At 54.0% G+C, this 69,956-nt stretch overlaps 1 protein-coding gene and 1 non-coding gene across 4 annotated transcripts; one reads left to right on the top strand and one right to left on the bottom strand.

Annotated features, from left to right (window-relative positions):
- The first annotated feature begins 26,257 nt into the window (after positions 1-26,257).
- PLPP4 (phospholipid phosphatase 4) lies at positions 26,258-62,257 on the top strand. 3 transcript variants are annotated; one of them, XM_059661945.1, is made up of 7 exons: positions 26,258-26,405; positions 38,118-38,226; positions 41,635-41,725; positions 47,774-47,837; positions 49,722-49,811; positions 59,682-59,852; positions 61,864-62,257. In XM_059661945.1, the coding sequence occupies exons 1-7, from the start codon at positions 26,350-26,352 to the stop codon at positions 62,012-62,014; spliced, it is 732 nt and encodes a 243-aa protein (XP_059517928.1). In that variant the 5' UTR covers positions 26,258-26,349; the 3' UTR covers positions 62,015-62,257. The 3 variants fall into 3 exon arrangements, with proteins under 3 accessions (XP_059517928.1, XP_059517927.1, XP_059517929.1); XM_059661944.1 differs by having other exon boundaries at positions 49,687-49,811; XM_059661946.1 differs by lacking the exons at positions 41,635-41,725; positions 47,774-47,837; positions 49,722-49,811; positions 61,864-62,257 and having other exon boundaries at positions 59,682-59,807.
- LOC132215038 (small nucleolar RNA SNORA38) lies at positions 39,970-40,094 on the bottom strand. Its single transcript, XR_009448406.1, has one exon. It is a non-coding gene; the product is annotated as a small nucleolar RNA SNORA38 (small nucleolar RNA).
- Positions 62,258-69,956: the final 7,699 nt, after the last annotated feature.

Here is a 69,956-nt window from a genome sequence, read left to right as displayed (position 1 = left end):
ACACACCCGCGGTTACCGTTGGGGAATTGCTGTCCCTGTCCCAGGCTGAAGGGGTGAGCTCCCACTGGTTGCTTCCATTGACCCACGACCAGGGCTCAGCAGGACCCTTCCCGTCCAGGCCAGTCTTCAAGCTGGAAGGAAAGTGCAGAAAGGAGCCGTGGGAGTCATTCACCAGCCTCCAGAGGGACCAGCTCGGCAGAGAAGGCAGAGCTAGCAGGCAAGCCTGGGAAGCAGCCAGCAGGTCCTGCGACGGGGGGTGGGGGGGAGCAGGGCTGGGGGAAGCCTGTGCAGGTCTCTCCCTGTGTCTGAGGCGATCTGGGCAGCAGGCTGGCATTGGGAAGAAGAGGGAGACACCATTTGGGTGGAGAATGAGGTGAGCGGGAACCCACTGGCCTTTCAGGGCCTGTTTTCACCTTGTGTAACTTGGCGACCCTCTGAACGTGACAGCTGCCCCTTCACTTCCACCGTGAAGGTCTTGGACAGCCTGCTCCTCTGGCCAGCTCTCTGCTGGACCCAGAAGTGTGGTTCCTGCTCGGCTGCTGACTCGGTCAGTGAGCCCCATCTGAGACAGATTCCTGTGTCGGCTGCAATAAAACACAGCACTCGGTCGCCACGCTGCTAAGGACTCCCTTGGCTCTCTGCAGAGCATTCCGAACGGCTTCCCACAGCCAGCGATCGATACCCCAGTGGGTCTCTACTCCGTGAATGGAGGGCCCACTGCCGGGACGCATACGCGCTGACGCCACCTGTGGGTCTGTTGCCGGCTGTAATGATGCTGAGGCTTATTAGCTGTTGCAGCAGGCAAGGTCTTCTGGGAGTTCTCGTCTATAATTGGCTTTTACTGTTGTGGGTTCTGAGTGTCAGAAATAATGAGGTGACATTTGGATCTGACACAGCATCATTAGAGGACTGGTAATGCAGATTATCAACACGTTCATTTAAGGGAGAATAATAAATCAAGTGGAGAAACACTTGAGGAGTAGTGAGGGCCATGTCCAAATCCTAGTATATGCTCCTTCGGTTCACGAATGGCAGCCATCACTTCATGGCGCTGCCCCCCCCGGGCCCATGGGCCGCAGCTAAAATAACGCCTCAGGCCCCTGGAAAACACCTTGGTGGGTCTCTGCGGAGAAGCTGAAGACGACTGCCAGGTGCAGGGTTGGGTGGGGTGCCGATTGGTCCATCGGGACCAGGAGGTGGGGCGTGTGGCAGCCCAGCCTTCCCAACAGCTTTATGGGCTGCTACACGATTCCAGCAATACCACGTTGTTTGAAAAAATCATTTACTGTTGATAACGGTCCTTAAATTGTGGTGAGTTATGAGTGAGCAGCATTTCACCCTAGAAACACTGCAGGCTGTGTACTTACCACTCAGAGCAAACCAGTGCGGAGGCTGGTCCCCAGCTCCACATCCTTTCTCTTGGGCTGGGCATTATGAGAGTTCGCACAGCGTTGCTCATTATGAGATTCATAATTTCTGGTACCGTTGTCCATGGGAGCGATGTTTGTGGGCTGCCTGAGAGTTGGAGTGTGGCCCAGATCTAGTGCATCGTTGACCCACACACCCACCCCAAGCTAGGGTATCTAGTACCCAAGACGGCCAGGTGTCATGCTTTCATGGAGGGTGGGATGTCTGTGATGCCGTCCCTGCCGTCCCATCGGCCTCCATCTACCCCAGTTCATCTCTTTCTGTCTTCATCTCTGTCTTTGCCCACTTTGTCCTAAACTCTTCTTACCTTAATTTTTTAATTTCATTTTAAAGGATAAAATACATATAGAAAAGAGCCCAAATCGTAAGAGCTCAGCGGAGGGAATTCTCTTCGACTCTGACCAGTTCCCTACGTCCCCTGGAGTCCCTGCCTGTCCCGGGCAGCCCGCCGCTGCCTCCGACAGCGTAGGTGTGTCTGCAGCCTCTGCAGTTCATGCGAAGGGAACCGTGGGGCTCTGTTTGCTCGACTCGCTGTTGGTGAGGCTCCCCACCTGGTGAGTGGCTGTAAATGGCCATTCTCACTGGAGGGCACGAGCTCCTTGTGCGCATGAGCACAGTTCACATGTGCACCCTCCTATCCATGGGCATTGTCCGTTCCGACGGGGGCTGTTTTGGAGGGTGTCCGTAGGAACATTCCAGAATCTGTCCCCTGTTCAGAGAATGCTCCCATACCTGTCCTGTGATTATAGAGGCTTAGAAATCGCACAGTCGCCATCTTCAAGCTGGAGACCTGGGAAAGCTGGTGGTGAGGTGCCTGGCCTGAGGCCAGGGCCAAGGGTATGGATTCCAGTCCCAGTGCCAAGGCCTGAGGCCAGGAGCGGGGAGCAGGAGAGCATCGCCGTCCCCGCTCTGCGGTCAGGCAGTCGGGGAGCGGAAGCCCAACCTTTCTCTGTTCTGTCCAAGCCCTCAGTGGAGCCAGGAAACCCACCGTGTTGAGGGGAGTGGCCTGCTTCGCTCAGCCCACGTATCCAATCCCTAACCCCTTCTGGAAACATGCCCCCCACACATACACACACAGAAATGATGTTCAACCAGGCATCTGGGCATCCATGGCCCAGTCAGGTTGACACATGAAACGAGCCATCAGAGGCTCTTTATAAGGTGTGGGTGGGGGAGAGAAAACACGAGGGTGATGCAGGGCTCGGGGGATGTTCCTACCCCTGGTCTTGGGGGGCAGCTGCTAAGACCCAGGAGGATGAGCCAAGCTGGAGGTGAGAGCCTTCTACTAGGTGTACCAGTTAATGTGGATTTTGTAATCAAAGAAAACACGATAATTTCAAGAGAAACATCAAAAGTGCTTTATTCAAAGTAATGTCCATCACTAGCTACACATTCCCCCATCTTTCAGGTAATTTGTGGAGACCATCCCAATAGAACTTTTCTTGTTTTGAGGCAAAACATTCACAGACCCAATTTTCCACTTCTTCATACGTTTTGAAGGGCTGCTCAGAAAGTGTGTGTGCTATTCATCGGAACAAGTGGTAATCTGAAGGAGCAAGGTCTGGTGAATATGGCGGGTGGGTTCATACTTCCCAGGCAAGATCTTTTAATGTGTCTTGAACTGGTTTTGAAGTGTGTGATGGTGCGTCATCATGAAGCAAAATTACTTTGCCATGTCTTCTGGCACATTCTGGTCATTTCACAATCAAAGCGTGCTTTAAATTGATTATTTGTTGTCAGTAGCAATCAGTATTAACAGTTTCATCTGGCTTTATAACCTCATAATACACCACACCTTCCTGATCCCACCAAACACAGAGCATTGTCTTCTTTCCGAAGTGATTTGGCCTTGCAGTCGATGTTGATGGTTGACCTGGATCAACCCATGATTTTGTGCATTTGGGATTCTCAATAGAAATCCACTTTTCATCGCCAGTCACAATTCGATGCAAAAAATACTTTCTTTCGTGCCGTTGAAGCAGCATTTTACTGATGACTTTTTCGTTTTCCATTTGTCTTTCATTCAGTGGATGTGGCACCCATTTTCCTTCCTTTGAAACCTTTCCCGTTGCTTGTAAACGATCGGAAATTGTTTGCTGAGCAACGTTTACTCTTTCTGCGAGTTGTTTTTGAGTTTGATGCACATCTTCATCCAGTAATACTTGTCATTGTTGGTCTTCAAACTTTTTCGGTTGACCTGGACGTTCTTTGTCTTTCACATCGAAATCATCACTTTTAAAGCGTTTAAACCAGCCGTGGGCAAACTACGGCCCGCGGGCCAGATCCGGCCCGCTTGAAATGAATAAAACTAAAAAAAAAAAAAAAAAAAAAAAAAAAGACCGTACCCTTTTATGTAATGATGTTTACTTTGAATTTTTATTAGTTTACACAAACACTCCATCCATGCTTTTGTTCCGGCCCTCTGGTCCAGTTTAAGAACCCATTGTGGCCCTCGAGTCAAAAAGTTTGCCCACCCCTGGTTTAAACCAGTGTTCACAAGTATCTTGAGATGGAGCATGTTCACCATAAGCTTCCCGAAATATTCAGCAGCACTTTTCTTCAAAATAAAGTAATGAATTAAAACTTCCTGCAAATGCTCTTTTTTTGGCACGAAATTTGATATTTTTAAGTGTAAAAATATCTATGATGTTAACACCTTCAGAAAATTTGACATATGAAGTTTTGAAGCTTATTGTCAATACAACAAAATAGCATACATATCAAATGTGTAAGTCCATCTGTTGAAAAAAATCCGCATTATTAACCAGTACAGCTAGTAACAGGCACTGGGGGAGAAGAGGGGCTGTGGTAGAGGGACCCGGCCAAGCAGGCGCGACAGAGGCTGGGCCAATGGGACATCACACCCCAGCTTCACTTCCTGCCTCCGTGCCCTGGCGGTGCCTCTCAGGATGGAACCAGCGGAGGAGCCTCTAGGATGCAGTGCAGGTTGGAGGAGGACGGAGGACGAAACTGTAGGGTCAGCAGAAACCATCCAGACCCAAAGCCAAGGTTGGTCTGTGGGGTGAGTCAGGTGAGGAGGAGAGGAGGAGCCAGCGCAGAGAGTGGGCGGGGGCCCAGCCCCCAAAACCCGTGTGCAGCCAGTGAGCTGCCGTTCAGGTCCCAGCAGGTTCTGCAGGGCGGTTAGCGTGCTGCTCAGCAGGATGAGTTTCCTTCTTCCCGGGGAAGCAGCAAGTGAGGTCTTCTTGGATAGAGTTGAGAAAACACTAGAATCTTATAGCCACACCAGTTGGGCTGAGAGTCAGAACAGTCCTAGAACACAGAGGGTCCAAGAACCTCAAAGGACAACCTATGTGACTATATCATGCAGTTTACCTCCAGCTGGACACAACAATCCAAATATTTCAAATGCATATTAATTTAAACTGTCTGGATAATTAACTCAAAGTTTCTCCTTAAAGGAGTCTTCTTTTTTGTATGGTACATCTCATTTATGAGAAAGAATTAAGATGATGGATTTTTCAGTTAAATGGCACATTTCCCCATTTTCTCCTTTTGACAAACTCAAAAGTGACATACATAGATGTAGTTTTTTTGCTCATAGGCATTTAAAATACATTTTTCTTGTGGGAGCCCAATGAAACATTATGTAATAATTTATACAAAGAGATGTATTGAGGTTTCTGGGGCTGTTAGTTTTCAAATGTGAACTTAAACACTTCTGGGTCATTTCTGTGATTTATTGTGAGGTAATAATAAATACATATTTAGGTGCCCATGAACATTAGGTTTCCCATAATCTGAAGATTATGGAGTTCTTCAACTTTATGATGCACCCCATTAGTTGGCAGCATAGAGCCATTATGACATTAACATAGATTTGAGCAGTAATAGAAACACACGTACAGGAGGGTAAAGGAGTTAGGTCCACTTCTAATGGCTCCCTGAGCCGCTCGGAGCAAGGGAGTGCTTGCTTGGCGCATTTATTTGAATAATGGGGTCATACGATTTTTAAAATACTGATTTCTGAGTGCTATCATCTTACAGTACCATTTCCTGTAAAATATCTGAAAATGTAAGCATTCAAAGTAGCCACATGGAGCTATTCTTTCCCTCTTCCCTTTTGAAGATGCCAGGAGGTTAAGAAAGCCCCTGATAGAGTGTGTCAGGGACACTGTCTTCTGCCCTCTGGGGGGTGGGGGTCTTTAAGGAAAGGGCCAGCGTGTCTGCAGGGGCCGTGTGGGAACGTGCTGGAGAGGAGTGAGGACTGCACGGCGGGAGAGCGAACTCGCCCTGCCATCGCGACAGCTCTCCGCGTCTGCAGTTGGGTCTTTATGATGTTGGTCCTGTTGGCGCCCTTCCCCCGCTGTTGAGAGGAATCTGATTTCCCAAGTTCTTCGTTGTGGGTGGAGCCGTGGGTGAAGCCACGCAGACCTGGAGGCAGGGTCCCCAGCCCCTGGGCCAAGTCTAAACCCTGTAAAGATGGGAGTTACGGGACCCACACTTGGCTGAGTCTTGAGCCCACATTCAGTGGTTTAACACAATGGCTGGTGGGTTCCACAACAGTCCTTGGCTTGATGACACTGTTGTTCTTCCAGAGGCTGGAGGCGATAACCACACTGACTTCCTCCGCCGTGGGAGCTCGTGGGCGCAGGGCTTGGCTTTATGCAGATCGGCGTCATCAGCGGCGCCCCGTGCACAAGTGCCCGTGCTCACTCACGGGGCCAGTTGGAAAGGGCACGTGTCTCATACACATAACAGGACGCTGAGTATCCAAGCGCATTTTGTCTGGTTGTTTCTAAAAGAGAAACAGTGCTTCCTTGTCAGTGAGCCGACGACCTTCCGTTGCAGCTTCCGGGGAAAGTGAGCAACGCGGTCGGAGAACCGTTGTCGTCAGGTGTCAGCCCTTCTCTGGCCTCTCCATCCTCGTCATAGGATTTGCCTCTGAACCAGGTAGGACAGCTCTCTTTTTACAGAAATCACACAAAATGTGTTTAATGGTTCAAACAGACTCAGTCTTTTCACCTTATCCTTTGCTCTTTTAGAATTTAGAATCTTCAGAGTGGTATAGTTTCCTTCATATGAATTTTCCTAAATTATTTTTAAAAAGTTGAGGACCTAGCCGAAACCGGTTTGGCTCAGTGGATAGAGCATTGGCCTGTGGACTGAAGGGTCCCGGGTTCGATTCCGGTCGGGGGCATGTACCTGGGTTGCAGGCACATCCCCAGTGGCGGATGTGCAGGAGGTGGCTGATCGATGTTTCTCTCTCATCGATGTTTCTGACTCTCTCTCTCTCTCCCTTCCTCTCTGTAAAAAATCAATAAAATATATATATATATTTTAAAAAGTTGAGGACCTAATATAATTTCTGAACCTCACAAAATAAAAATATTATTGGTATTGCTCTAGCAAGATGGAAGGTTTCAATTACTTGAAGAAAATGTCATTTTAATGAAATGCATCGTCTCATACAAAGTTTGATTCCATACTTGCTAGAAAGACACAGAACTCAGGCTTTTCTGTCACATTTCTGATGGATTTTATGATGCTCATTTCAACTCTGACAGTATTCGAAGGATACATTCAATACTTTCACTAATGATAGTAAATTACTGTTGTTTTTTTCCAAGGGAATAACTGGGATAGAACCAGCTCTCCTGGTTCCAGGCTGCTGGGTTCTCAATTGGATGCTATTATTCAGGACGTAATAGGCACCTGTGGGGAGGGGAGCCGCCTGCCCGCCTCTCTAGTATCTCCCAGGTAGCAGTCTACCCAGCAGCTTGATTGGTGGCCCTTGGGTGTCTGGCTTATTAAACTAAGGGTGGATTCTGGATCCAGGCTGGACCAATTAGATTTGTTCTCTTGAGAAATACATGGAGAACCAGAAGCCAGGCGTGGAGACAGGTTGTGTAGCAGAGACAATGGCTGGCCTTCGTCCCTGGTTCTGGGAGGGAGCTTTAACCCCCAGAGCTCCCAAGTGGCAGGAGTGTGTTTGCTGTTCATGGTGGTCCACGGGACTACACCTGAGTTTGTGCTCCAATGGCTCCGGGGGGAGGGGAGGGGCGGGGGCTGGTTACACCAGAAACACTGACCACGTGTTAGAGGGTTGGGCTTTGAGTCGGGTGGCACATCCCATGGAGACCAAGTCCAGTCACGTGGCCAGTGATTCACTCATCTTGTCTACAAAAGGAAACTCCGGCGAGAACTCTGGGCACCCAGGCTTGGCTGAGCTTCCTGGTTGGTGAGCACAGATGTCGGGAGGGGGTGTGCCCTGACCTCATGGGGGAGGACGCAGAAGCTCTGCCTTGGAGACCCTCCCGACCTCATCCTCTGCGAGCATGTCTTTTCCTCTGCCTTGTCCTTTACAATAAAACGCAGCTGTAAGTACACACTTTCCTGAGTTCGGTGTCTTTCTAGCCAATTATGGAATCTCGGGTTCATGTGAACCTTCTGAATTTGTAGCCAACTGGTCAGGAGAGCAGGTGGCCCGGGGATCCCGACCTGGCGACTTGTGTCTGAAGTGCGAGTCTTGTTGGGCACTGAGCCCTTAGCCTGCGGAGTCTGCGCCAACTCCAGGCGGTTATGTCAGAGCTTCATGGCAGCGTTGCAGAGCCACGTCATCTTAACGGTAAGATTTCAAGCAAAAGCCTCAGGCTCCTCAGCCATTACGACTGCTTCTGAGAGCGTCCCTCCAAGAGTTTCCTTTCGCCCTCCCCCCTCCCATCCAGCTAGAGCAGGGCTGTTCCTGGCAAAACAAAGAGACTTCGGTCATTCGGGTGGAGGAGGAGGCCGTCAGGAGCCCATGGTGCCCCTTCCCCGCGGGGGTCTTGCTCCTGGTTTTCCCGAATCTGCTCCCCTGGAGGTGGCCAGAGGGAGACCACGGTCCCTGCGGCCCCATCCCATCTCGCATCCCCACATCTGGTTTAGGCTGCAACCGGCTCTGTTTCTTCCTCCAGGACAGCCCCCACCACAGCAGATGCTCCCAGGGCATTGGACGGGGAGTCGGGGGGCGAGGGTGGGGGGCAGAGGGAACCTCCAACTGCAGCCGCCGGAGGCCACCTGGCTGCTTTCCTGCAAGGTCTTCCACTTGACCCGTTTGTTCACATCTTGATGTTTGTTTCAGGAAGTGACAATAGAAGAACCTTATTGTCTTCCTTTTTCTTTAATTTCAAAATATTAAATTTAGAATTAAGGGTTTCTAAGGGGGAACCAATGATCTATATTTTCAGTATACACAAGAATGGACGATACAATGAATATTTAATTGAATATTTTCTGGAATACTTTCTAAAATATTCTGAGTTAACTTTAGGCGTAAAAAGGTACAGATGTTTTTTCTCTGTGGCCTCCACTTTCTGTTTTCCTTGGATTCCTTATGTTATTATCGGGATGTGGCTAGTTGGGCTGTCAGTATTGTTTTGCTTTCTTACTTACTTGGGTGATTAAAAAAAAGTCTCCCAGTGTTTTCACTAATTTACATGTGGAAAAATTTTAATGTACATGACAGTTTTATTTGGACATATATCAGCCCTAGGAATCTTTGGGTGTTTCTACAGTTTTTCTGATGAATATTAAAGTTAGAACCACCACTTCATAGTTTTGTAATTTCTCTAAGTGCATAATTTTGTAATCCTTTCTGTCCCTTATAACTGGTAACACCTCTCTTCAAATAAACAAGAAGGGGAACTGGAGTGTCATGTTAAAGAGTCAGACAGACAATAGGAAAGTGGTATTTTATTCCAGAGCCAAGCGTGGAACCAGAGAGGAGCCCAGGAGATGGAGGTGGAGGGGGTGGTTGAAGAGGAAGGAACAGAGCATGCCCACCTTAAGGGGTGAGGGGGAGACAGGAAACAGAAAAGGGGAAAGAATGGGTGTAGGTAGCCTTCAGGCCACCATTACTGCCTCTGAGGCCCTGGCCCTTCTGTACGTTAAGCACTTAACGCTCATTATGTCAGCCCTTACCCAGCAGATACCAGGTGTCCACTGTGGAGGACACACATTTCTGGTGGCCTTTTGAGCCTCATCTCACAACTCCAGTGGCAGGTGACCTCCATGCTTTTCTGTTGTGTCAGGTGGATCATTTGATTTCTGATGCTTCATGCAAAGCAGTTACACAGGGCTCAGCCTTGTGTTTTGTCAACTGCCACCTACAGTCTACAGCCACCCCCCCGAAGTGCCCGATCTCATCTCTAAACCGCCATCTCCATCCCTGCCCAGCCGTCACTCCTGTCCTGTGGCCACAGCCAAGCCTGGCTGACACTCACACCTGGAGTTCCCGAGAGACATAGCAATGCCAGTGAAGGGCTCAGGTCACAGAATTGGAAACAAAATCTCGTACAGCTGAGTCTCAGTTTATACATCAACAGGCAACATAATATTTTATTACAAAATTAATACATGTGGTTTGCTAAAAATTAAAACCCAACAGATGAATATAAATTAGCTAGTGAAAGACTTACTCCCTCAACCCTCTCTTGTCCAACTTCCTAGCTAACAGCTCGGTGTACCCTTCGCCAGACCTGCAAACACACACACACACACACACACACACACACACGCATACACACGCATACACACATACATCCACACATACACCCACACGCATACACACATACATACACGCATACACACACACCCTGTAAACACACACATACACACACATACACACATACATACACATATACACACACACATACACACACCCTGTAAACACACACACACACACGCATACACACACACACACACGGCTGTTGTTCTTTTCATTTGGGCAGAAAGTGTGTTGATGCAAGGTATTCCCTTTGCCCTCAGCAGTAAGCCAGGGACACCTTATATGTCCACATGTGTTTTACAATTGGTCTCTGTTCCTTATTCCCTATCAATTGGTATTTTGGTTGTTTCCACTTATTTGATCATTCAAGAGATAGTTATTAAGCATTTATGAAATGTCAGCCTCTAGACCAGTGGTTCTCAACCTGTGGGTCGCAAACCCTTTGGCAGTCAAATGACCCTTTCACAGGGGTCGCCTAAGACCATCCTGCATATCAGATATTTACATGACAATTCATAACAGTAGCAACATGACAGTTATGAAGTGGCAACGAAAATAATTTTATGGTTGGGTCACAACATGAGGAACTGTATTTAAAGGGCCAGAAGGTTGAGAACCACTGCTCTAGACCAAGATTCCTGCCCTTGTGGAATTCCTGGCTGTGGACACTCACATACCCCCTTCCTGACCACAGACAGGGGGGGGGTCTGGTCCTGCCCCCAAACCACACATCTGACTCTAAATAGTCTCACAATCTGTGATTTCATCTCTGTGGGAAGGGTCATCTCTTTCCCAGAATCCTGGCTCCTGTGAACCCATGTGAGAGTGATTACATTTGAGTCAGAAATGCGGAAAGAATAATTGAAGTCATAGTGGAAGAGACCTTTTGTTTGGGAAACACGGATGGGATTTCTCCCTTGAATTTGGCTCCTTCCCTTTCTCTGCGGACGTAATTTAAACTGTTGAGAATCTCATCACTCTGAGGCTTCTTTGGCTCGGAAGTGTCTGGGGGCTGACGGGTCTCACGGGAGAGGTGACCTCGTTCTAAACCTTCCAGGGGAGGGAGGGTGTGAGACATCAGAGATGGGTTTCAGCCCCCTGGCAGGAAGATTTTGGCCGGCTCTCCCACCTGGGCTGTGGGATAAGCTGCTCCGGGAGCAGGAGAAGCATCTTTGGGGGGAAATCCCAGGTCTGGCTGAAATTCATGCTCTAGGCAGATCAGAAACCCTGACCAGATGTGTGTGATCACTTTCTAATCTCCCTCCCGTGTACAGTTGCTTTGTCATGTCCTAGCCTTTAACGTTTGGCTCCGGAAAGGGGGACAAGAGAAGAACTAAGAGGGAGGAAAAAACCCTGGAAGTTATGTCAGCCAGAGGGGGCGGGGCTTGCCCCAAACAGGGGGAGGGGCCATGATGAAGGTGCCTGCCTCTCTGTCTGCACCTCTGGGGCAGAAGCCACAATCAGCAGTCTACGCACAAACCCCAGCATTTGGAGGAGAGGCTCCCTTTGCCACTCTGGCTCCTGCCAGCTGTCGGCAGGCTTCTTCGGGAGCTTGTGCATCGTGCCCGCCGTAGGACTGGGGAGTGGCAGGTGGGAGCTGCTCCCTCTGAAAGCATGGGAATGGCCTCACTGGCCGCCTCAACCTGCTCCTGCTGACACTGTGCATCTTCAGCAGACTCCAGCGCTCGAAAGGCTTCCATCAGCCGGATTCCACCAGTACAGTTGCTGTCCAGGGAGAGACAGATTCCTGGGGCTTCGTACTCTGCGTTTTTATGATCATCAGACGTGGGAACGTGCCAGCTTTACTGTGTTGCAACCAGAGAGTCACATGCTCATCCGTGTGTCTCGTCCAAAAACTTCCGTAGCACCTCCTGTGTTCCAGGCACTCATTCATGTAGGTCACAGTCTGGCTGGAAGAAATGTTCTTGCAGGGAAGACAGACATGTTAAGACCCGGCAGAATGACGTTGTCCCGGGAGCAGTTTCTGTTTACAAAGGAGAAGGGGATGGGGCAGGCTTCCTGGAGGAGGCAGCACGTGCTTTGAGGCTTGAAGGATGAATGAGAGCTCAGGAGCTGAGTGGATGAGGGAAGGATACTTGGGCACAGAAATAAAAGTCAAAGTGCAGGGTATGTTGGGGAGGGCGGATGGCTGGGGGCTGCTGGAATACAGGGCACGGGGACAGGAAAAATGTTAAAGAAGAGGCAGAAATTAGCAAAGGCCCACGTGTGCTGAGGAGTTTGGGTTTAGTTTTGCAGATGGCCAGGGGTCTGATGGGCTCCTGAGAAAAGGGTGGGAGGACAGTCCCTAGAATGTAGAAAGTGGACCCAGGTGGCGAGGTGGAGAATGGGTTGGAATGGTGAGATTTCTGAGGGAAGTTTCCAGGTTTAGGCAGCTGTTACAGGCTGAATTGTGTTCCCCACAAAATGTGTCGAAGCCCTAACACCTGGTCCCTCTTACTGTGACCTGACTTGGGACTCGGCCTTTGCAGATGCGATCAAGTTATGATGACGCCTTGGGGTGGCCCTAATCCAACTTGGCTGGTGTCCTCCTAAGAAGAGGGAAATGTGGAAGCCACACGAGGAGGCCAGGTGACAGGATGGATGGAGTTTGGAGTTACGCAGCCACAGGCCGAGGGACGACAAAGGTTGTTTTCGCCGCTCCCTTAGTTTTTCAAGCTGACAGCGTTCTCCCCTAAAGCCTTTGAGAGAGATATTCCTGCCCACACCTGGATTTCAGACCCTGGCCTCAGACTGAGAGAGAATATTTTATGTTGTTTCAAACCGCCCAGGTTGTCGAACTTTGTTACAGCTGTCCCAGGGGAGTGACACAGCCACCCAGGAACTGACACAGCCACCCAGGAACTGACACACACAGCCACCCAGGAACTGACACACACAGCCACCCAGGAACTGACACACACAGCCACCCAGGAACTGACACAGCCACCCAGGAACTGACACACACAGCCGCCCAGGGGAGTGACACAGCCACCCAGGGGAGTGACACACACAGCCACCCAGGAACTGACACACACAGTCGCCCAGGGGAGTGACACAGCCGCCTCAACACTTCCTGAAACCCACGAGGCTGGGCTCACACACAGTCCTCACAGAGATGTGTCCAACCACCCGGAGGGTTCGAATCTCAGACTGGATCAGAGGAGGCTGCGAGGAGCTTCTGCATGTGGGCACGTCCTCACGGCCACTCTGCCGCTGGCGGTGGAGCCACAGGAGAGGCCAGGAGTGGGAGCAGCCAGGTGTGAGACAGCCCCCACACCTGGTGCGCTGCGGAGAATGACATGGAAATGGCACCTAGGGCTCCAGGTGCTGCTGAGACTTCACAGCCCAGCTCTCTGAAAGCTTTTTTGTTATCTCACCTGGTGAGGTTAGTGGTGGGATTAAGAGGAAGCTGCTCACACTACCTTCGGCTTTCAGCTGTCTCCTTCTGTCACCAACTGCAGTGACAGGTTTAAAATGAAAGTGAGAACCTCACTCCATAATTAAAGAATGCAAAGCCAGCCACGAAGAGATGCCATTGTTCACCTATCACATTGTCCAAAGTCATGAAATGCGGTTGGGGAGGGGGGAGGGGTGTGGCCGTCAATGTCAGAAGGTCGGTGGGAGTAGAGATACTTTCAGCTGCTGGAGGACAATCCGAATGTCTATCAGGAGGCGTGATGCATGAGGCTCGCGCACAGGCAGCTCAGCCTGCGTGGTAGGGACCTCCCTTACCCTCGCAGTCCTTGCCTCTGTGCAGTTTTCTTCTCTTAGCTGCTGAGCTGGATCTTATTTCTTCACCTCTCCCTGGGCGATGTAGCTACCGTTGGCAAAATTATAAACCCCAGCGATTGTTTCTTATTAAGTTTTAGGAAGTGACACCGATGCTGGATGCCTGCCTGTTAGAAGAAGGCTCGTTACGATTAGAGGAGCTAATTAGTCATGCACCAACCAGCAGGGCAAGGAGTGTGGGGAGAAGAGGCCTCTCTGGGGAGAAAATGGCTCACTGTGGTCTTGATGGATTGCAAATGAGATGAGATTTGCATAAAATCTATCCTTATAAAGAGAAATGGGGGAAATGAAAAAATTTGAAAGGCTTCTGTTATCTAAATGAAACAGTAAGCTTCATGTCTTACACTTACCAGGTGCTTAAGGGTTTAAATGGATGGATAGGTGCCAGGGTCCAACCCCAGCAGGTCCAGGGGTTCCCCAAAGGTGTGGACGGAGTCGGCGAAGAAGGAAGGACACGGAGACAGCGTTCAGTTGATCAGCAGCCTAGCCAGGATCTCTAGCCCGGATCTCCAGCCAAGTTCTGGTCTCGATCTCCAGAGAGGTTCTGCTTTGGATCTCCAGGGAAGTTCTGTGGCCATGTTCCCTTGCTAGGTTCTCCAGCCAGGTTCTGTCCAGGTTCTCCAGCCAGGTTCAGTCACCAGATTCTAGTCAGGTTCTCTTGCCAATTTCTGTAGTCAGGTTCAGTCCAGGATCTTTTGCCATGTTCTCTCCAGCAAAGTTCTTCTGTCTGTAGGTTCTGTGTAGGTTCTGTCTTCTTGGCTCTCTTCTAAATTCTGTCTCTTTCTGTCTTGTTACATCTGTATTTATACCAGTTGATTCAATCCCATCAATCTCTATTCCAAAGGTTAGGGCGTTTCTTATCTCCATTCCAGGGAGTAAAGATTATGTAGCTTAAGCATGATTGTTCATAGTTAAAGTGATTAATTACCCGCCTGGCATTTAGTTAAGGGGTTTTATTCCCTCCCTAACTTCAGGGGAAAATCCCTACCTGGGGATTCAACCTTTCTTGGAGAGGTGACCTTGGTTAAAACACAGCGCCAAGAAGGTGAGCAAACATATTAAGAACCGTATGTCATATATGCCAGGTCCCTTGAAACAGCAAGGATGGACCGGCTCCCGGCAGATAGGTGGACAGGCAAGTGGACAGGTGGACAGGGTGCACAACTGGATGCTTAGGTGGGTGGTGGGTGGATTTGTGGGTGAGTAGATGGATGGGTGGGCAGGTCCTAGTGCTGCAACATTGACAATGACAAATGCACTGTGCCTTCCTGATGGGCACCATGTGTAGTAGAATTTATTAGACACCCTGTTTGTGGCCCACAACCTGTGACAGTGTTACAAACAGTGACGTTTAGCGGGCAGAAGGTGCATGTCTTCTTTGTCCCAACTATCCATAAGAAAAAAGAACTATCAGTCAGCCATGTTAGGGGAAAGACTGAACTATCTTTCCATTCTCTGTGTAGAAAATAACCTAAAGTTATTGTCAAGTGAATTGGCAAAAGAAGTAGGAAAGAAACGAACACGAAGTTGTGCTAAGCAGCTAATTCATAAAAAAGGTTGTTTTTCTGGATTTTGGAATATCTGTTGAGTTTTAAATTTTTTATGATATATTTTCTCATTCTAAAAATATACTCACTTTTATGTTTAATTCTGTATTTGATTTTGATGCTTTTCCTTGAAAGGGGCCCAAACTACTTACATTTCAGGCCCACAAAACTGGATTTCTCCTTATGCATCGCATAAACCACACTCCCTGGTCCCCCTCCCCCGTTCTTCACACACACCTGACGGTGTCCCAGCCCCGGGAAGCCAGCCCCCTCTTGGCTGACCGCCTTGCGCCTGAATGTGGCGGATAAACATGGGGCTGAGGGGATGTTTCCGAGCTCAGACTGGGCGCCCACTCTGCTCCAGCCCAGGCCGTTTTCCGGTCAGTTCTCCTCCCCACGCTTCCCGATGACCATTTCACACCATGTCTTCCTCAAATGTCTCACACCTTCCCTGTCTACTGTCCTGCAGTCTCTCCTCCTGGGCACCAGGCCCATTGCTTCAGAAGATGCAAAGGTCTGAGAGGAGCAGTGCAGTGGGATCCCCCCCCCCATTGCCCTTGGCCCAGCCTGGAGGTCACGGGAGAGGGGTTGCTTCCTGGGATCCACCTCCCTGTAAACTACTTGCACCCAAGTCTTTGCTCCTGGTCGTCTCAGTCTTCACACTGCACCCCAGACCCACTGGGCTCTCGCCAGCACTTCCCCACCAGGCTCTCCTCACACCTGTGCTGTCGTGATAGCTTCTCTCTTTCTCTGTTCCCACCTTCGCACCACGTCACAGTCTGTTCTGCACTGAGCAGCCAGAGTGATCTTCGTCTTTGAAATGAGTCGACCAAATCCTGTAACTTCCCTGCTTAAAATCCTCGATAGTTTCCCATCAAACATAGCACAGCCCCTCCCATGCCGACACCTGGCTCACGCCCCTCCCCTCACTCAAGGTCACTCATGAGTCTGTGCTCTCAAATGTTCCAAACGCCTCTTGCCTCAGACCCTCTGCTCCGAACCCGTCACCTCCGCCTTCCTGGGCCGGCTCCTTTGCTTCAGTTAAATCTCTGCCCAAGTGTCACCTCCTCACTGGGCCTCCCAAGGGACAGGATGCCAGGTGGGTTCTGCCACGTTGAGGTGACATCACTAACTCCCCCAGGTGGCCATTCATTGCTCCCTTTCCTGGAGTCCAGCCCTCAGGATAACAATGCTTTGTGCATGTTTTTGCCAATGCCACGAATTTCGTTCTCTAATTTCTCCTTCCTCATAGCCTCTGTGCGCGAGGAATTTCCATCAACGCGTGATTTTTATCCCTGTGGTTCCTGCACTGCCTTTCAGGGAGGAGCAAATGCTGGTTGTACACACTGGTTCCTCATCGCTGCCAACAGTGAAGGAAATGCAGGTTTGCAATATAAACTGCTTTTGATCAAATGAACCCATAAATTAGCGAGGCTGTGACCCTAGCACCAGCAGTTTCCCTTGGGAGGCAGAAAAGTACCGGCGTTTCCTCATTAAAGGAGAAAGCACCTGAACAGCCACCTCAGGCCAGAGTGAGATTAGCATTTTATAGCAATTGAGTGCGTTCTTTCATCTTTTCTGCTGTTACAGACTTTAATGGCGTAAACAGGAGGGAAAAACATTAGTAAAATATGAAAGGGTGAATTCCGCAGACTGCTAATTCTTTAGCAGAATTAGACTCAGATGCCTCTAAGGTATTTCTGGCTGCTTTACAGAAAATAGCTAAATAATTAATTCACTTTATGTATCCTCCTGTGGCCACAAATGCCAGATCTCTTTAAAATGTGGTAACATTTCTTTCCGAGTTCCTCGGAAAGTGACACAGGAAGGGTTTTTAGGCGGCAGTGCTTAGACTCTCAGTGTCTTAACTGCCGTTGGGAGGACGAGAGATTGTCAGGTGTCTGCAGTGGTCCCTGGCCTGCCTCGTGCGGGGGTGGGGGGGGGTGGGGGGGGTGGGGGGTGGGGGGCGCAGCTCTCATCACTCAGGAGAAACAGCTGATGACATGTGGGGGAAGGTGTGTGGGTCCATAAAGCAGGGAGCTTCCTCGCTGCCCTGAGACTGGCCCAGACACCCAGCTTCGCCTCCTGGCCGTTGTAAATCCTGTCAACATGCCGGGGGCTGGCCCCGAACAGCAATCGTCCGTATGCTTATTATCTAGAACTTTCTAAAAGTGGACCTTTTATTTTATAAAGAAAGTCAGCATGGGTTGAAATAAATTTCCATCAATTCAAATGGGAGGTAAGTCATGTTTGTTTAATAGAAGGATGGAAAGTAACAGCAGTGCTTGGAGGGTCAGCACTGAAGTGCCAGTTGGCGTGTTCTCAGGCAGTGGAAGTGGTGGGAGTGGCCATTCCAGGCTCCCCATTGGCCAGGCCCACATGCCTCTCCTGAGTCACCACCTCCCCGGCCACTCGGTCACCACTGGTGGTCGAGCCATGCCCGTCTGCTCCTTTCAAATCTCCATGCATTTTCCATTGCTTCCTCATCTTTCTCTGCCTTGATGCTTTTACTCATTCATCTCCTCCACGGAGCCTTCGCAGATCTCTCCAAGCTAGGAACCTCAGACTTGTTTTTCAAAGTTTTTATTGATTTTTAAAGACCGAGGAATGGGGAGGGAGCGAAAGATAGAAATATTGATCGGCTGCCTCCTGTAGGCCCCTTATTGGGGGTCGGGCCTGCAACCCGGGCATGTGCCTTGACCGGGAATCAAACTGGTGACCTCTTGGTTCATGGGTTGATGCTCAACCACTGAGCCACCAGCCGGGCAGGACCTCAGATTTCCCCTCAGGTCCCTGTGCCTGACTGTTCCGCACTCAGCAGAGGGACGGAGACGCTGTGTCCTGGGCCTCCACACTGGACGGGAAGCCCCAGGGTGTCAAGGTCTCTCTTGGTGGCCGTCATCCCCAGGCCTTGCTCCGGGGCGGCTTCTCTCCTTGCCCAGCACATGGGCTGTGCACAGTGTGCCAGGGGCAGGTCACAGGTGCTGCTGGGACAGGTGTGGAGGCAGGAATTGGACATTCAGGGAGGGGCCGATCCGAGAAATAGTCATGGCTTTGCCGAACGCCCAAGTTAATGAAGACGTTGGTTTCATTAATGCAACTAAAAAACCCAACTAACCAAAAATGCTTCCATCTTCCCATACGTTGAGCCAACCTGTGTCAGAATCCTGGGAAGAGAGCACAGCCGCAGGGAGGATCCTGCGTGCACAGAGAGGGAGGGGAGGGTCCCACAGAGTGTTCATCCTGCCTGTCCCGGCCTGGCTGCGAACGGCCAGGGTGTGCCAGGTTCCTTTCTCTTCAGCTGTGAGGCTGAGGGGCTGGCGAGGACATTCACCTGACTTCCTGGTGAGGTAGGAAAATTAAAAACTGCATTGATTGGTCCACAGCAGGCCCAGAGTTGACGGTGGGTGCACAGGTAGGGGTCCCGAACCTCGGATGAAGCTCAAATGCCGAGTCAGAAATAAGCCAGGAGTCGGAATCCGAGAGGCACTGACCCGAGTGAATGAGGAGGCAGAGCAGGTAAAGGAGAAACGTTAGGAAGATGACCCAGATCGAGCTGTGTGACCCCTGGGCGGGCCTCATGCCGAGCTCTGAGGGATGTTCCCAGGGGGCGCTATGGAAAGCGGCAGTGCTCTTTAACTTGTTATTTCAGTGTGAGGTTTTTGATATATGTTTTTTAAATCACAACACTATTTGACTACATTTTCATTATAGAAATGCAAACATTTCAGATTTAGTCAGAACCTCCTTTCTCCTCCTCTTTCTCCCCGGAGAAAGAATTTGAATTTGCTGAGTAAGAATTTGAATTTGCTGAATAAGAATTTCATGAATAAGAATTTGCTGAATGTGCTTTCAAAACACCCCCAACATTTCATAGCATGCATTTATACGTGTGTGCGTGCACGTGTGTGTGCACACGTGTGTGTACATATATAGGACTTCGTGTCTTCCCTTTTTAAATACATCAGCGGGATTATTTCGTGCATGGTGAAGAGTTAGCTTAACTTTTTAACTTGACACCATGCCGTGTAGCTCTTCACATGCCACTGCATCTTGATTAAAGTCGTTTAAAAAATTGTTCCAGAATATTCCACACACTATGGTGGTACCAAAATGCATTTAATCCATGTCCCTATTGATAAATACTTGTTTTCTATTGTTCACTTTTGGGCCATTTCATTAGCTACCTTTCATATTCCTCTCTATAGATGTGCAAGTATATTGGTAGGAAAGATAGTTAAAAGTGAAATTGCTGGGTTGAAAAGAGGATGTATTTCAAATTCTGTATTCTGCTTAGAGATAGAATGATTTTGCAGATTCCAAAAAATACCAATTTTTGCTTCTACCTTGGTATCCGCCCTGCCTAGTCCTCCCCATCATCACAAAGAGGCTGATCTTGTGTCCAGCCGCCTTCTGTGCTGCCGATGTCGCCCCCGAGGATCTGATGCAGGACTCGCTCCTGCACTCCTCTCTGTCAGTCACTGCGTGTCTCGGCCTTGGGCAGGTATCCCGATATCCGATGCTCTCAGGAAGCCCTATAGTTATTTGTACTTCTGCAGGTGTTAACTGATTATTTATCTTGTCTTCCACCCTAGACTCATTCATTCGTTCTTATATTCATTTACTCATTCACTCATTCATTCATAACACTGGCTGACAACTCTGGTGTAGAGTCAGGAGTCCAAATACCAGAATCAAACTTCCTGAGTTCAAAAACCAGCCTGTTTCTTACTAACTGTATGACCAAGTTGCATAGCTTCTCTGCCTCTCTTGGTACCCACCTCATAGGCTTGTGGGGATGACTAATTAAAACACTCCATAAAAAGTAAAGCACTCTAAATCAATGCAATCTATTGTCCCTCATTACATGCCAGGCAGTGTGCCAGCTGCTGAGGATCCAATAGGGAAGAAAACAAAGAACTGTCCAAAAAATCAAAAATTTCACAGCAACTAAAAAGGAAATGAATGCAGGGTGGGGAGGGGAGATTCCTCTCAGATGGTGCCGTCAGGAGACGCCTCTTTATAGAGATGGCTGTGAACTTGGGGCAGAGGGATAGATAGGGAGGCATAAGTTCTGAGAGAGTTGGGGGAAGAGCATTTTAGGCAGAAGAGACAGCAAGTGCAAATGTCCTGGGGCAGGAACAGGGTGTGTAGGAACAGCCCATGTGATGGGAGAATGGAAAACAGAGTTGAGGGGTCAGGTCTGGGTCCTGTTCACCAGGTATTGTGATAGCCAGTGTAGGACATAGCACTGTGTGGTACCCACCAGATTCATAGAGTGAGTGATGAGTGGATGAACGAGTGAGGAAAGAGATGATACGAATGGGTGAGAGGCTTTCTTCTGCTCTCAGATACCATCTGCCCTGTTCATTCCTCCCATTCATTCTGGAGAAGAAGCAGGTGAGACCTCCTAACCAGTTGGAGAATGAGGCAGGTAAGTAGACCTTTAGAATGGAGGGATTTGATGGCCCCTCAAGGGACATGTGGCTCCTAGGTACTGTCATTCCTTCCAAGAAACTGATCTGTCTGCAAGATGAAAATTTCGTGGCTCAGGGGCACATAAAAGGTGCAAGGATGTTTCAACCAGACCTGCCAGCCCCATGCCCAGTAGTGAAGTCATTTGTCCTGAAGCAAACCCAATGCTGAGAGGCCAGTCACCAGGAATTAGCTTACAGGCCCGGGTGGCCTGGGTTTCCGCTCAGTGACTGGGGTCCTGAGGCTGTGTCCACCCTGCACAGACTTCTGCTCTGCGAACCTCACACTCGTCTGACCCTCTGTGTGATGTGCTTGCTGAAGGCAGCAAAATAGTAATATTTAATACCATGGGAAAGAGAAATAGGGTCCGAGTGAGCAGAAACATAAGCCCCTGAATCCAGTGAGATGGGATTAAACAAAAACCGTTAGCAGTGGTTTAGCACTTTAGCTTTTGCAGTATTTTTAAGCATGTGCTGTCTTACTCATCATGACCACCCTCTCAAACAACCACTTACTAGTGGCACCTGATCCTCAGGGAGATGCAAGCTTTCCCACCGACAGTGGGATGTTCCGCAAACCACCAGTCGCTGTATTCTCCCAGGCAGCTTTCTGGGGCAGACAGATCTGTATCTGCATTAAGGCTGTGTCAACTAATAGGAGAAGTCCGCCTTACAGAACACACTCCTTCATTCAGGTATGCAAAATAGAGTTTTGAACAACTGCATCCCAGGGCAACTGTTTTCGATGTCCACAAATCCTGAAATAGTGGGGCCCTGGAGGGTTCTAAGTGACAGAGACTGGCTGGCTCTGAGGTTTGGAAGCCCCTCTGGCTGCCGCCTGGATAGTGGCCTGGGCTGGAAGGACAGCTGGCTGGCTGCTGCCCTAATTTAAATGAGTCACAAGGACAATCTGTGCAAGGAAGTGCGTCCGGAAGGGAAGCAGCAGGTGCACACGGGTGGGTGCATGGGAGGTAATTAGCAGCACCTGGGTTTCCGATTGATCCCTGGTGGGCGTACAGGAGGCAGCCAATTGATGAATCACTTATGTTTCTCTCTTTCCCTAGAATCAATAAAACCATATTTATAAATAAACAAACCCAGGACGGTGGTATTTAACATCAGGCGGGAAGAGTGAGACCTTGGGCCAGTCACACAGCCCCTTGGGGCTTCAGCTGCGGCACCTGCACTCGGGATTGATGGCGCTTTCTCCGCAGCCCAACCACCTGTCCATCAAAGCAGCCGAAGCTGTTGCCCAGTAACGAGGCGCGGGAAAGCCGGGCTCTGTTCTGATGTCCTCGATGGCGCCGGAAAGAGAGAAGAGCATCTGCTCACTGCCCAGCAGCTTCCTCAGAATCAGAGGCCCCAGCAGGTGAGGGAGTCAGGCCTCGCAATTAGACTCTGGCCCCCAATTCCACCTGCTCCAGGACTGAGGTCGGGACGGGGTGGAGGTCTTGGCTGCACTGTGCTTTATGGCCACAAGAGGGCTCGCAGCTCACAAACGTTTCTTCCCGTAGATCTTCATGTTCTTTTTTGACTGTGTCTCATTGAAGCGTTCGAAAAATTGCTATTTAATTATGCACGATTTCTGGACAATTGTAAGCACTTCTGTGATAGCTACACATTAATTTTGGCACCTTAATCTTATGAATGCTTAAAGGCGTTTTCTCATGCAGAGTCATTCAGATGCTAATGATTAAATCAAAGGATTGATTGTTTTTAGAATTTCCTGGAGCTTTTTCCTTTGAAATGAAACTTCCCCAGTAAAAGTTTCCTTTCCTCGTGCTCTCGATCACCCTTTGGGGTCACGTCCACGGTGGCAATTGTGCTCTCCCTGTCACGCCAAGTTCCTGTCAGGCACCTGCGTGAGCATCGAGTCCTGCTTATTGATTCGCTGCACAGCCCTCCAGGTCAAGCTGGAGAAAAGGAAAAAGAGGAATCTACAGCAGCAGATTGGGGAGCGTCACTGTGCAACAGGGTTCACGCTGAGATGTCAGGTCAGCACAAGCACAGGCAGGGAAATGACGCAGGCCAGCCCTTGCTCAGATGGAGAAAACGCCCCGTGGTCATGGTGACTCCTGTTCATGCAGGTCAGCAGGCAGCCTTGAGTCCCCTCCCCGCATCAGGCTTGCTTTCCTGCCCTGGCTCCTCTGAGCAGCGGCCGTGCCAAGCAGCTGCTCAGGGGTCACAGGCAGAGGTCCCCAGCCACGTACTCACCCAGCAGCATGCGGCCGTGGCGCTGGCCACCGACCTCCATCATGTATAACAAGGGTCTGCCGTCAGGATGGGATTGGGACTCGGTCTCCTGAGTAGAGGGGCCTTTGCAGAAGGCGGTGATGCTGACCCCCAGAAGCAAGACCTTGAGAGCAGATGTCTTCAGTGCTCAGCCATCTCACGAGAGGCATGTTGGTTTCCCTCTGTCGTGAACGCCTTGCTGGCTGGCTGTCCTTCGGCACCTGGCCCGCTGGTCCCCAGGGCCTCTGCGACCTGATGCAGGAGCCCCTTTGTTTGGCCTCAGCAGGTGGTTCTCTCCCTGCGGCCACAGTGTACTGTCTGCTGCTTAGATCTTACTTGTTCTTGCTTGTTTCTTGGTGGTGATTTGTTGTTGTTGTTTAGAGTCTGGCTCTTTGTCTTTTCTGCCCATGTTATAAAATCCATCTAAAGAATTGCTTGTTAAGTTAGTTAACTTTGGTGTCTGTTCTATATGAACAAGTCCCTCAATGGAGCTACTTTCCTCACTTCTCAATTCTTTTTTTCTCATCTGAGACTGAGTGTTTTTTTTAAATATATTTTTATTGATTTCAAAGAGGAAGGTGAGAGAGAGAAACATCAATGATGAGAGAGAATCATTGATCGGCTGCCTCCTGCACACCCCACACTGGGGATTGAGCCTGCAACTCGGGCCTGTGCCCTTGCCCAGAACTGACCTGGGACCCTTCAGTCTGCAGGCTGACACTCCATCCACTAAGCCAAACCGGCCAGGGCAGACTGAGTTATCTTTTTTGCTCTTCTTGCCCAGGGCTGGCTCCACCCTCCTTTTGTCTCCTGCAGATCATTTCCTGAAGCCAAAACCTCAGCACTTTCCCTGAATTTAAGAAACCTTCCAGCCAGCACCTCCTCCCTGGCTCTTCCCCTGGCTGTTCATCTTCAGGTCCACATGACCCCTCTTCCTGGAAGCACAGAGCTTGGGACAGAGGGATTCAAGTCCCCAGGTTCAACTCCTGCCTCCACTGTTTACTCCTGTGTGACTTTGTGCCAGTTCTTAATTTCTTTGTATCTCAAATTCCTCATCTGAACAATGGGCATAATAATATACAGGTTATACTGTTGAGTAAGAATTAAGGTAATGAAGAATGTAAAGTTCCTAAGACAATGCTTGGCTATAGCGAATGCTGAGAAACAATAGCTTATTGCTTGGCTGGTGCTCAGTGGGTTGGGCGTCATCCCGTGCACGGAAGGGGTTGCTGCTTTGATTCCCCGTCAGGGCACAAGCCTGGGTTTCAGGCTCCATCCCTGGTGGGGGCCACGTAGGAGGCAGTCGATGGATGCTTTGCTCTCACATCGCTGTTTCTCTCCCTCTCCCTTCCTCTCTCTCTCTCAAAATCAATAAAAAATCTTTTTAAAAACCCCACAAAACTCCTCTCAAATACACTCTTTCATCGCCATTTTCAACAAGGAGAGAGAGTAAGCCCAAGACAGGCAACATGACGAGAATGTAGCAGTGCTTGTTTGGATCGTGTGGAAAAGAAAAAAGTCTGTCTTCATACAGCTACACAGCTACCAATACGAACACGGGCTTTTTAAGACCTCCCTTTCAAGCCAGCGTGGATTCTTCAGTTAAAGTTCCAGAAGCATGAGAGATGGGCAGTAATTGTTTTCAGAACTGAGTCATTAAGATCTAACGGCCACTCACTGGGAGAGGTCATTGAGAGGACATGACAGCTGGTTGGCCCATGAGCTGAACAGTGAGTGAGTTCCCCATCCCTGGAGGTATTCAAGAAGACATACTTATTGAGACCATCATGGAAGATACTCGGGTACTGGGTTGAACTTGATGACCTCTTCTGGAATTCTTCTTGGATCCTTGGTGTTGTAGGCTTATCAGCAAGTTCACACCAGGTAACTCTGGAAAGCCTGGGTGTATGGTCCTTATAGGTGAGGGTCGCCATGGCGACTGTCTCATTGGGAAATGAGAGTATAAAAAATTGTTGCTAAGTGGTATTCTCCAAGGTGGCTTTTTCTTTGAAAATAGTCTGGTCAACATGGGGTCATCCTCCTGGACAATGCTGTTTGGGGAGTTAAAAGGCCCTGCAGCAGAGGCAGGACTGCGGAGGTGATTTTCTTGACGTGCCCATAAGCTCTCAGGAAACGAGACATTTTCACAGAGCGGCATTTTGAAAGCATTGGGGACGCTGCACTTACATGACTGTCTGCATCCAGAAGTGATGTTTCAAAGATGAGCCTCACTCTTAGTTACGGAGCTGGTTTGTTCAGGGAAACCTGTTCACTGTCTGATGAGAGCCTTTCCGAGCCTGCCGGCCCTCCGCTCTTCACTAAGAACAGGGCACAGACCAGAGGAGCTGCGGGCTGGGCACCCGGGTGCTGGGGCTGGATGGCTTTTCAACCTGCCTTTCCTGCTTGCTCTGTCCACGCATTTATCCGCTGGGAGCTCATGGCACCCAAGGGCTGTATTTGGTGAGTGCTCACAGCTGGGCAGCTGCTGGAGCCACCACCTCCACACCCGAGGACTTGGCTGTCTGCCTTGTGGGATGTGTGACACCAATTGGGCTGTCGGTCCCTTCATAGGGAGCAAAGCGTTTCTGTCCTTGCGAGGGACGGGTCCTTAATTATAAATTCTGGAGAGAGAGAGGAGAGAGAGAGAACCCCCCCCCCCCCCACACACACACACACACAAACTACCCTGTCCCATCGCAGGGCCGCCTGGCTCCCGCCGCCACCGAGTGGTGCTGGGGAAACTTCCTAGAAACAGAATTCCAGGTCCGGGAGGTGCAGGGGGGGTGGGGGTGGGGGGGCGAGCAGAGAGAGGAGTGAGGCGCCCGCCAGAAGCTCAGAGGATCCCCGGCGCGTCTTGTGCTGCAGGCCACGTGCGTGCCTGTGCCAGGGGGCGTGTGCCAGGGGCGGGGGGGGCGCCCACCGGGAGAGGAGAGCGGGTGCCGGGGATTGGGGGGGGACGCCCACCCGGAGAGGAGAGCGGGGTGGCGCAGGGACCGCGCGCGGAGAACAGCGAGCTGCGCAGGGGCCGCCCACCCGCGGGGAGCGGCGCGCAGGCCGGGGGCGGCGGGGTTTCCCCTCCCGCGTGGAGGCGGCGGCGGCGGAGGAGGCGGCGGCGCTCGGGAACCGGGAGTCCCCAGGCGCGGGGACCCGGGACGGGAGCGTAGGACGAGCTGCCACGCGTCCCTGAGCCCTGGCCGGAGGCGGGAGGTTTGGGTTGAGCCCGCCCCGCCGCCCCCGCCCCCGCCCGGCGCCCGCCCCCGCCCGCGGCCTGGAGCGCCTCCCCGGCTGCCCTGGATCTCGGGAGCCGCGCGGGCCGAGCTGCGGGAGCCGCCGCGACACAGTCGCCGCCTGCGGGGTCCGCTCCGGCTGCACCATGCGTGAGCTGGCCGTCGAGATCGGGGTCCGCGCCCTGCTCTTCGGGGTCTTCGTGTAAGTAGGGGCGCACAGGCGCGGGGACCCATGGACTGAGCGATGCTGCGCCCCAACTTTGTTTGCGCCACCGCGTTCCGGCGGGGCCTGGATTCCAGGTCCCGGCCCAGCTCCGAGCCCGGGAGGCGTCCTTTGGAACCGGGGGACCCTCCTGCGACCCTCCGCGCGGGTCTGAGACCTGCTCCCGCCGCCGCCGCCGCCGCCACCAGCGGGCGGGGGAGCGGGTCCAGCGCCCTCGGGTCTCCTCGCCGGCGCCTGTCGCCGCCTCACCTGCCCGGGGTTCGGGGATCCCCTGGAGACGGACGCGCCCTCGGGAAGTTTCTTCTCTGCTCGGAGCCCGTGTTGGCAGCCCTGGCTCCGGGCTCCTCTCCCGTTGCTCCCGCCGCCCCAGGCCGCGCTCGGGGTCCTGGTGAGCGTTTCCCAGGAGGCGTTTGTGGTACTTTCGGCTGGAAAATTGTTGCTGCGGAAGCTCGGGGAGTGGGGGTCCCCCGCCCCCCGCAGCCCCGGGTGTGGGCTCCGTACGCCCGCCGCCCTCTGTGCGGAGGCCAGGCCCCAGGACTCCTGGGGCTGCGGCGGGTCCCTGGAATAGAGATGCCAGAGGAGGTCAGCCTGGCAGAGACGTGGTGCCCTGGACCCGCCACCCACCAGCCTCCGGGCCCGCAGCAGGGAGCCCTCGCGCCCCTGCAGCTCACACCCACCCAGGCCTGCCTTCCCCATCACCAGGGCTCACACCGGCCTGGTCCCTCCATTGGCATCCGGGTCCCTCTCCCCGCTGCCCTCGCTGTTCCCGACACAGGCCACATGTTAAAGTTGCGTGAACTTTCTGGATCTGCGGGGCTGTTCTGCTTGTCCCTGTTACTGAAAAGCGCGCTGAGCCGTTCCAGCCTGGAGGCCCCTCCTCTCGGGGTCTCTGCGGGAACCCAGTCTCCGAGGGCAGGTGGGAGGCTGGGAGCTGCTGGCAGCCGGGCACAGGGACAGGAGTGCCCTGTCTCGCCTGCTTTCCGTCCTGGGGTGAAAGCCACCGGTGTTACTCCGCCATCAGGAGGCCCAGCCCCAGGTGCAGGCAGGCCCCTCCTGCAGGAAACACCCATGCGATTCAGGGGAACGGGCCGGACCTTCGGCGGATCTTGGGAAAAGGGAGAACACGTTTCCCTCTTCTTACCCTACTTTTCTAGCTTTGAAATAAACATTCAGACTAGCGAGGGGACAGCTTCCAGTGGCAGAGCTTAAGCCCCGGGATTATGTGTCAGAAATGAGAGGTTGGGTGCAGGTGGAACTGAACTTCCGCGGGGTGACAGCAATGCTGAAGGGAAGAGAGGAGGCTCCCAGTGGCCTGGTTTGCCTGCTGCTGAGAACCTCAAGGTGGGACAGGGTCCAACACGCCCGGGCTGGTTCTGCTCAGTGGATAGAGCGTCGGCCCTGGGACTGAAGGGTCCTGAGTTCGATTCAGTCTCAACCCCATCCCCAGCCCCAGGTTGGGGAGCGTGAGGAGGCAACCAATTGGTGTCTCACAGGTCGATGTTTCTCTCTCTCCCTCTCCCTTCCACTCTCTAAAAACCAATGGGACCGTATCCTTGGGTGAGGATTACAAAAATAAGAAAGGGTCCAATCCGATTTATGTTGTTCTGAGGTTCTCCTTCATGTTTCCTCAAGCAGTTACGCGATGTTTACAAATACGCCAAGGTCTGTGCAGTGGATTTGAAAATTCGATGGTTACTGTCAATGTGCTTCTTGCGCCCCCTTAGGATGATATGTAAAGCCGGCCAGTTTATACTCTTCTCTCCAAACGCCCCCTTGGTATTCACGACCTCCCCCAAAGGGAAACACCTGGGCATGGATGGCACTTTTGGCCGATTCCCTGGTTTTCCTATCAAATCGCTGTGCCAACTTGTGGCTCCGTCACCTGCAAAGACCAGCTCTGGTGTTGGCGGGAGACTCCCTGTGGGAATCCTGACTGTGCAGAGCTGTAATGGGCAGGCAGATGGCAGCTTCCGGAAGGACAGGCTCTGGGCTCACAGACACAGATGACCCTCTGTCTTCTCAGATAGGCCCTGGGAGGTGACAGAGGCTGGCGCGGGAGTTGTATTCTTCCTTTGCCAGCGCTGGTCGGATGGCAAGGTTGAGTGGGCTGTACTCACCTCTGCTCATGAGGACGGTGGTCTCAGCCGAAGGGCCTCACCTGGGCAGGTGTGGAAAGTCCCTCGGGGCAGGCAGAACCCACTATCTCTGCTGCCGGGTCAACTTAGCTGATACAATTCACCTGGTTCCGCGGGTGTTTCTACCCTGTTGATTGCCCAGGATAAGAGAAAAATCTGGTTGGAGGGATACCTCGCGTTGCAAACTGGTGCCTCTGGGGAAACACCACCTGTGGACGCACCTGTTCTCTGACCACATTTGTTCTGTACGAGGCCAGGAAGCCCGTCCCCCGATGCCAGGTGCTCCTGTGGCGTCTGCGTTTGCAGGAATGAAGTGCATCTGGGACCACGATGGGGGGATGACAGTGTCCCCAGCTCACCTGGGGAGCCGGTGCTCAGTGTGCAGCAGGTGCTGGTGACTCGGGATTCTAAGGTGCCCCCAGAGCTGCCCTGAGAGACGCCCGAGAGGCACTCAGTGCCTTTGGGACAGTCCAGCCTGAGAACTTGAAGTCACTGGAGGAAAATGAGGGATGAGTAATGCAAACTGGAGCTGCCACAGGAAGGGCGACTGAACAGGAAAGGCACTGGTAGAGGGACGCAGAGTTTAGGAAAAGTCGAGGTGTGACGGGGAGCGTGGAGGCTGCGTTGGGCACCGGGAGCTCTGGATCCAGAGGCCCCTTGGCCCTCACCTATGGGTGTGGGCAGAGCAGGAGCAGGGCACACGGGATTCCTGTGTCCTTAGCCCCCCGTCATCCAGGGGAGATTCTGGGAGCGTCTCTGCAGATGCTGAAGCCCACGGTTGTGTGAGCAAGACAGCGAGGAAAGGTGGCGCCGGTCAGCAGCCCTGAGACCAGTGCCCCCTCCTTCCACTTTTACTCCAGTCGTGACTGCTTGCGGGGCTCACCATGTGCCAGGCCCTGAGGAGGAGGGTCACGTTCTGTGAGGAGCCCGTAGACGGGAACGCTGAGCACCCTGCCCTGAGCTGTGTGTTCGTCCAGGAGGCGGTGGAGATGAAATGATGTCGTGGGCGATGGTGCCCAGCGCACGCTGGCACGTGGTCGCGCTAAAGCCCATCTCTGCTCCTCCCCGACCTGCCCCTCCCAGGAGGAGGCGGAGGCCACTTAAAAGGTTCCTCCTGTCACAGTGTGTTGAGGAGGGTGCCGCCCTCCGTGCTGCAGGGGAGCTGAGCCCTGAGTAGGACGTAGGAGGTTTGGGGAGGCATTCTGAAGAAAGACCCAGGACCCCACTGGGGAGGGAAGCGCCAGTGTGTGTACATGTGTAGGTACCTGTTAGTTGGCCTGAATCTCCACCTTGGGGGGAAGGAGGAAGGAGGGACGGACACAAGCTGAGCTCCCTGCATGCGGCCCATGCCGGGGGTTGGGGGGGGGGGCTTGGCACCTTCAGATGGTTTCATCTCTGCCACCCCAGGAGGTGACACTGTTGCCCTAACTTACAGGGTCAGGAGTTAGTGCTGCTCACACAGAGGGCGCCTGCCAATCAGAAGAGAGAAGAGAGAAGAGCTCTTCGGCAGACAAAGGGGCAGCAGATATGAACAGGGAATTAACAAAATGCTAACAACTAAGATGCCCCTTTAACACCGATTTCCATCGAAATGCCAGGTATGCCTCTAACACAGAATGGTGCTGAGTGGAGGCCCACACAAGCTTTTTTTTATGTGCTACAATGAGAAGAAACGCAGCCACTGAAATTAATGATGTAGATGAGTTGTGACGATATCCGTAATCTGTTAAATGATAAAGAGCCAGTTACAGGAGTGTGCGTAATGCAGCTTTCATGTGGTAGTGTATTACCCGAATCTGTGTCTGCTCCTGCAAGAAAAGTGTCTGAAGATGCACACAGAAATCCTAATGGTGGTTATTTCAAGCCATGGAATTCGGTAGTATTTGCTTTTTTTATACTATTTGTGGTCTAAACTATTTTACAGTAAAATGTATTACTTTCATTCATAATTCGAAAAATCAATATCGATGTTTCCTGTTTGGGGGGAAAAAGAAATATCCTCAGAGCGGCACTGAGTGATTCTTTCATGATTGCTTTGGAAATGCCTGAAGTGAGTGTGTCAGAAATCAACCTTTCTATGTTTTATATCAACTAATTATTTAAAGAAAAATCAAGGACTGCAAGATTGTGGCAAGACAGATGTGGTCAGAGCATGTAGTTGATTGTAAATGGACACACCCACTCGAAGAGCAAAATATTGCACACAATTATCCTGCCCTTTGACTGAAAATGTTTAGAAGAAAAGTTTTAGAAGAGGCGCTAGTGTAACAGATACAGAAATCTTCCCGTGTAAAGATGCTCATTGCTGTGCTCTGTTCAAAGCAAAGTTAATATTTTTGTCAAATAAAAATAAATGAAATCTCCAATAGTCACCCTTTGAAGAATAATTTGGTGACTGTGGGCACAGAGGATGTTATTAGCTACTGAGATAATCATTCTGAAAACCACAGAAAAATAGTGAGATTTTATGATTTAATAGTAAAAGAAAAGAGCACTGTACAAAAATATATCTCAGAATTACAACTATCAAAAATATGTCTGATTTGGGCACACATTAGGAAGGCTTACACACAAGTGAATGTAATGGGAATCAATTGTTATCCCTCACTTAAAAAAACTTAAGATTATAAAATAGTTGTGAAAATTAAAATACAAAAAGTGTAATGCTCCCTGAACTTCTATACCTCTTTCTGCCAATTCTGTTCTGCTCATTTTTTAAAATTAAACTTTCAAACACACATCTTCTCTAATATAAAAGCTTAATATGCTAATTAGATTGGCCGTCCTTCCAGGCAGCCTTCCAGACGACAGCCGGGGCTGCGAGGGAAGCCGGGGTCCCGGGGGCCAGAGGGAAGCAGGTGCCAGCAGCTGGGGGAAGGAAGGCCTACTCTTGCACGAAATTCATGCATTGGGCCTCTAGTTTCTATATAATAACAAAAACTGAGGATATTTTTATCCATAGTTTAACTTTTTTTTTCTTAATTTGTTTATCTCTGTAGATCTACTTGCTTATTTTATCCCATGGGAGGGAATAAGACGTTTGCATCTCTTCACTTCGTGTATTGGCAATTTGTATTTTTTAAATGAAATATCTGTTATTCCCCTTCATTCATGCTTTTATTTGATCTATAAATTTATTTTATTGTGTAAGAGGGCTTTATGCATTAAATATACTAATCTTTTATATTTGGCAAGTATTTTCTCCATGTCTAGGGTTCACTTTTATATTTCTCTTTTTTAAATATATTTTCATTGATTTTTACAGAAAGGAAGGGAGAGGGATAGAGAGTTAGAAACATCGATGAGAGAGAAAAACATCGATCAGCCGCCTCCTGCACACCCCCTACTGGGGATGTGCCCGCAACCAAGGTACATGCACCCGACCGGAATCGAACCTGGGACCTTTCAGTTCGCAGGCTGATGCTCTATCCATTGAGCCAAACTGGTTAGGGCTCACTTTTATATTTCTTTGCAATTTCTATTATTGTGCACGTTTTAATTTTTATGTAGTTAAATATATATTTTCCTTTATGGGTTCAGAGTTTCTGTCCCATTTAGAAAGTCCCTTCTCATCCAAAATAGAAATGTTGTTTTCTGTGTTGTTCAATATTTTATATCATTCTTTGATTTTAATTCTTTATTTATGAGAATTTTTAATTTACAGAGAGAAGTAGTGGATTTACTTTTTTTCTTGCATTTGTCAGTGATTGAAAGAGACATTATTTTCTCAGTGATGTCATTATCAGATACAAACTTTCACGTGTCCGTGGGATTGCAAGTGAATTCTGTTCTGATTATGTTTGCCTGGTGCTGGCTCAGGATAACACTCTAGTCACTGCAGTTGGAGGGCACGTTCAGATCGCTGAGGGGAGTGGCCGCTCCGCCCTGGGAGGGAGCAGTGGTCACAGTGCCGGCTGCAGGGCCAGGACGCCTGGGTTCGTGACCCTGCGCTGCTGTTTCCGGCTCTGTGGGTGGGTGCTTTGTCTCTGTGCTGAGATCAGAGGCTGTGGCTCCTGAGATTTCTGTTTTGTTTTTATGATATTCCGCGTGGCCACACACAGTCCATTTTTTGTGAATTTGCGTAGCTTGAACATAATGAGTACTTTGTGTGGTGGGCACAAAGCTCTAAATATATTAAAGCAATCAGCTGTGCTATCAAATCTGCTGTGTTCTCTGCTTTTTCTTTTTAATTTGTAACTTTTAATATGCAAATAGGCTGCCTCTGTCAAACTAGGGTAACTAAAGCATCCTCTTTTTGGGGGGAAAGAACATATTTTGTCTTATTGCTGCCAACTTTTTCTGTTTTCTTTTTGTCATGTTTCATTTTACTATTTTTTCCTCTTGGTTTAACTGAATAGTTTGAAAATTTTCCCTGCTACCCTCCTTTATTTCCTTTAGTGATGATTTCGAAGTAAAAAAAATTCTTATATCTACATTTCAAGTTGCTGTTCTTAAATGTTGCATTCTTCTGGTGAACCTTTCATTGTTAAGGTTTCACCTTTGTGTTAATATTGTTTATCTTGAAGTTATTTTATCTAATGCTAATACATAGCTACATTACCTTTCTTGAGTTAATGTCTGCACAGAATATATTTTTCCATCTTTTTACTTCCAACTTACCTGTATTTTTATGTTTAATGTGTGTCTCTTATAAACAGCATTAGTTTTACCTTTAATATTATCCAGTCTGGCTGGTCCCTGCCATTTACTTGGAGTGGTTATCATTTACAGTTAATACAGTTATTGATACGGTTGGTCAAGTGTAAGGCCGAACACAATTAAGGAAAACCTCGTTCAGAGGGGAGTTCTCACGCAGGTGCCGCCCGGAAGCTCGCGTTGACAGTTTGGGCAGGAAGAAGCTGACGTCATCACCCCGGGAAGGAAGGCTCTCTCCTTGCCCAGCAAGAGCCCAGCCAGTGAGAAGCCACGGCCACGCGGAACTCACTCTCCTCCGATGGAGGTTTGTTCATAACGGCTCCCCCCAGCTTCCTCCTTTTTCTCTAAAATGTAGCACTTTCCTCCTTGTTCTCCACACTTGCATGTAGTTTGCAACAGTTTGCATGTCCTGAAATGCAGTTCCTCTCCTATTCGCAAATAAAGTCATTCTTGCTGGAAAAATAACTGGCTGTTTTATTTGTAAGGTTGACAAGTCTGCCACCTTGTTGTTTGTTTTCTGTTCGTCCCACCTGTCACTGATGGAACCTGTGAATCCTTTTTTTTAAAAAAAAAAAAGGTTTTAATTGATTTAGAGAGAGGAAGGGAGGGGGAGAGAGAGAAACATCCATGAGAAAGAATCATCAGTTGGCTGCCTCCTGCAGGCCCTCTAATGGGGATCAGGCCTGGAACCCGGGCCTGTGTCCTGATGGGGAATCGAATCGTGACCTCCTGGTTCTTAGGCCAAACCACTGAGCCACGCCGGCCGGGTCTGTGATTCCTTTCGGTGGACTGAGGCATAGACCCCTTTCCCACGCAGGAGTAGGAATTCTTTTTTTTTTTTTTTAATCCTCACCTGAGGATATCTTTCCATTGATTTTTAGGGAGAGAGGAAGAGAGAGGGAAAGACAGAGAGAAACATCGATGTGAGAGAAACACATCAATTGGTTGCCTCCTGCAGGCACCCTGACCAGGGCCCCAGGCCTGGGAGGAGTCTGCAGCTGAGGTACGTGCCCTTGACTGGATCGAACCCGGGACCCATTGATCCACAGGCCGACGCTCTATGCACTGAGCCAAACCAGCCAGGGCACACTAATGGGAATTTAATTAATTGTGGTTTGTTTCTTAGAGTTGAAAGTTCATTGGTCTTCTTGAAAGGCTACAGACCTTTTACTTACTTAAACCAAGTTATGTTCCTGCTTCCGACTTGCAGCTGCTAACCTGCCTTGAGCGGAAGAAACGGTGGTCACCGTGGAAACATGATTGTGGGTAAAAGCAGAGACAGGCTCAGCTGGAGGGTCTGATAGGCTCCTGTCTCAGGCTCGAGTTCTGCACGTCCAGAGGCTGTTTTGGGTGCTGGCCAGTTCTGAGGGAGGGGTGTGTTCATGGCTGATTCTGGGTGAGGGAGGCGTTACAGTTGTTACCGAGTCTGCCCCTTGGGGACAAGGGGAGCAAGTCCTGCGGCTGCCGAAGTAGCTGGAGGTGAACAGCAGAGCATCCAGGGAGCAGGCATTGGCTGTGCTCTGGGGCGCAGCGGGGGGCGGGGTGCTGCCTGGGCCAGGCCTCAGGCCTCAGGACTCTGACCTCCCGTGCAAGGTTTTTATCAGCAACTTGGATGAAGACATAGAAAGCAGGCTTATCAAATTTGCGAATGACACAGAACCAGGATGGAAGGCTAATCTGTAGGATAATAGAATCAAGGTTCATAAAAATCTTGGCAGGAATGATGGGCCGGACCTACCAGGGAGCCTAACAGGATTACCTGTGAGGCCCTGCCGGGCCGGCAGCTGGGGGCTGGGGAGGCCCAGCCTGAAGCAGGTCGTGCCCAGCAGGGCCTGGGGTTCCCAGGTGGTGATTTTAAATGGAACGTGTGTGTGACTAGTGCAGTAGGAGCTGCAGACCTCAGGATGTGAGCTGCTCAGCGCCTCCTTCCCGGCGCCCCACTTCCGGAGCCCCCCCCACACACACACACACCCCCCCCACACACACCTAGACGGATCTCGCACGGGCTTCCGGGCCCAGCGGCTCTGGCTTTTCCTGGGGAGCTCCTCCGAGTCTGCAGCGTGGAGTCAGTCACGCTCGGCTGAGCGCCCAGACAGCCTCTCCCACCGGACAGTGCTCCCCAAATGTGGCCGCTGATTGTCCATCTTCCGCTTCGGACTCGGGGCTCCTGCAAGCAGGGACTGTCTGCCTGTCAGACCTTTGCCCAGAGCAGTGACGCCGGGGCTGGCACACAGCAGATGCCCGCGGTGCCTGGCTGGGGCTCTCCATCCTCAGAGTATGGGCTGGGGCTCTGGGTCCCACATCTTGGATCTTTACCCGCCTCGCCACCAGGTCGTGAAGGTGTGCAGGCCCATCCTGTGGGGAGCAGGTCATGGGACTGTGGCTGCAGCACCAGGCGGTGCCCAGGTGTGGACCATCCGGAGAGTCTGAAGCAGCAGAGAGGTGATGGGGGGGGGGGGGGAGGGGAGGTTGACTCCGCCCCTTGAACAGAGAGATTTAAAATCATAGGCGCCATCTAACCAGGTGCAGACTGCTTGCGTGGCGGGGTCTCCCATGAACCTCCAGCTGAGAGTGGAGAGGATTTTCCAACTGGAACGGGAGGAGTAGAAAACGAATGATAGCCCCGGGCGGTGGCTCAGTGGTTATAGTGTCGGCCCGCAACTCGGGGTCATGGGTTTGATTCCTGGTCACGGGCACGTACCTGGGTTGCAGGCTCGAGGATCAGGGCGCATTTGGGAGGCAACCAATCTCGCTCTTGCTCTCGCTCTCGCTGTCACTCGCCTCCCTCCCTCCCAGTCTTTCTAAAACTCAATAGAAAAAATAGCCTTGGGTGACGGTTAACAAACAAAAAACTTATGATAATAAGCACAACAGCAGCACTGCTTCCTGGCCTCCCAGCACCGGCACTTGTGCGACAGCCCCCACTCCCGCCTCCACCAAGCAGAGGACCCTGAGACCCTGTCATCAGGCCCGGCCGTCAGGAGCTGGCCACTGGTCTGGGCCCAGCTGAGGCCCGGGTGCTGTGAGTGCCCTGGGCTCTGCAGCTCCTGCGGGATCAGTGCTGTGGACCCCGGCCCCGCCCCGGCCCCTCTGTGTGGGGGTTGGCTCCTCACCTTTTTTTCACTGAGGACGATATTTTATTTAGTCATTTTTCTTTCCAACGGGAACTCTGGGAATTCAGAATGAACGTCCTTGCCCATGAGCTTCTTACAGACACGGGAGGAAGTTCCAGCCTTGTGCCCGGCGCTGCTGTGCTGCGCGTTGTCCCGATGCACCTTGTGAGCCGGCTGCGTCCAGCTTCTCGCGGGCCCTCTGCCCGCGATCGCACTCGGGAGACGAGGCCTCCAGGACGGCGGTCGGCGTGCGGCTCGGGCGCTCCTGCTTGTTCTTTGTCCGGCTTTTTGGGGTCGGCTTAGGCAGACCCTCCTCTGCCCGAGGAAGACCACGTGCTGCCCGCGAACTTCTTCTCCAGCTCGAGGACCAGCGGACGTGGATTTTCTGTACAGACCTGAGGAACCAGAACGGAGATAACAGCCTTCCAACCGCCACCAACTTCAGTTCCTTTGGCCGCTGTGACGTCCAGTCCCGCAGCTGGGCCTTGAGGTCCACGTTCATCTCCAGGCCCAGCAGAGTCTGGCAGATGCTGGACTCGAACTCTGGCTTCTCGCCATTGGGCTCCACGATCTTGGCGCCGGAACGGAGCGTGGCTCCTCCTGCGTGGGCGCCGCTGAGAAGAGCTTGTTTGTTAACCTTCACCCATCGCAGCTTGCCCCCTCGGTGCACGGCCCTCGGGTGGTGGAGGTCCCGCGGGCAGCACGCGGCCAAGCACGTGTGCGTCGGAGCCACGCAGGCGTTGTTCTCCCACGGCCGCACGGACCACAAGCCGGACAGCCCTGGGTCCGAGTCCCTGCCGCCACTTCCTGGCTGTGGGACCACGGCCCAATCACTTGCCGTCTCAGAGCCCAGCTGTGAAGCGTAGGCTGGTCTCCAGTTCTGTAAAGCACTCGCTCGGCCCCTGACGAAAGCTGTTCCCGCCTGGTTTCGGGGCCTCAGCTCCGGCTGAGCATCTCCACAGACCAAGTAGACGAGAGTTTCCAAGTGAGTGCAGCTCATTCATGGACCTTTTCCCAATGGTCAGGAGTCGGAGCAGAGGGAAGGGCGAGCATCAGATCGTCAGCCTCCTGGCCGCGTGCTGTGTCCTTTCCCATCTGCCGGCACTCGGCCTTCCCGGTGTCGGGGGGCTGTGACCCCTCAAGGTTTAATGCATTTCCATAACTCCCTTCTGCAGCCACACGTGCGATGACGATCCTTTGTCAGAGGGGACCTCGGGGAGCGCGTGTTCTCTCTGGAATTAGCAGGAGCCACTCATTCTCCAGAAGCTCCTTTGAGCACCTGCTCGGCGTCAGGCAGAGCTGGACCCACTCACTTTCGAATCCCCGGGGCGTAGGGTCTTTGCATGTTACGCTCACAGCTGTTCTCATGCCCAGAATCCGTCCAGCTGGCAGGTGGCGAGGGAAGATGCCACCAACCCTGTCGTTCTTTCCGTCTTTCCCCGGTTGGTCGGGGCTGAGAGCCACCAGCCAGGGCAGCGTCATCCTTCCTCTTCTCTGTGGGCTGGTCCTCCCCTGGGGTGGGAGGAGGCTGGTCCCCTGGGGGTGGGGTGAGGGCTGGTCCTCCCGTGGGGTGTGAGGATTGGTCCTCCCGTGGGGTGTGAGGATTGGTCCTCTCGTGGGGTGTGAAGGGTGGGCTGGTCCCCTGGGGTGTGAGGGGTGGACTGGTCCTCCCTGGGCGTGGGGTGAGGGCTGGTGCTCTCTGAGGGGGTGGAGGCTGGGCTGGTCCTCCCAGAAGTAAGACAGCAGCCAGGCGCTCGGCCCTCACGCATCTTTCTTTGCTGTTTCAGTTTTACTGAGTTTCTGGACCCGTTCCAGAGGGTGATCCAGCCGGAGGAGATCTGGCTGTACAAGAACCCCCTGGTGCAGTCGGACAACATCCCCACCCGCCTCATGTTTGTAAGTACCAGGTCTCCCGCCGGCTCGGCCTGTCTCCCAAATGAGTTTCTCCTTCAGCTTCTCTAACCCCCTGGAGACGGTGAGCAGTCCATCAGGTTCAAGTTCAAAACCAAATCGTGGCGGGCGCTGCTGGCGCTGCCGGCTCGCGTGAGGAGTGATGGCGGGCGCTGGGAGGAGGGGCCTGCCGCCCTGAGCTGCGCTGAGCTGTCCCCAGTATTCACAGTGAAATCGGCCGGAAACTGCAGCTCCACCTGCTTCGAAGAGAAGCTGAGGTCTTCGCCACTGGTTTCAGCTGGTCAGCTGTCCGCCACCGGCGAGGCAGCCAGTGTGACTCCACCCCTGGGTAGTGCCTGGGTCTCGGCTTCTGGAATAAGTGGGCCAGCGCCCACATCACGGGGGATCCGCTGGGATGTGTGTACGTCGCCTGCCCCACGGCAGCCGCACCCTCTGAGACTCCCTCCCGCAGGCCCTTGGTAACTGCGGGAAGATGGTCTCAGCGCGTCCCGCCCACACCCCGTGGAAGGAGGGTCTTTATTTCCACGGTTGCAGATGCAGAACTGCATTCCAGCGAGTGAGTGGCAGGGCCGGGAGCCCCATCTGAGCCCCCTCAGCGAGGCTGCCCTGGGGCGGGGACTGGGTCAGGGCTCCTGGCTGGTGCCCGGGCCGGGCTGTAGGGAGATGAGCCCCCAGTCATGCAGCGATGACGGGACTGGGTGGCAGCCTCAGAAGGAAGGGACTGCTCTTTGCCAGCCCTGGTGCCTCTGGGGACGGAGCCCTGGTTCCAAAGCTTTCCTGGACACGTGGGAAACGTTGCATTTTGAAAGAAATCCCCTGATTTTACGGAGGAACTCCTGTTCATTAGCGATGACTAGTGAGCAGTCAAGTCTTATTTTCATCGCTTTTTAATCATTGCTTTTCTGCTGGAAAATAAGCTGGATTTTCATCCATCTCAGAGGAAGTAAAAATTAGGGTGGCTGTGAGGAGATCACTACCTAACACTTGAGCGTTAAAATGCGACTTCTCCATTTTGGCTCTAAGTCAAATCTACGAATCCTAGAAATAAAGGAGCTGGGTGTCTGAGTAGTTTACTGTGTGCCTTTCATGGGGGAGCTTCTCTTTATCATGTACCCCCCCCCCAGTCTTCAAGTTTCATGTGCTGTGAAACATAGTTTAGAGATGCGTGTTCGTGTGGGGTAATGTGAGAGACGTGTGGCTGTGTCCTGGGCTTACGTGAGCAATGGATTGTTTCAAAGTCTAGATACAAATGCTACAGATTTCTGGGTGCAGAGCAGGAGAACTGAGGCAGGGGGCAGTGCTGAGACGCCCCGTGGCCATTGAGCCACGAGCCTGAGCGGTGGGTCTCCCGGGTGTGCCCCAACCTCCCGGGTGTGCCCCCATCTCCCGGGTGTGCCCTCGCCTCCCAATCGGGCAAACTCCTGCTCAGATTCTGAGCCTCTTGGGGAGAGTCCCAGCTGGTGTCCGTTTCTGGGTCTTGTTTCTGTCTGACTGGGTGCGTCATCCGGATTGTCCTGCAAGGCTGTCTTCAGTTGTGTGCTGTTCTCATGTTTAAGGTGTGACTGTGGGTCCTGGCAGGGCTGTTTGCTGTCTCGGGGGGGAGTGGAGGCCTGTGCGGTGCCTAATGTGAGAGGAGCGAGGAGCCAAGGACATCTTGACCTTGACTCTAACTTTGGACTTAGTGAGCGTGCCCTAAGCCACCGCTGTTTGCTTGTGTATTTACTTATTCTGTGTGGGGTGGTTGGTCTTGAGCCTGCAGAGCAAGCTGGCTCCACACCCCCAAGTCCACATTTCTTTGCCTCTAATTCTTATGTCCAAAGACAGGGAACCACAGACAGGCCTTTGCAGGAGGGTAGTCACCGCTGTTTAAACGCCCAGTGGTCTGTCACCAGCATCAGAGCAGTGGAGACGAGTCCAGCCTGACCTGGGCGCGTGCTAGAGGGACCGGCAGAGACAGGCTTGAGAGCTCCGGGCCTGGTGGGACCGTCCCAGACGTCCAGATGCCCCAGGATGAGTGTCCTCCTGTCCCTCTAGAGAGGCCCCGGGGCAGGCCCTGCTGCTCAGCTGCCCTCTGAGTCTCTTCCAGCAGCTGCCGCAGACCTGGGCCCTTCTCCTGAATGCCCTCCAGGGGGCAAGACCTTATTTGAGGTGTAAACAGCCAAGTCATTCAAGGCCACAGCCGGTAAGAGGGCTCTTGCTCCCACTCGTGGTCAGAAAGGAGCAGTGAGCATAGAGGGGTTCTCAGGTCTCATGGACGGTCTCCGCAGACAGTTCCCAATCTTCCCCCCCCCCCCACACACACCATGTTCTGAGCTCTGGTTGGAGGCGGTGGCAGAGCCTGTTCGTATGGATGAATTCTGTCCGGACAAACGTACCTTCTGGCCATGCTTTGTCCTGTTAGGAAGCCCCTCTTCCTCATTGTAGACCAGGGGGGGAGGCAGACCACCTGCCCTCAGAGCCTGGCCGCTCCCACCAGCTGTGTCCTCAGCCTCATCACGGAGTTCCAAGGGGGCCAAAGGGGCCCGACCGTGGTGAGGAGAAGGGACTCCACGCCTGGGCAGAGCTCCTCCTCACAGCGGGTTCTGCAGGGAGTTGTTTGCACCCGAATCCCACCTCCTGCTCATTAAAGTGCTCCCCGACGTCCGTGCTGTGGGTCCGGGCAGGACAGGGAAGGAAGAGAAAACGTTCCTGCTCACGGGCTGGTCTCTGCCGTGCGGAGACGAGTGCTCAGCAGAACAAGAGGGGAATGAATGATGGACGCCGAGCAAGCCCCACGGGCTCTCGTGTGGCCGGAGAGCTGGGGGGAGAGGGGGCTCCCCCACCTGCGGCAGGGAGGACGTGAGGGGCTTCCTGGCAAAGACGAGTTGTCATAATTACAGACTCGTCCTTTGTTTGAAAAGCCGCCACTTTAAACACGGCTCCGGCAATTACACATCAGTTACAACCTGCAATCAGCCCTCAGTTCAAGCGTCCGGAGTCTGCAGTCTACCTCCTCCTCGGGTGGGGTCAGGAGTTCAGTCATCATCCACCAGGGAGCCCGATCAGCCCCTGGCCCTGATGGTCAATCAGCCAATCAGTCACTGGCCCTGATGACCCACCAGCCACTGGCCCTGATGACCCACCAGCCCCTGGCCCTGATGACCCACCAGCCCCTGGCCCTGATGACCCACCAGCCACTGGCCCTGATGGTCGATCAGTCACTGGCCCTGATGGTCGATCAGCCACTGACCCTGATGATCCATTAGCCACTGGCCCTGATGACCCATCAGCCACTGACCCTGATGGTCGATCAGCCACTGACCCTGATGGTCGATCAGCCACTGGCCCTGATGCCCCATCAGCCTCCGATGGCCCACCACTGTCCTCACAGGGACTGTCTGTTCTCCCTTCCAGGCCATTTCTTTCCTCACGCCCCTGGCTGTGATCTGTGTGGTGAAAATTATCCGGCGAACAGACAAGACTGAAATTAAGGAAGCCTTCCTAGGTAGAGTATCCACGGTTCTGGTTTAGGGGGTGGGTCAGGACTGAATTAGATCACTGGGTTTAAGAAAGCCTCAGTTGCTCCCAGTTAACTTTCTCTCGGTCAAGTCAAGCTTGGGAGGAGCAAGACCAAGTGTTGTGAGCCCGGGAAGGTCCAGGGTACAGGTGGAAGCGGCAGCGCCTCCCCTCAGTCCGTGTCTGCTGTCCGTTGTGCTGAACAGTAGCGTCCGCCTCCCTCAAGACCGTTTGCCTGGGCTCAGGGCAGGGCAGCTCTTGGTGGCGAAAGAAAATGAACCTGAAACTTTGTCATCGCTGCCTGTCCAGCTCACATTGTGGCGAATAGGCCCATGTCACAGGCAGCTCAGAAATCACCGCGTCCACACCCCCAGATTCCCTGGCTCCATGGTGTCTCGGGCCTGGCCATAGAAGTCGTGATCTCGGGCCAGCCTGCGGATGCCTCCCCCTTCCTCCCCTAGGCCAGGCGAGGTCCCGGGCTGCTCATCTGTGGTTTCGGGTTTGGTGGTGACACGGCCCAGTTTCCGAGGCTGGTGCTGGAGAGGTCGGCTTTTCCAGCCAGGGCACTGGAGCCCCTCCCACACGTGGCCCGAGTGGCCGGGGCTGGGTCAGGATGGGTAGCACTGTGGTCCCAGGATGTCCTGTTGGGGGTCTTCTCAGTTGACCTGGAAATCCCTTCCCCTCACTTTAAAAAATTATCTTTATTCTTGAAAGTATTGCAGATTCTCCCCCCACCCCCATTGACCCCTTCTACCCCACCCCACTCCCCCTCCCCTCCCAGGCCTTCACCACACTATTGTCTGTGTCTGTGGGTTAGGCATAGATGCACATAAATTCTTTAGTTAATCTCTTTTCATGCCCCCCACCCACCCCTGCCTTCCCGTGAGATTCATCAGTCTGTTCCATGCTTCTTTGGATCTACTTTTGTTCATCAGTTTATGTTGTTCATTAGATTCCACATACGAGTGAGATCCTGGGACACTTGTCTTTCTCTCACTGGCGTATTTCACTCAGCGTCATGCTCCCCAGGTCCCTGCAGGCTGCCCCCAAGGGTAAGGGATCCTCCTCTTCGCAGCTGCACAGCATTCCATGGTGTGACTCTCCCACAGCTCTTACCCACGCGTCTGCTGACGGGCACTCGGCTGTTTCCAGATCTCAGCTCTTGTACATGGTGCTGCGATGAGCATGGGGCGCACATGTTCGCTCTGATGGGGTTTCAGATTCCAGGATATCGTCCCAGAAGGGAAGTCGCTGGGTCAGAGGGCAGTTCCATGTTTAATTTTTGAGCAAATTCCAGACTGTCTGCCACAGTGGCGGACCCGTCTGCATCCCCACCCCTTGCCCTCACTGTTTCTTCATCTCCCCTCTGGTCTGAGACCCCAAGACCTGTGACTGTGGGGAAGGACTTCATGGTAATTTGCCGGCGGCTCCTGAGGTCTGGCTGTGGCGACGGCAGCAAGGAGCCCGTGGCTTTCTCCGGGCTTTTTCACTCTCGGTGAGTCTTCCTGAGGCCGCATTTCGAACTCGCACCCAGACCCGCCTCCTACACATCAACAGAGAAGGGGGAGGCATCGGGGTCCTGGTGGCCTAACAGATGAGAGCCTGCCCTGGAGAAATGATGGCGAGCCTCACGCTTTAAAAGCCCTGCTTTTCGGAAGCCTTAGGAACGGGGTGTGTGTGTGGGGGGGAGCTTTACAAAGCGAGGACCGGCCCGGCCGGCTGGCTCAGAGCTTGAGCGTCAACCTACGAACCAGGAGGTCACAGTTCCATTCCCAGTCGGGGCCCAGGCCCAGGTTGTGAGCTTGATCCCCAGTGGGGGGCGTGCGGGAGGCAGCTGATCCATGATTCCCTCTCATCACGGATGTTCCTCTCTCTCCCTCCCCCTTCCTCTCTGAGATCAATAAAAACATATTTAAAAAGCGAGGACAGAGACTAGGTGCAGCCTCCCAGCGTCTGGAATTGAGGACTTTCCAGGGAGGGGCTTCGTGCCCAGGCCCCTTTCCTCGGGCACCTTCCACAGACGGGACGCCATGCGCTCCCCTGCCCTGCGTGTCCAGTGGCTACCTCTGCATCACTGCTGGACCAGAGGAGTGAGGCTGGGCCCACGCAGCTTCAGGCTTCAAGGGACACAGGCAGAGAACACTGTCCTTGTGGCGAGAACCCCGTCTGGAAGGGGTGCTCACTCCCCAGCAGCAACGAAAGTGACCAGCGGCCTCGGAGCCTCTGGGACGCTCATTAGTCAGCAAGTGCCCTCTGTTCAGGCCTCTTGCCGGCCAGCTCACCACGTGGCTTGGAACTTGTCAGCAGACAGTCTGGTTGCTGGCTGACCTCTCGAGCCCGCAGTGCTGTGGGGTGCTGTCGACCAGCCCTCACACCAGACCCTCACACCAGGGTTGTCATCAGTCAGGAAGCTCTCGGATCAGGTCACTCATTTCCTGCCTCTGAACTCGGCTGTCTTCCTCTGGTGTCTGTCGGGGAGCGGCCCGTGCTGATGCCCTCGGGTGCTGTCCAGATGGAAATGATCACCGGTCCGGTCACTTCCAGAGTGAGGAGTCAGGCTGTGGTTCTGGCAGCAAGTAGCTCACCATTGCTTTCATGGGGAGATGCTGTCCGCCCTCGATATTGTCACCCCAGACCCCCCTCTTCTCTCCTTCGGGCTTCGGTCAGGAGTGAAGCTGCCGGCCGTCCGGACGTGACACGCAGTTTCCAGCTCGGCTCCTTGGGTCTCTCAAAGACCTGCTCTGTGCAGGGCGAGCCCAGGGGTGCAGAGGCCGGGCGTGTGGGGTTCCGATTGACACCTCCCCTTGAAGTTCCCTGAGGCACCGGCAGCTCAGCTGGTGATGCTTCTTCCGGAGACTTTGTCTGTGCGAGAGGCCAGGCCAGGACCAGGTGGGAAGTCAGACCGGCTGGAGAACAGCGGGGCGCCCGCGGACCAGGGTGTGGGGGAGACCCAGTCATGTCCGGGGGTCCTCACAGCCTGCCCGTGGTCATGGCTCCGGGACAAGCGGCATGAAGACAGCCCAGGGATCCCTTCTCTGCCAAGGAGACCTTCCAGCAGGCCCCGAGCTTGCGAGGGCAGGGAGGCCAGCGTTTAGGGAGGAGGGTCTGTGCACGTGGATGCAATCAGAGCTTCCCCCTCTCGGTTCCATTTCTGCGCCCCCCTCGCAGGCATGGTGTCTAAGTGGTAGGACCACACGGCTGAGCCACCTGTGGCCCCTCCCCCTCCTCCCCGCACCCCCCCCCCCGCCTTTGAGATACGCAGCCCCCCCCACACTCGGGTAGTAAACCTCCCTCTGACAAAGGAGTCCATTGGAACCGGCTGCTCCGTTCTCTCTGCTCCCACGACTTGTTACCAGCAGGTGGGTCTCCATGTGCACGTGCACCACAGCTGCTCGTCCACTCGCCCGCTGATGGCACGTGGGCTGCTTCCAGGTCCTGGCTGTTGTAACTAAGGCTGCAGTGAGCATGGGGTGCACACATTCTTTCCAAGAGGTGTTTGCGTTTCTTTGGATATATTCCCAGAAGTGGGATCACTGGGTCATGCTGTTTCTTTTTCTTTTTTTCTTTAATTTTTGGGTTTTGTTAGTCTTCACCCGAGGATATTTTTTCATTGATTTTTTGGAGAAAATGGAAGGGAGAGGGAGAAACACAGAGAGAAACATCGGTGTGAGAGACACATTGATTGGTTGCCTCCTACATGCACCCTGGCCAGGGCCGGGGATCAAGCCTGCAGCCGAGAGGTAAGTGCCCTTGGCCGGAATCGAACACGAGACCCTTCAGTCCCCGGGCTGATGCTCTACCCACTGAGCCAAATCGGCCAGGGCTACTGTTTCATTTTTAATTTTTTGAGAGAAATCCATAGTTTTCCACGCTGGCTGCACCAGTCGGCAGCCCTACCAATAGTACATGAGGGTTCCCTTTTCTCCACATCGTTGCCAACGCTTAATGTTGGTTGATTTATTGATGATGCCATCCTGACAGGTGTGAGGTGATAGATTCCTCAGCTGTAAAAAAGGAAATCTTACCTTTACAACAGCATGGATGCACCTGGAGAGCATTATGCGAAATGAAGGCAGTCAGTCAGAGAAAGACAAGCACCACAGAGTCTCACTCATGTGGGATCTAATGAACAAAATAGACAAATGAACAGGCGCATAGATACCGAGAGCAGCCTGACAGCTGTCAGAGGGGAGGGGGTTGGGTGAAAAAGGTGACGGGGTTGAGCAAAAAATAAATAAAACTGGTAGACACAGCAGTGCAGTGAGTACCAGAGGGAAGGCGGGGGTAGAAGAGGCAAACGGGGAGTAAATGGGAAGACACTAGACTTTGGGTGGTGAACACTCCGTGCGGCACACAGATGTGCACCTGAAACCTTTATAATTTCATTGACCGATGTCACCCCAGCCGAACACAAACATTTTAAAAAGGCCGGCGGCTTTCTCCAGCTCGTCCCTGTGCCCGCGGTGCCCCCTGGCCACTCCAAACTCTCTGCTCGTAGGACAACAGGCTCGTTCCCTGATGACCGTGAACAGCTCTTTCCTGAAAATGTCCCCACGCGAATCTTGGCTCCCGTTGAGTCCTTCGTATTTGCCAGAGGGAAGGGCAGCTCCGTGCGTCATCGCTCAGCGAAGCAGGGGACGGCGCCCGAGGGCTCTCCGTGTGCACGGCATCCGAGCTCGTCACACGGACTCGTCACGTGTGAGGTCGCAATGAACACGGGGAAGCTCCCTGACTCCGTCACGCGCATCCTCGGATGGCCTGTCCCTCACGCATCAAAGTCCTTTGGAGCTGGGAGAGCCCCCTGCTGTGTATTTTAGACGAAGTATCCGGAATTCCTGGTGCTTCAGGCCAACTTTCTCAGAACCCACCAGGTCGTGGGACTCCTCACCTCAGACACAGCGCCTGCTGGATAGCAGATGGGCAGCTGTTGGCAGGAGACAGGTCGACAGGACAGGAGGTAGTTGCCGCTATCAAACTGAAACGCTTCTGCACAGCAAACAGAACCGACAACAAAACAAGAAGCAGTGGCCAAATGGGAGATGGTATTTGCAAACAGGAGCCCCGACAAAGGTTTAGTATCCAAAGTATATCAAGAGCTCAAAGAACAACACCAGTCAGACAACCCAGAAAAGAACGGCCATCGGGCGGGCCAACAAAGAACTTGTGTGCATGGACGCATAACCTGGGGGTGCAGACAACGGGGCGGTGAAGGCCTGGGAGGGGGCGGGGCGGGCGCAGGCTGGCAGAGGTCAATGGGGAATAAAGGGAACATATGTACTACTTCCAAAATAACGATTTTAAAAAACGGCCATAGGCCCTGAGCAGACACCTCTCCCAGGAAGACATACAAATAGCCTATCGATGTATGAAGAGATGTCCAACCTCACTAGCAATCAGGGGAATGTACATCAAAACTACAACCTCACACCTGCTAGAACAAGACAGGTAATAGCAAGGTTGTGGAGAACAGGGAACCCTGGTCCATCCACTGCTGGTGGGAAGGGAGATGTGCAGCCCCTCTGCCAACAGCACGGAGTCCCTCAGAAACCTGAATAGAGCTGCCACACGACCCAGCAGTCCGTACCCGAAACCTCTATGACCATATTAACCAACGTCACCCCAATAAGTTTAATAAAATAAAAAGGAGAATTGCCAAATGGGAGTGTCCTCATTTGCAGAAGGACATTCTCATGAGAACTGTAACTTAGAAGGCTGCAGGAGGAAATGAGTTCATGTTTCTCGCTTCCAGCCAAGGAAACTGCCGGAGCAGCCTTACACCTGCCCGTGACGGCCCCTCTGCGATGCTGGGCATTCAGTCGAGGAGGAGATCGATCTCCAGCGCAGGACTCGGGATTTTTCGAGTTGCTCTCCAAAGTCCTGTCCTAATCACATTTTACTCGCCACCCAAATGTCCTGTTTTTAAAGCTGTTGGCTCGTCTTCCTACAGCCAGAGATGAAACAGTGTTTTGTGATGTGGGTGATGACTTCGACTTGAGACCAGCCGGTGACTTTTCTGTCTGTTGGTTTTGTCCTGTAGCCGTGTCCTTGGCTCTCGCTCTGAACGGCGTCTGCACAAACACCATTAAGCTCATCGTGGGCAGGTGAGTCCCCCAAGGAAACTGCTGGTGACGGGCGCCCAAGGCCCCCTGTGCAGGCACTGTGGCCGCGGGTAGGACGCAGCACGAGGCAGATGCCGGCTCTCCTGGTTCCCTCAGACGCTGTCCTGGGTTGTGTCCTCAGCACAATCTTTCCTCCCCTTCGAATTCCGAGCCCCTGTCTCAGGAAGCGGGCGGGCAGTAGTAAGAGGGATCCACCGACTCCCCAGTCCGTCCTGTGCTCCACCCACTCCCGGCCGCGCGTCGGTTTTGCCTCCGGAATCCGTGAGGTCACCCTCTGTTGTTCCCTCGGGATACAAGGGTGGATCGGCATCCGCGATGCTCTGACCCTCCTGGGAAGTGATTTCTCTTCTCCGTGTCGTGCCTTCTCCCCGCCTGCCTGGGAGGGCCGGTCTCTAGAGAACAGTCAAAAGGCTTGAATTCGAGACCTGCCTGGGCCCTGACCAGCTGTTGGCCTCAGGCAGGTGGTCTCCCCTCCCAGCACCTCGGCCTTTACTGACCACCCACCTGGGCAGGTGCGGGCCGGGCTCCGAGGGGGCAGGGAAGGGACCCCGTCGGGCAGGCGGTCCATGACCTGGGCTGCTGCGCCCACAAGCAGCCCCTGCTTAGAGCTGCCAGGGCCTGCTGAACTGCTGGTTCTCAGGCCTGGGCTCTCGGAGGCTGTGGTTCGGACCTCTGAGAGAGGACTGACATTGATTATTGGCTATTATTGATGATTACTGGGGCCTACCTCCTAGCGCTGGGGGTGTCCGTGAGCCACTGTATGAGCGGTGCCCCGATGCGTGCGAAAAGGGGCCCTGTGTTTGCAGCTGTGCCCACGGTGGCGTTACTGGGTTGACTCGATGAGAGGTGGTTGGCCATCGGCCATCGCACACCTGGGAGAAAACCCTCACTGGAACGAGGCGGAAAGGCAGGGTGAGGTGGTGGGTGCAGGAGCCCATGGGGGCGGGGTTCGGAGCTGCCTGTGTGTGACCTGGAGGGGTGTTCCCTTTCGGAGCCTGCGTTCTGCACCTGTAAAGTGAAGATGCCCCAGGGGCTGCCGCAGGGTTGTCACGGGATCCGGGACCGCACAGGTGTGCGCTCAGCACCATCTGGTCCCCAGGCTGAGCTGGGCTGAGGCTGTGGCAGGGCGCCCGGGCCCTCCCACCACACTGCTGGCGGGTACTCGCTCATGGACCGCGACCTTCGGGGTCCTCTCGGGGGTCGCTGAGACCTGCTGTCTGCGGAGGGGCCGCCGGCCACTCAGAGTCGCAGTGAAGCGACAGGAGCCGCCCTGAGTCCTGGATCCTGACGCAGCCTCAGTGCAGGGCCTGGGCGAGTGGGGCACTGACCTCAGCAGCGCTGAGGGAGGTTCCTCCTGAACCCCTGCCCCTCAGGCCTCACTTTGTAGGTAGTGGCCGCCCCTTGACAGACGTGGAAACAGGCTCAGGAGGCACTTGGCCTTCCCAAGGTCAGGACACTCGTAGGCGGCAGAGCAGGAGTCCAGGGGGGTCTCTCTGACCCGAGGCCTAAGCTCTACCCTCTCTGTCCTGTGTGTGGGGCCCAGGGCGGAGCTGGGGTGTGGCTGGTGGGGCTGGGGTGTGGCCGGGGGGGCTGGGGTGTGGCTGGTGGGGCTGGGGTGTGGCCGGGGGGGCTGGGGTGTGGCTGGTGGGGCTGGGGTGTGGCCGGAGGGGCTGGGGTGTGGCTGGTGGGGCTGGGGTGTGGCTAGGGGGGGAAGGAGGGGGGTGGAGTGTGGTGGGAGGAGCTGGGTGTGGCCGGAGGACCCGGCGGGGTCAGCTCGGGCGCGTTGTGACGGCAGCGTTTATATGGACTGTGTCCGTGGTGTCTTTTGTAGACCGCGCCCCGATTTCTTCCACCGCTGCTTTCCAGATGGGGTGATGAACGCGGAGATGCACTGCACGGGGGACCCCGAGCTGGTGTCCGAGGGCCGCAAGAGCTTCCCCAGCATCCACTCCTCCTGTAAGTGCCCGCGGGACACGGTCGCCCTCGGGGTCGGACACGGGGACGGCGAGGGCCGGGAGTGTTGGGCGCGGTTCACTGTCCTCACTGTGGGGGGCGTCGGCTCACAAACAGGACCTTCCGCTGGAGGGACAAGGGGTGGACGGGGCTCCAGCGTTTAGAAACGTTGGTGCTGCTGCTGCGAGCCCGGCAGGTGTAACACGTGACCTTCACCCGTGTCCGTGGGACTCAGGCGCTGGACGTGCTCACTGGGCCGCCGCCTTGTAGCTCAGGGTTCTCTCGAGTTTATTCCCTCGGAGACGGTAATGTGTGTGTGTGTGTCTGTGTGTGTGTGTGTCTGTGTGTGTCTGTGTGTGTGTCTCTGTGTGTGTCTGTGTGTGTCTGTGTGTGTCTGTGTGTGTGTCTGTGTGTGTGTGTCTGTGTGTGTGTCTGTGTGTGTCTGTGTGTGTCTGTGTTTGTGTATGTCTCTCTGTGTGTGTGTCTGTGTGTCTCTGTGTGTGTATGTCTCTCTGTGTGTGTGTGTGTGTCTGTGTTTGTGTATGTCTCTCTGTGTGTGTGTCTGTGTGTCTGTGTGTGTGTATGTCTCTGTGTGTGTGTGTCTGTGTGTCTGTGTGTGTGTGTGTGTCTGTGTTTGTGTATGTCTCTCTGTGTGTGTGTCTGTGTCTGTGTGTCTCTCTGTGTGTGTCTGTGTGTGTGCGTGTGTGTCTGTGTGTGTATGTCTGTGTGTGTATGTCTCTGTGTGTGTGTGTCTGTGTGTCTGTGTGTGTGTGTGTCTGTGTTTGTGTATGTCTCTCTGTGTGTGTGTCTGTGTCTGTGTGTCTCTGTGTGTGTGTCTGTGTGTGTGCGTGTGTGTCTGTGTGTGTATGTCTCTGTGTGTGTCTGTGTGTGTGTCTGTGTGTGTGTCTGTGTGTGTGTGTCTGTGTGTGTCTCTGTGTGTGTCTGTGTGTGTGTGTCTGTGTGTGTCTGTGTGTGTCTGTGTGTGTATGTCTCTGTGTGTGTGTCTGTGTGTGTGTCTGTGTGTGTCTGTGTGTGTATGTCTCTGTGTGTGTCTGTGTGTGTGTCTGTGTGTATGTCTCTCTGTGTGTGTCTGTGTGTGTGTGTGTGTATGTCTCTCTGTGTGTGTGTCTGTGTCTGTGTGTGTGTGTCTGTACCACACATATGTACACATGTGTACCTCCACACAATGTGTGATCTATTATAGATGTTCCAGCTGGGACCAGCCTTAAGGCCAAGACTAAATAGTGTGAATAAGGTGCAGGGAGGTGTGCTGGAGAGAGGGGTGCAGGGAGGTGTGGTGGAGAGAGGGGTGCAGGGACATGTGCTGGAGAGAGGGGTGCAGGGAGGTGTGGTGGAGAGAGGGGTGCAGGGAGGTGTGCTGGAGAGAGGGGTGCAGGGAGGTGTGGAGAGAGGGGTGCAGGGAGGTGTGTTGGAGAGAGGGGTTCAGGGAGGTGTGCTGGAGAGAGGGGTGCAGGGAGGTGTGCTGGAGAGAGGGGTGCAGGGAGGTGTGGAGAGAGGGGTGCAGGGAGGTGTATTGGAGAGAGGGGTGCAGGGAGGTGTGGTGGAGAGAATGGGACTTGGAAGGGTGGCAGTGCCCGGCCCTGCCTGGCATCAGCTCTGTGACAACCTCCCTGTGGTAAGTGGGGAGATGACGCCTGTTCCTGTGGGTGAGGGTTGGGATAAGCCAGTGGTCAGCAAACCGCGGCTCGGGAGCCACATGCGGCTCTTTGGCCCCTTCAGGGTGGCTCTTCCACAAAATACCGACTTCTGCGCATGGGCCAGGAAGTTTCAATCGCACTTCACGTGCGCGCCCGCATGTGGTATTTTGTGGAAGAGCCGCATTCAAGGGGCCAAAGAGCCGCGTGTGGCTCGCGAGCCGCAGTTTGCCGACCACGGGGATAAGTGATGCTGACCCCAGCGTTCCTGCAGCACCCGCCGTTCCTAAGCGTTCGGGTGCACTGTCTTACTTGATCCCCCCGTATGTCCGGTACTTGGTGTGGCCCTTTAAATGGATGCCGTTGTCCGTGTTGCTGTTTGTTGTCAGAGCCGAGGTTCCAGCTGTCCTGCGCGTTCGCTCTGTCATATTCACTGAAGGGCTTCATGCCGGACGCGGTGCCAGGCCCTGGGGACACAACACTAAACAAGATGCATCAGGCCCGGCCGCGTGGCTCAGTGGTTGAGCGTTGACCCATGAGCCCCTCCTCACCCCCATGGGCCACATTGTGTGGGTTCCCTCTGGCTGTTTCAGACCTTCGGCTTTCAGCTCAGGCTTCCAATTTGGGCCCAAAGATCGCTCGTTCAGGATGTTACGTGCATTCTGAAAGTGAAAGCGCACATCGCCACATGTCCTCTGCAATAGACATCTTTTGGGATACGGGTAGATTCATGGATTGATGAGTGGGTGAAAGGAAGGAGAGAAATCAATCCATCAATCAATTGATCGATCAATCATGAGCCAACAGTGTTTCAGAAAACCCTCCTCTGGAAAGTGTCCAAGCCCTGAGTGGGTGCCCGACCTCAGCTGGCGCAGCCGTAGGGACATACGGCCTTTCTTTGTGCTTCTCTGACCCGTACCTGGTGTGCGCGTCCTCAGAAAGATGTGCCCTTCCTTTCCCTTCTGCATAAAACTCAGAAACATCCCTGAGTAATGGCCCTCGGGGTCTCCAGCCGCCGTCTCCCTCCCGTCTCGCTCCTCACGCCTCCGAGGGCCTGGGCTGCCTCTCCCGCCTGCTGGCTGCTTGGGAAATCAGAGTCACTTCAGGGGTAGCTGGGCCCAGCTTCGTCAGGAGGCGAAATCCCGGAGGACACGATACCGCTCTCTCCCCAGCCGAGTCGGGGGTGTGGGTGGCAGGGCTGGGTCACCTCGGGGAGTCAGGACCAACAGGACCCACTGCCCCGGACCTGCCCCAGCGGAGTGAGGGGCATCCCCGGTCCCAGGGACACTCAGCATCTGCGGCACCAGCACCTTGTGGCTCCCACTGCTCCCCGGCTCGTTCTTGCCTGTAGACGCCAAGGTGGAGGTGCGGGGGGCTCCAGAGCCCTGTGGTGGTGAGCGGGCCTGCGGGTCCCTGGAACGTACCGTTTCCTCACTCTGCCAGGGGAGGGGGTCGAGGCAGTGCAGGGCGAAGGCCGCTGGACGGAGGCTTGGCTGTCCTTCAGCTTCGCGTGTAAACCCTTCCTGGGAATGACACTTGGACCTGGGCCGCCTTCCGACGCCCAGGTGCACACGTGCGGTCTTCCTCTTCCGTCCTCTCGCGTGGAGGCCCCCGACGCCTGGCGGCTCCTCCGGAGCTCCGGCCTTGAGACTGGGCTGAGCGTCCCTCGGAGCGGCCGAGCAGCTTCTTGAATAATCCACCGGGAATCTAGTCTGGGGCTCCCCAGCCAGGCTGGAGTGAGTTGAGTTTTCTCTCCGTGTGAGTCCGGGTTCTCCTGAGAAGCAGAACCAATGGTGTAGCTAATGAGATTCACTGTGAGGACGTTTAATAAATAATTTGTGTAATTATGGAGGCTGAGATGTCCCGGGATCTGCCGTCTGTAGACCGGAGTGGGGGGGGGGGGGGAGCAGGAGAGCTGGGGGTAAGTTCCAGTTTGGGTTCAAGGCCCAAGAACCAGGTGCTGATGGCGAGGGTCCCAGTCCAGGGGCACGAGGCGGCATTCCAGCTCACACTCACGGGAAGAAGTTTCTCCCTTCCTCCACCTCATTTCAGAGAGGAAGGGAGAGGGCGAGAGAGAAACGTCAGTGATGAGAGAGAACCATTGATCGGCTGCCTCCTGCATGCCCCCTACTGGAGATCGAGCCCACAACCCAGGCATGTGCCCTAACTGGGAATCGAACCCTGACCTCAACCTCCTGGTTCATAGGTCAGCTCTCAACCACTGAGCCACGCCAGCCGGGCCATAGACCCAGCACTTAACCAGGGTCAGGACGCTGGCTTCCGAGAGCTCCCGGTTGCCCTGCTCTCCTCCAAAGCTGTTTCCTGCCGGGACGCTCTCGCCAATGCCCTGTGACTCCCGCTCCGTCCACCTCCCGACTTTATACACCGCGATGCCTCCCGGTCCCCTCCAGCTTCTCCTCCGAGAGTCTGCTCCTTTCCTGACATCCTCACGGTTTGTAATCACTTCTGTTCCCACTTCTGCTAAAGCCACGAACCAAGCCTGTCTCCTTGTTCAGCTGAGCGTCATACCTGGCCAGCTCTGTAGCAGGGAGTGAATACATGTTTGTCGAAAGAACACCTTTACGGTAGAATCCTTAACCTCCTAGCCCCGTGGAGATGTGGATGGTCGCTGTTTTTCGAGGATTGTGTGTCTTGTGACGTTCGCCTATTTGTCTAGATCCTGGCAGGTCAGGTTCTTCGTTTTGGACAAAACCTTGCATTGAGTTAGGGAATAAAGTCATCTTCCTCTAGAGCAGCGGTTCTCAACCTGTGGGTCGCGACCACTTTGGCAGTAGAACGACCCTTTCACAGGGGTCGCCTAAGACCATCGGAAAACACGTATATAATTACATATTGTTTTTGTGATGAGTCACTATGCTTTTATTATGGTCAATTTGTAACCATGAAATTGGGGGTCACCACAACATGAGGAGCTGTGTTAAGGGGCCACAGCATTAGGAAGGTTGAGAACCACTGCTCTGGACTCAGGCCCTTGGCTGCCTCGACTCCATGGCCTTTCACAGGATCACAGCCTCTTGCTCTAACGAGTGAAACACTGAAGCCGAGATCAGGGCGCTGCATCCCCCTCTCCCCAGGGAAGTCGGACTCTGACTGGGTCACAGGGTGTTCACACTTTCCATCGCGTTCCCTCGTCGTTGGCATTGAGGAGTCGCCCCCCCCCCCTTCTGGGGCTCCCCATGCGCCCACCGTGCTCATTCCCAGGAGAGCTCCTGGCTGGCGGGCCAGTGGGCGTGTGGACTGAACTGACGAGTGGCTGCTGCGGCGGCTGCTTTTTCTTTAAAACAAACACACAGAATTGACTGAAACCATGACCTGCCGTCCCCTGAGCCTCATTCCCCACGGGGAGGGTTTGCTCAGTGATTGGAAGGCTGTCAGCTCCGCCGGCTTCCGGGCTTCCGAGTCTGCCCGAGGGGCAGTGCCAGGCGGGGGCCAAGGAGCTGGTGCAGGGACAGCCTGTGAAATGCAGCGCAGGGAGCAGGGCCCTGGCTCTCTCCTGCTGCTCACGGAGGCAGAGCAGGCAGAGCACCCCTAAATGGAGGGGGGTGCAGGCGCCCCTGAATGGAGGGGGGTGCAGGCGCCCCTGAATGGAGGGGGGTGCAGGCATCAGGCTGCAGGAGGAGAGAGCCGGTGGCCCCCGCTCCCTGCACTGCGTTTCACAGGCTGTCCCTGCACTCACCCCATCGGCTCCCGCCTGGCAGCCACCCGCTCCGCTCCAGCAGACTCGGAAGCCGGAAGCCGGCGGAGCTGAATGTGAGGGGGCCAGACATCGGGCTCTCGAGACCCAGTTACTGTTACCTGCTCTCTGCGTTAGGATACATGGGGAAGGGGGAGGTCAATATACAGTGAAGAGTAGGTCGCCTCTGACATCACCCAGCGCCTCCTCCAGCCCTGGACGGAGCGTCTGCGATGTTCCGGGGAAGCACCCGGTCGTCCACAAGCTCGTCTTAATCCTCAGGAAAACACGCTGAGTGGACATTCCCATTGATCCCATGTTGCCGGTGAGACCACAGGTCAGGGATCTGCCCAAGGCCACATGAGTGTGGGTGGGGAAGCCAGTCCTCCACTGCAGGACACGTTGGCTGCTTCCATGTCTTGGCCACCGTGAATAACGTTGCAATGAACACGGGCCGGGGGGATTTCTATTGAGGCTTCATCACGGAGGCTGATTAAGTCTTCATTTTGCTCCCAGCCCCTCCCCCGCTCTGGAGAATGGGGGATGGGCTGAAACTCCAAGCTTCTCATCACCTGGTCTTCCGGTGACCGGCCTCCATTCAGGACACACCCAGGCACCCAGCCACAGTCGCCTCATTTGGATAAAAGCTGTTCCCAGTGCTCGTATCACTTAGGTTTTAGGAGCTCTCTGCCAGGAACCGAGGGCAGAGACCAATAGATGGTTGTTATCTCACACCTTCCCTCCTGTGTGGGCTCAAGTCCCCAGTCAAGGCGGCCGGGGGTCTGATCAGGAGGGTTGTTTTTTCCTAACAAACCAAAGTGCAGGTGGTACAACAGCTCACAAAAGGCAGGTGCCTTTGAGGCCATCTCCTCAGCTGGTGGCTGGGCAGTGTCGGTCATTACTGTTTCAAGGACTCCTGAGGTCCCTGCACCCCCAGGAGAGGGTACATAAAGGGCTGCTGTCTTCGTAGTTGTTTCTCGAACGTGTGCATTGCCATTCGAATCTTGCCATCACTTTTATGTTCTACTAAGGCCTTTGGAAGTAAAATGCAATTATTTTTCATAAAAATGTTATCTTTATGTAATCCTGCTCAGGCTCTCGGTAGCTCCCCTAACGGTGATAGGGAACAGGGTAATTCCTCCCTTCTGAAGCCTTGTTCTTGTATTTATGTTTCTGATCATTGTGGCACATCATCAAGACGGGGAAACGCAAAGGTTGTCCTGGGGATTGAAGCTGCTTCCCATCTTGGTGACCGTTCGTAACTCTCTCTAGGGTAAGGAGTAGCATCTAATAAGAATTTTTCATTGAGTAGTGCAGGGTGAAGGGAGGGGGCAGAGTGGCTCTGTCATTTCAAAGTCCTAATCCTCCCGGGCAAGGCCTTGCCCACTCCCAGGACCACAGGGTTGACCAAAGGGCACCACCTTCTCCCCCCAAAGCCCGTTCTCCCCTGTTCCTCATGCTTCCTCAGCGCCTTTGTGCGTTGTGCCCAGGTGGGATTATTTTTTCCCAGAACAAAGTCCTCTTTGAAGATGCAAACTGGTGTCACAGAAGGAGTTTATTGTCTGCTTTTTTTTCTGTTTGCAGTTCTTGCCTCTGATATTTGCTTTCAGGCTAATGACCAGCATTTAGTTCCTTTTCCCCTTTGCTCATTCTCAAACAAGACTGCACCATCATTTCCATTCTGAGATGGAAATCTCACGTGGCTCAGGTAGCTTAAGCGTCGCCCTGCCTAGAGCAGGGGATGAAGGGCATGACCTTCTGTGGCCATGTATGTCTTTGGCCTGTTGCAGGGATACCTAACAGCCAGTCACGTGTGTTCATTCAGCTCCATGGATTGAATGAAGCTGCTCTTCCCTCTGTATGAACCCAATTCTGATGGCCATGCACCTACAGGGGTATAAAAAACAAATGCGCAGTTAGCAGTCCTGTGACTGCATTCTGCCAAGGAATCCTATGATTTTTTTCTTTTCTGTTTAGAAATAATTCACAGTTGTTGGTGGTTTTTTAAAAATACGTTTTTATTGATTTTTAGTGAGAAGGGAAGGGAGAGAGATAGATAGAAGCCGCAATGAGAGAGAGAAACATCATCGATCAGCTGCCTTATGCATGCCCCCTGCTAGGGAAGGATCCACAACCGGGCACGTGCCCAGACTGTGAATCGAATCAGCAACCTCTTGGTTCATGGTAGATGCTCACCCACTGAGCCACACCGGCCGGGCAATTCATTTTTTTAAGGGCAGCATTAACCTTCAGTAAATACTAGTAATTTGACTATCTGAGCCTCTATTTCTCATCCATAAAATGGACCTATTAAATTACATCAGGACCCAAATCATTTCCCCTAAATTATCTAGTTGGATTAATTGATATTTTTTTAGGTTGTTGAATTATTGCCACCAATAATTGCAATGAACTCTTGTCTTTAAAACACATTTTAAAGGAATTATTGGTGTGAGATTCAGAAGGTTTCAAGGATTTTGAGAATTCTCTTCAACCCAGCACAGACAGTCTTTGTTTCCTACATCAGAGCACAAGTGTCTCATGGCTGAGCGTTTAGAGAAGCGAGATTTTTTTTGAAAAGTTACTGTGCAGGCTGAGTCTACTCTGCAGTTTTCATCAAGATTTTTCCTTGAAACTTGAACTCTGACTGGGTCGCTACATCGGATGCTAATGAACTTGTGTTTGTTTCATGAGGAAGAAATCACTGCCTTGCCTGGTTGCTCCGTTGAATGGTTTCACCTGTAGATGCACCGTAGCCCCACCTTCTCAGATTTGTAACCGTCTTCTTTCACCCTCTTGTTGAAAGTGAAATCCCTTAATATCCTAGAATACTAGTGAATAGAGCTTGTCATAAAAAGGGAAAACAGAACAAGCCTGTTAGCTGGGCTAAACTATGGATTGAGAAACTGTGAAATTAAAACTATAATTGAGAAACTGACCATATTAAGGGATTTGGGGCCACGGGGCATGAAAACAGGTTCCGAAAGTGAAATTTGTTTCTGAAGAATCTTGGAGAAAAGCAGGCCTGGCCTCCTGGCTGTCTGTCCCTCTCATCTCATCGAGAGCTTCGGGCGTTCTGCAGAGTGGGATGGGGAAGATATCTCTGATTCATCTCAGGAGCCTTCAAGTTTGTTTATTTTACCAGCTGGGATCATTCTGCATCTGCTGAGAGCCCCCAGGGCCTCAGAATGATGAGATCTTGAGAACCTGGCTCTGGAATTCTCTCTAAGCAAGCATTGCAGTTACATAACTCAGGAGCACAGATTGCACGGCAGCCCTTGCAAAGGCTTCTCTGTCAGGATGGAACTTTCCAGACCTGAGGCTGTGCACAGCGGTGGTTACTGCAGTCAGCAATGTGAGGAGCTTGGTCAATAGGTCCCAAGCACTGTGCTGGCAATTTACAATTTCTCATAGACTAACCCCCAGGGCCACTCTGTGAATGGTGTGCTAACTGAGGCCTCGAGGGGGAGCTCACGGTTGTAAATGGCAGAGCTGAGTGCCACACCTGCTTGGTGTGTCTCAGGAGCCCATGCTCCTCAACAGGATGGATGGATGGATGGATGGATGGATGGATGGATGGATAGGTGGATGAATGGATGATGGATGGATGGATGGATGGATGGTGGATAGGTGGATGAATGGATGATGGATGGGTGGATGAATGGATGGATGGGTGGATGGATGGATGAATGGATGATGGATGGGTGGATGAATGGCTGGGTGGATGGGTGGATGAATGGATGATGGATGGGTGGATGAATGGATGGATGGATGCATGCATGCATGGATGGATGGATGATGGATATGTGGATGAATGGATGGTGGATAGGTGGATGAATGGATGATGGATGGGTGGATGAATGGTTGGATGGGTGGATGGATGGATGAATGGATGATGGATGGGTGGATGGGTGGATGAATGGATGATGGATGGGTGGATGGATGGGTGGGTGGATGGGTGGGTGGATGGGTGGATGAATGGATGAGGGATGGGTGGATGAATGGATGATGGATAGATGGATGGATGGATGGGTGGGTGGATGGATGAATGGATGATGGATGGATGGATGGGTGGGTGGATGGATGGTTAGATGGATGGATGGATGAATGGATGATAGATGGATGGATGGGTGGATGGATGGGTGGGTGGATGGGTGGATGAATGGATGATGGATGGGTGGATGAATGGATGATGGATGGATGGATGGATGGATGGATGGGTGGGTGGATGGGTGGATGAATGGATGATGGATGAATGGATGATGGATGGATGGGTGGGTGGATGGGTGGGTGGATGGGTGGATGAATGGATGGATAAAATAGAATAGATTTGGTCACATGCAAGCCTGGGAGGGCATTCTCATGGTTGAGAGCTTCATACCAGCCTAGTTCTAGCAGAGCACAGGTTGCCTAGATGGCGCCAGTGCCAGCCTGGGGGAGAGCAGGATGGCAGACAGGTGCCTGGTGCTCTGCATCCCTGCCACTCACCACCTGCCAGGTAACCCTGCTGTTTCTCTTCGGCAGTTGCCTTTTCAGGCCTGGGCTTCACCACGTTCTACCTGGCCGGCAAGCTGCACTGCTTCACAGAGAGCGGGCGGGGGAAGAGCTGGCGGCTGTGCGCCGCGATCCTGCCCCTGTACTGCGCCATGATGATCGCGCTGTCCCGCATGTGCGACTACAAGCACCACTGGCAAGGTGAGCCCTCCCCTGCTCCTCCTCTGCCCAGGTGCTGCTCCTCCTGCAGCCCAGGCCTGTGGGACGCCCTTCTCACCTCTTCCAGGGTTTGTGCCAGGGGTGGTGAGGCAGCAGGAAGGGCCGGGGAAACCCCAGCCGCACAGCCCTCAGCTCTGTCTTTCCCTCGTCACTCGTTAGGAAGCAGCAGTGCCAAGGCGTAGGGAGCTGTGTTCATCCCACGCTCATCTATTAGGGTAACCAAGGAGGCTCAGGTTTGCAGCTGGAGAAGGGACCAACCCGGAGCCTGGGGCTGCCGCGGAGGTCGGGGGGGCGGGGGGGGGGGGCGGGCAGCCAGCGGCCTGACGGAGATAGATGAGTTGTTGCTTTTCTGTGGTGACTGAGCTGCCCAGCGACCGTGGGCGGGGCCATCCATCTTGACGAGAACTCGTGTGTAGCCCACGGGCATCAGCAAAGCCCGAGGCGGCTCCCTGTAGACATCCGTTAACATGAATATGATGAGAGTTTTATGAATCCATTTCTATTTCGATTTGAGTAGCTGTGCCCAGTGTGGGAGTTCCTCTTGCAAAGTTCCTCTGGCTTCCCGATGACAGTTCAGTCCCATAAACAGCCATCGTCTCCCAGGCCTTGCTCGGGGTCTCATGCCGCTCCCCAGTCCATGGGCAGCGGACGGCTCGTCCAGGGGATACTCCTCTCTGCTCCCCGTGGTTTTCCCTGGTTTCTCTTCCTGGTTCTGTGTCCTAAACATTTCCAGAATCAACGTTCCCTTCCCCGTCCAGTGCAAACCTCTGTTGCTTGTTGCCTGGATCATTGCGATGCCTCCCTACCAGGCACTGAGTGGTGGGTGTGGGGTCTAAAGAGATGCACAGACAGTAGCCTGGGAGCCAGTGGGGCCCCGGCTCGAGCAGAGGGTTCACCTGAGCCCGGAAGGGAATGGGAGACCTGCTCGGGCCCACACGGGGAGCCTGGCCGACTTACATCCTGTGGGATCACAGACACCGCCCCTCGGGGGCCAGATGGGCCTGCCTTCCGTCTCTCAAGTGGCTAAGCCTCTCCTTCTTTGGCTGGAAGCCTGCGGGGGCCTCCCTGCCTCCATTTCTCACAACCCCTGGTGGCGCCTGCGGGTGGCGTCCTCGGCGGCACTCCCCTGGTCCAGCCTGGCCAGGCCACCCCAGTGGTGCCCCCGCAGACGGCACTTGTCCCTCGTGGCAGGTGTCATGTAAGACCTGCGTGGAGGCTCAGAGGAATGTGAGGCCGGGGGTCAGCCTGCTGTGTGGACGGCAGAAGGGCAAGCAATGCATCAGGGACGCTCAGCCCTGGTTAGTAGCCACCGAGGTAGGAGGGGAGGGTGAGACTGAGAGGGAACAGTGACCCCTGCAGCCCAGCCCTGCCCCCGGCGCCTGTGGGGGAGGAAGGAATGTTCCTCTGCCATTCTAGGTTCCTTTCTCGGGTCTAGTGATTAAACCAGCGTGAGGCAGATTAACGTGAGAAAATGACCACGTTTAATTACATATGTATGGGAGACCCACATACATGGGAGAGTTAGAGGCCCCACATACATGGAGATTCAGAGACAGAAAGGTAAGATGAGGTGTACATGACATTCTGAGCTAAGGATGAGGTAAGGCATTGACCCTCAGAGAGGAGGGGAGAGGGATAGAGGGAGGCATCGATCGCTGCCTCCTGCACACCCCACGCTGGGGATCGAGCCCACGACCTGGGCCTGTGCCCTGACTGGGAATCGAACCCTGACCTCCCGGTTCGGTTCACGGGTCAATGCTCAACCACGGAGCCGCGCCGGCCGGGCTCCAGGACACATTCTGAAGGGATGTTTAAGGTCTAGGACAGTCTGCAGAGCCTCCAGGTTATTCCTCTGGTGCAGTTTCTCTCCCTGGAGGCTGTCGGGGCCCAGCCAGCGAGCGGCTCCTGGAGCACGTGCCCCCGGGAGACACGCGTGGCCCCATCTGAAGGGCTCGCCATCGTCACCCTCCCGCGTGTGCTCTCTCCTGCCCAGACTCGTTCGTGGGCGGCGTCATCGGCCTCCTGTTCGCCTACATCTGCTACCGGCAGCACTACCCGCCTCTGGCCAACACGGCTTGTCACACACCCTACGTCAGCCTCCGGGGGCCGGCCTCGCTGAAGAAGGAGGAGCTGCCGGCGGCTGACAGCGCGCCCAGCCTGCCCCCGGAGGGCGCCACCGAGGGCCCCGTGTGACCAGGCTCAGGAGGTGGACGTGAGCTGGCACCTCTCCCACCGACGTCGTCACACGCGAGGTTCCTGCCGTGTTCCCACCCGTGTTCCTCAGTCCTCCTGCCTCCGTGTCGCCGTCGGCTCCCGCCACTTCAGCTGTCGACCTTCCACTTTCTTGGATTCGCAGAGGAAGGACAGGGGACCACCCGGGATGGGGACGAGGACGAGGCTGGGGTGGGGGTGCGCGGCCACTCCCTGTGTTTTCGTGGTTGTGAAACATAATAAACCTCCCACGTGGAAGACAGGAGGCGGGGTCGTGGCAGGTGCGCGGGTTTCACAGGCGAGGGGCGCGGGGGGTGGTGCTGTGGCCTCACGCTCGGCCTTGCGTCGTGGCCCCGGGGCCAAGCCCGTCTCCTGAAGACCCACTGACCCCACAGCCTCCTCAGCAGGCGGCCTGAGCCCGTGGCATCGGAAGTGGCTCCGTGTGTGGGGACCAGCGCAGAGGCCTCTGGGCTCAGAGCTGCAGGTGGAGGCAGAGCCGGCTCAGCCCAGGCTCACTGTGGGCTGTGTGGACAGGCCCTGCCCTCCCCCGGCCCCTGGTCCCCGGCCCCCGGCCCCTGGCCCTCGCTCTCAGGTGCAGGTGGTTTTCTTATTGGTCTGGTGGCCGTCCTACCTGCCTCCTGCGGCTCCTGAGTCAGATTCTGGGACGGCGAGCGGGAGCCGTGAGCCCTCACTCCAGGGGACCCTCGTCCCCTGTGGCCGGGAGCCCTGCCTTGGCCTCCGTGGTCCCCGAGTCACAGGATTTGGAGGAGGCTGGTCTGAGGGTGACCTCTCCCAGGGAGGGAGGCGTCTCCACGAGTGCTCACTCACTTGTGGTTGAGATTTCCGTCGGCTCGCTGTGTGCTGTGGGACCGCCACGGGCTCCTCCCCATCAGTGACCCCATCGTTGGAACATGAGTCACTCTCTAGGTCCTGCCTTCAGATACGCCTCACAGGCCACCCCCACCTGGGGCCCCCTCGGCCGAGCGGCCCCCCTCGCTGTGGCCCCCGTGTCACCCATTGTGTGACGCTTCCTGCCACACATCCGCCTGCTCCCTCATCCGTCTCCCCTCAGGCGGACGAGGGTGTCTGTGTCCTTTATTATTAACGGTTCTTTACATAGAATAACGTCACGTGTGTAAGTGCCCGATTTTGTTGTTGCTGATCCTCACCAGAGGATATATTGGTTCCCACTGGTTTTTAGAGAGTGGGAGGGTGAGAGAGAGAAGCATTGATGAGAGAGAGAGAGAGAGAGAGAGAGAGAGAGAGAGAGAGAGAGATCGATTGGTTGCCTCCCACACGTGCCCACGAGGGCCGGCGATCAAACCTGCAATCAGGCACCTGCCCTTGGCCAGGAATTGAACCCGTGACCCTGTGGTCCACAGGCTGCTTCCTCATCCAGGCGTTTCCTTCGCTCCTCTCCTTCCGTTGGTTGTTCAAGTTTCACCTTTTCCAAAATGTCCTGAAAACAATCACACACCACGTGGCCTCCTGTTTTCCACCTCTGTCTGTTTTGAGAGCCGTCTCCCCGACACCCACCCGCATGGGGCTCCTGGAGCCTCTCCCCTTTGCTCACGGCGCCTCCTCTCTGATCCTCTAACGCTGCACGGCTGCTTCTGCGCCCGTGGCCCTCCCCCTCCGTGGCCCTCCCCACCTGTGGTTCCCCCCCGTGGCCCTCCCCACCTGTGGCCCCCCTCCCCGTGGCCCTCCCCACCTGTGGTTCCCCCCCGTGGCCCTCCCCACCTGTGGCCCCCCTCCCGTGGCCCTCCCCACCTGTGGCCCTCCCCACCTGTGGTTCCCCCCCCGTGGCCCTCCCCACCTGTGGTTCCCCCCCGTGGCCCTCCCTGCCTGTGGTTTCCCCCCCCGTGGCCCTCCCCACCTGTGGTTCCCCCCCCGTGGCCCTCCCCACCTGTGGTCCCCCTCCCATGGCCCTCCACACCTGTGGTTCCCCCCCGTGGCCCTCCCCACCTGTGGTCCCCCCCGTGGCCCTCCCCACCTGTGGTTCCCCCCCGTGGCCCTCCCCACCTGTGGCCCTCCCCACCTGTGGTTCCCCCCCCCGTGGCCCTCCCCACCTGTGGCCCCCCTCCCATGGCCCTACCCCCCCCCCCGTGGCCCTCTCCCCCCCCCTCTCCTCACCCATGGCCCTCCCTGCCTGTGGCCCTCCCCCCACTCTCCCCCTCTCCCCAGGACCCTCTGCACCGGCAGCTGCCTGCTCAGCTCCATGAACCTGGGGTCTCTCTCCAGGTCTCAGCTCAGACGCCCTTCCCACAATGTGAGGGTCCCACAAAGGTTTTGTTTTGTTTATAAATGTGGCACTTTAATAAATATATAAATATCTTTATTGATTTCAGAGAGGAAAGGCGAAGGAGAGAGAAACATCAATGATGAGAGAGAATCACTGATCGGCTGCCTCCTACATGCCCCTTACTGGGGATTAAGCCCGCAACCCAGGCAGGTGCCTTTGACCAGAATCGAACCCGGGACCCTTCAGTCCACAGGCTGACGCTCTATCCACTGAGCCAAACTGGCCAGGGCCAAAGTGCCGGGGTCCAACCCCAGCAGGTCCAGGGGTTCCCAAAGGTGTGGACGGAGTCGGCGAAGAAGGAATGACACGGAGACAGCGTTCAGTTGATCAGCAGCCTAGCCAGGATCTCCAGCCAAGTTCTGGTTTCGATCTCCAGAGAGGTTCTGCTGTTTATTGTCTTGTTACATCCGTATTTATACCAGTTGATTTTAATCCTGTCAATTTCTATTACAAAGGTTAGGGCGTTTCTTATCTCCATTCCAGGGAGTAAAGATTATGTAGCTTAAGCATGATTGTTTGTAGTGATTAACTACCCGCCTGGCACTTAGTTAAGGAGTTTCATCCCCTCCCTGGCTTCAGGGAAAAATTCCTACCTGGGGAAACAACCTTTCTCGGAGAGGTGACCTTGGTTAAAACACACAGCGCTAAGGGGAGCAAACATATTAAGAACAGTATGCTATATACGCCAGGTCCCTTGAAACATATGCTGTGCAGATGTTTCTTTCCTGCAGCGACTGTGTCAAGCAGCAAGGATGGACCGGCTTCCGGCACCAAAGGTTTGTCTCTCATCTTCTCCTACTATGTTCCTTCATGTCACAGGTATGGAATTCACATATCCTCACGGGGTGAATTGTGCTCCTTAAAGCTTATATTTTAAGGTCCTGACCCTCGGTTCCTCGGATGGGACGTCTTTGGGTGAGTCCTCACCCAGTGTGCCTGGTGTCCGCGACAAGGGGGCGAGCCCGTGAGGACAGGCGTCCGCAAGCTCAGGAGCGAGGCTGGAGCGGACCCTCCCCGGAGGCCAACGGAGGACCCAGCCCTGCGGAGCCCTGGGTCTCGGACTCCCAGCCCCAAATGGTGGGACAGCGCTTGCGTGGTTGCCACACCCTATCTGCAGCCCAGCAAATGCATGCGTTTCTCCCCTCTCTGCCTCCCAGAGCCACCCTCCGGCTCCGTCAGCCTGGCCCGGAGCCGGGGGCAGTGAGCCTGGTTCGCCGCTGACTTAATGATGGGTCATCATTATTTTTCTAGCCATTATCCCTGCAGGGTTGGCTCACCAGGTTCAGGCTCCTGCTCGAGCGACATGTAAAAGCAAGAGAATTCCTGGTCCCGCGTCGTTCAGTGACTCCGTCGTGTCCTGGTCACAGAAAGCCTGTCCTTCCTTCTTAGAGGCGAGGACGTCCTTGCTGTGAAAGTGCATCAAAGGCCCTAAGCTGTTTCATTCGGCTGCGGAGAGAGAAGCAAAAATAACAGCATGTGAGCCAAACCCAGGTACCTCGAGGCGTTACTTCCCTTAAAGAAAGCAAACCAGCCAACTTAGCCACAGTCTTCTCTTCGTGACCTCGGTGCTGACCATCAAACTAATCCATGAATCGGTTGCCCATCCACCCTCCTGGGATACGGTTCATATCCTGGGATTTCCGAGGCCTTTCAGGAGCTGCCGAGGGAGCTGCTGGCCTGGGAGCGAGAGGCAGGTGCCAGGAAGGGGTGGCGGGGGGTGGGGGGCAGGGAGGGAGCACAGTCACTGGGCAGCGAGAGCAAACGCACTGTTAGCGCACTCCCTTCCGCCAGGTGCCTGGGGGGCAGCTGCCACCTGAAACCCAGTCACGTGGGGCACGACAGGATGTTTGGTTGGCAGTTCGGCACCGGTGCGTCCTGGCTCACGGGAGCTTCTCAGGGTCCTCGGTCCTCCCTCCAGGGCGTCTCCCGCGTGTCTGTGTCACCGTCTGAGACTTCAGTGCTCATTTCCGTCCCCGGCCAGCACACCTCTGTGCCTCCGTGTGTGTCCACGTGTGTCTGTCTCTCTCGTCGCGTCACTGGCTGTGCTGTGCTGAGGGGCGTGGTGGGAGTGGAACTCGATCAGCCTCCCCTACGCTGTAGGGAGAGCCATCTCTGTAAGTGGGGGTGCTGTTTCACACCCGGGGACCAGAGAGGAACCTCTCAGACTTTGTCATTTCCCTCAGAAAGACCTTTCATTTTACAGTATCTTCACACTCTGTCATTTCTTCATTTCCCTAAGAAAGACCTTTGAAGTCTTTACAAACACCTGCGGACTCCTGCCTCCCCGCTCACACACACTAAAAGATGGGTGTAGATACTGGACGCTCGTTGGCTGGTCCGTGAAGGTGGGGTTATTTATGTCTGGCTTTAAGCAAGTAGGGGGCGAGCACAGCTTTCGGGGTGGCGGTATCTGCTGCTGCTTGATTGCCTCTGGGCCATATTTGGGGTGACACATGATTTTGGGGTGACACACACTGGCTTTCTTCAGGCTCGTGAGGCAGTGAGGGCGAGGCTTGGGGTCTGGCCAGAGTGTTTACTCCCTCACACTCACTGCCCTTGTGTCTGAAATCAGGCCACTGAGGGGTGAGCAGCTGGAGTAGACGTGGGGTGGGAAGTCATGAAGCAGAGGGTGGGGTTAAAACGACGCCCGGGCAGCCAGGGCTGTGCCCTGCGCCAAGTCTGTCTCTTCCACGTGACGGCCACCTGCTGGCTGAGCCCCGGCCGCTTTGCCTTGAAAACGCCATTCCAGACGCTTCCATCCGGTGACGTCCCACCTGGTGGGGGCGGTTCTCAGAGGGATCCTGCCGACAGGGAGCGACTCGGAGCCGGGAGAGGGGGTTGCCGTCCGTGGCCTCTCACGTGGCTTTCAGGACAGTCTCTCCAGCTGTTTAACAGTCAGAGTCATAGGACACGTGGGAGAGGCCCCAACGCAATTAACAAACTGAGAAATGGTGACCCCCGGCCTTCATGTAAAACAAAGTAACAGCCTTTACACGTTCCCGGTGGAAACTGCCTCATGAGTCACAAGTGGTCTCACCATGAAGAGTCAGTAGAGAAAACGTGGACACGTACAAGAGTGGACACTCCAGAATAATTGTCAATACGTCTTCACCGATTTTAGGGAGAAGAAAGGAGGGGGAGAGAAACCTCACTGATGAGAGAATCATGATCAGCCGCCTCCTGCACCCCCTACAGGGCATCAAGCCCACAACCCGGGCCTGTGCCCTGACCGGGAATCGAACCAGTGACCTTTTGGTGCACAGCACGATGCTCAACCACTGAGCCACACTGGCCAGGGCTCTTGCATTTTTTTGAGTTTCAATTGCTCCTGGTCCCCTTGGGTCCCTGAGCCCATGGCCCTCCACTCCCCGCTGACGCTCGGAGCCTGTGGAGAGGAGCTTGTGTGGTTGTCCTGTCTCCTCCTCGCCCCGGTGGTTCCTCCACTGGGTGGTGCAGGCTGGAGGCAGAGCACCCCGCCTGCTGGTGGAACCACGGCCCTGCAGCCCGAGTGCGCACAGTGGGGCTGCGGCTGCCATTCCATCTGATGCCTCCAGCCAGTTCCACCTGTTGTTGGCCCCGTGATGTCACTTTGGCAAATGTAGGGAGATGGCCGTCCACTCCCTCCAAACACATGTATGTACATAGATGCACACACGCTTAAACCCACTGTGTGTACATGGACGCGCACACGCTTAAACCCGCTGTTACTCCGAGGTGCCCTGAGGGGAATGCAGTCTCGGTGGCTTGTTTCCCGCAGGAACGAGGAGAACCTGGGTGAATGCACGTCAGTATCACAAGCGACAATACAACAGCCAGTGCCTCTTGTGAATCGTGTCACCACCACGACGGGCCAGTTTCCCACGAAAGTGGTGGCAGTTTCCTGAATGACCCCCCCCCCCGCCCCCAGGAGGTGGGGAGCTCCCAGGCTTAGATTCGACTTGATCGCATTTTTATGAAACGAAGCAAAATCTTAGCCGCTAAGCCCCACGAGAAGCCCTGCTGGCAGTTTCCTTCTGCCCCTGCTCTGGCACCTGCATCCTGGGACGGGCAACTGAGGCGGGGAGAGGGGCTCTGTGAAGTCATCGTTACCGAATGGGGCACCCACGGAAGAAGAGATAACTGGGCGTAATTTCCCACAGGAACAGAGCGCAGCCAGTGCCATCCAGTAGCCTCCCCCTGCACTCCTGCCTGCACCTCCCGGGAGCCCCAGGGCTTGCGTGTGGGCGCGTGCTCCTCGTCGCGCACTCGCTGTGGGTGTGGGATGGGGACCAGGGGGAGACCCGGCCTCACATCACAGAGCAGCTGGACAGGAAACGGCACCTCGCTCCCTGGAAGGTTTATTGCGTTTATTTTTCTCGTGGCCACGGGTGAGCAGCCCTTCTCGTCTCTCCCGGCGAGCCCAGCCTTCAGCCCTCCTTGCAGAGCCTGTCAGCTGGTCCCTGAGGATTTTGGGGGAAAATGTTTAGTTAATTAGGTGTCAGCACATCAGATGGTAGGCAAATGGGAGCGACTTCATGTACAAGTCTGACGGGCGAAATCAGTTGCTGATTATGAGAAGGAAAATTTGGGCGAAACATTAAGGACTTTTCCGTTGTCCTACCATTGTTCGCAGACATTGCCTGATCCCCTGCTTGGGGTCCTAGATTTGGGGGCTGTGAGGGCCCTGGAGTTGATCCACGCCTTTATTGACGGAAGTTACCTGATTCCCGAGAGGTGAGTTTATTGCCCAGGTCACCGGGCCCAGAACCCAGGTCTCCTGACACCATCAGAGCCGTCGCCCTCCAGCCGTCTGCCCAGGAGCAAGTCCAGGAATCGAACCGTGACCTCCTGCTGCGTCGGGGTTGACACAACCACGGCGCCACGCCGGCCGGCAGGAAGCGTGGGGGTGAGTGGACCCGTCTCAAGCACTTCTCGGGGCAGCAGACCCGGAATAGAGTCACACCGTGCTCTCTGAGCTGTGCTCTTTCTCCCTGAAACGTCAAATGCCGGCGTTCCCATTTCTGTCCTGATTTGCTCGGTGAGTGGCTTTATTGGATGATTTGCCGTCGTCTTTGCTGACAGAGCTTTCGAAGTTTAGTGTCATTTTGGGGACACAGTTCAGTATTTGATGTTATATGACTGGCTCTCTCCAGCAACTGCAGCCACTCAGACGTGTCTTTCCTTGTTTTATGACACGCGGACTATTCATGCGCAGGCTGTCAATATGCAAGCAGGACTTTGAACTTTGCTCCTGGGGGAAGCCGTGCAGGGTCAGGCAGACAACTAAGGTCTTTTCTGCTCTAGCCTGGCTGGTGTGGCTCAGTGGTTGAGGGTCAGCCCATGAACCACGAGGTCACAGTTCGATTCCCAATCAGGACACATGACCAGGTTGCAGGCTCTATTCCTCATGCAGGGTGTGCAGGAGGCAGCCGATCCATGATTCTCTCTCATCAGTCATGTTTCTCTCTCTCTCCTTGTCCCTCCCCCTCTCTCTAAATCAATAAAACATCCAGAAGATGCAGTAATGTTTCTCTCACTCCTTGTCCCTCCCCCTCTCTCTAAATCAATAAAATGTCCAGAAGATGCAGTAATGT

The sequence above is a fragment of the Myotis daubentonii genome, chromosome 13 (genome assembly GCF_963259705.1).
Source record: "Myotis daubentonii chromosome 13, mMyoDau2.1, whole genome shotgun sequence".
NCBI lineage: Eukaryota > Metazoa > Chordata > Mammalia > Chiroptera > Vespertilionidae > Myotis > Myotis daubentonii.
The sequence above is the reverse complement of the archived record's forward strand: the minus strand, read 5'-3'. Positions and strand labels throughout refer to the sequence as shown.

Excerpts from the sequence above, each read along its gene's own strand:
- PLPP4 (XM_059661944.1), top strand. The coding sequence starts at position 26,350 with ATGCGTGAGCTGGCCGTCGAGATCGGGGTCCGCGCCCTGCTCTTCGGG. Across the intron at positions 38,227-41,634 it reads TCCCCACCCGCCTCATGTTT|GCCATTTCTTTCCTCACGCC; the intron begins GTAAGTACCAGG and ends TCTCCCTTCCAG. Across the intron at positions 47,838-49,686 it reads ATTAAGCTCATCGTGGGCAG|ACCGCGCCCCGATTTCTTCC; the intron begins GTGAGTCCCCCA and ends TGTCTTTTGTAG.